The sequence below is a fragment of the Heptranchias perlo genome, unplaced genomic scaffold, assembly GCF_035084215.1.
Source record: "Heptranchias perlo isolate sHepPer1 unplaced genomic scaffold, sHepPer1.hap1 HAP1_SCAFFOLD_98, whole genome shotgun sequence".
NCBI classification, from domain to species: Eukaryota; Metazoa; Chordata; class Chondrichthyes; order Hexanchiformes; family Hexanchidae; genus Heptranchias; species Heptranchias perlo.
Window position 1 is genome coordinate 262478 of NW_027140025.1, and position 72089 is coordinate 334566.

At 49.9% G+C, this 72089-nt stretch overlaps 3 pseudogenes; all 3 read right to left on the reverse strand.

Annotated features, from left to right (window-relative positions):
- Positions 1-39530: 39530 nt before the first annotated feature.
- Positions 39531-39703, reverse strand: LOC137320122 (U2 spliceosomal RNA; annotated as a pseudogene).
- Positions 39704-43294: 3591 nt separating this feature from the next.
- LOC137320121 (U1 spliceosomal RNA) lies at positions 43295-43433 on the reverse strand (annotated as a pseudogene).
- A 676-nt stretch (positions 43434-44109) lies between these two features.
- On the reverse strand, positions 44110-44254 carry LOC137320120 (U1 spliceosomal RNA; annotated as a pseudogene).
- Between the last annotated feature and the right edge of the window lie 27835 nt (positions 44255-72089).

Sequence of the window (72089 nt, forward strand, 5' to 3'; positions counted from 1 at the left end):
ATTTCCGGAGGCATTCTCGCTCACGCTCACTCACTGATATACAGAGGCATCGTCGCTCACACACTCACTGATATACAGGGGCATCCTCGCTCACACACTCACTCACTGATATACAGGGGCATCCTCGCTCACACACTCACTCACTGATATACAGAGACATCCTCGCTCACACTCACTCACTGATATATAGGGGCATTCTCGCTCACACACTCACTGATATGCAGAGGCATCCTCGCTCGGACACTCACTCACTGATATACGAGGGCATCCTCGCTCACACACTCACTCACTGATATTCAGAGGCATCCTCGCTCACACACTCACTCACTGATCTCCGGAGGCATTCTCGCTCACGGTCACTCACTGATAAACAGGGGCATCCTCGCTCACACACTCACTGATATGCAGAGACATCCTCGCTCACACTCACTCACTGAAATACAGCGGCATCCTCGCTCACACACTCACTCACTGATATACAGGGGCATCCTCGCTCACACACTCACTCACTGATACAAAGAGGTATCCTCTCTCACACACTCACTCGGAGTCACTCACTGATATACAGAGGCATCCTCTCTCTCACACACTCACTCAGAGTCACTCACTGATATACAGAGGCATCCTCTCTCTCACACACTCACTCAGGGTCACTCACTGATACACTGAGGCATCCTCTCTCTCACACACTCACTCAGAGTCACTCACTGATATACAGAGGCATCCTCTCTCTCACACACTCACTCAGGGTCACTCACTGATATACAGAGGCATCCTCTCTCTCACACACTCACTCAGGGTCACTCATGAAATACTGAGACATCCTCGTTCACACTCACTCACTGATCGACAGGGGCATCCTCGTTCACACACTCACTGATATACAGGGGCATCCTCGCTGACACACGCACTCACTGATATACAGAGGCATCCTCGCTGACACACTCACTCACTGATATACAGAGGCATCCTCGCTGACACACTCACTCACTGATATACAGAGGCATCCTCGCTCACACACTCACTCACTGATCTCCGGAGGCATTCTCGCTCACGCTCACTCACTGATATACAGAGGCATCCTCGCTCACACACTCACTCAATGATCTCCGGAGGCATTCTCGCTCACGCTCACTCACTGATAAACAGGGGCATCCTCGCTCACACACGCACTCACTGATATACAGGGGCATCCTCGCTCACACTCACTCACTGAAATACAGCGGCATCCTCGCTCACACACTCACTCACTGATATACAGGGGCATCCTCGCTCACACACTCACTCACTGATGTACAGGGGCATCCTCGCTCACACACTCACTCACTGATACAAAGGGGCATCCTCGCTCACACACTCACTGACTGATCGACAGGGGCACCCTCGCTCACTCACTCACTCACTGATATACAGAGACATCCTCGCTCACACTCACTCACTGATACAAAGGGGCATCCTCGCTCACACACTCACTCACTGATCTACAGGGGCACCCTCGCTCACACACTCACTCACTGATATCCAGGGGCATCCTCGCTCACACTGATGCACAGAGGCATCCTCGCTCAGACACTCACTCACTGATATCGAGAGGCATCCTCTCTCACACACTCACTCGGAGTCACTCACTGATATACAGAGGCATCCTCTCTCTCACACACTCACTCAGAGTGACTCACTGATATACAGAGGCATCCTCTCTCTCTCACACTCACTCAGAGTCACTCACTGATATGCAGAGGCATCCTCTCTCACTCACTCCGAGTCACTCATTGATATACGGACGCGTCCTCTCTACCTCTCCCACACACTCACTCACTCACTGATAGACAGAGGCACCCTCGCACACACTCTCACTCACTGATACAGAGGCATCCTCGCTCACACACTCACTCATGATATACAGAAGCATCCTCGTTCACACACTCACTCACTGATATACTGAGACATCCTCGCTCACACTCACTCACTGATTGACAGGGGCATCCTCGTTCACACACTTACTGATATACAGGGGCATCCTCGCTCACACACGCACTCACTAATATACAGGGACATCCTCGCTCACACAATCACTCCATGATACACAGGGGCATCCTCGCTGACACTCACTGATATGCTGAGGCATCTTCGCTCACCATCACTCACTGATATACAGGGGCATCCTCGCTCACTCCCTGATACACAGAGGCATCCTCGCTCACACACACTCACTGATATACAGGGACACACTCGCTCACATACTCACTGATTTTCAGAGGCATTCTCGCTCACACACTCACTCACTGATATGCAGGGGCATCCTCGCTCACAAAATCACTCACTGATATACAGGGGCATCCTCTCTCACACTCACCCACTGACATACAGAGGCATATTCGCTCACACTCACTCACTGATATACAGAGGCATCCTCGCTCACATTCACTCACTGATATACAGGGGCAACCTCGCTCACACTCACTGATGTACAGATGCATCCTTCGCTCACACTTACTGATATACAGGGGCACCCTCTCTCACACACTCACTGATATTCAGGGGCATCCTCCCTCACACACTTACTGATATACAGAGGCATCGTCGCTCACACACTCACTCACTGATATACAGGGGCATCCTCGCTCACACACTCACTCACTGATATACAGGGGCATCCTCGCTCACACACTCACTCACTGATATACAGAGGCATCTTCGCTCACACACTCACTCACTCATTTCCGGAGGCATTCTCGCTCACGCTCACTCACTGATATACAGAGGCATCGTCGCTCACACACTCACTGATATACAGGGGCATCCTCGCTCACACACTCACTCACTGATATACAGGGGCATCCTCGCTCACACACTCACTCACTGATATACAGAGACATCCTCGCTCACACTCACTCACTGATATATAGGGGCATTCTCGCTCACACACTCACTGATATGCAGAGGCATCCTCGCTCGGACACTCACTCACTGATATACGAGGGCATCCTCGCTCACACACTCACTCACTGATATTCAGAGGCATCCTCGCTCACACACTCACTCACTGATCTCCGGAGGCATTCTCGCTCACGGTCACTCACTGATAAACAGGGGCATCCTCGCTCACACACTCACTGATATGCAGAGACATCCTCGCTCACACTCACTCACTGAAATACAGCGGCATCCTCGCTCACACACTCACTCACTGATATACAGGGGCATCCTCGCTCACACACTCACTCACTGATACAAAGAGGTATCCTCTCTCACACACTCACTCGGAGTCACTCACTGATATACAGAGGCATCCTCTCTCTCACACACTCACTCAGAGTCACTCACTGATATACAGAGGCATCCTCTCTCTCACACACTCACTCAGGGTCACTCACTGATACACTGAGGCATCCTCTCTCTCACACACTCACTCAGAGTCACTCACTGATATACAGAGGCATCCTCTCTCTCACACACTCACTCAGGGTCACTCACTGATATACAGAGGCATCCTCTCTCTCACACACTCACTCAGGGTCACTCATGAAATACTGAGACATCCTCGTTCACACTCACTCACTGATCGACAGGGGCATCCTCGTTCACACACTCACTGATATACAGGGGCATCCTCGCTGACACACGCACTCACTGATATACAGAGGCATCCTCGCTGACACACTCATTCACTGATATACAGAGGCATCCTCGCTGACACACTCACTCACTGATATACAGAGGCATCCTCGCTCACACACTCACTCACTGATCTCCGGAGGCATTCTCGCTCACGCTCACTCACTGATATACAGAGGCATCCTCGCTCACACACTCACTCAATGATCTCCGGAGGCATTCTCGCTCACGCTCACTCACTGATAAACAGGGGCATCCTCGCTCACACACGCACTCACTGATATACAGGGGCATCCTCGCTCACACTCACTCACTGAAATACAGCGGCATCCTCGCTCACACACTCACTCACTGATATACAGGGGCACCCTCGCTCACTCACTCACTCACTGATATACAGAGACATCCTCGCTCACACTCACTCACTGATACAAAGGGGCATCCTCGCTCACACACTCACTCACTGATCTACAGGGGCACCCTCGCTCACACACTCACTCACTGATATCCAGGGGCATCCTCGCTCACACTGATGCACAGAGGCATCCTCGCTCAGACACTCACTCACTGATATCGAGAGGCATCCTCTCTCACACACTCACTCGGAGTCACTCACTGATATACAGAGGCATCCTCTCTCTCACACACTCACTCAGAGTGACTCACTGATATACAGAGGCATCCTCTCTCTCACACACTCACTCAGAGTCACTCACTGATATGCAGAGGCATCCTCTCTCACTCACTCCGAGTCACTCATTGATATACGGACGCGTCCTCTCTACCTCTCCCACACACTCACTCACTCACTGATAGACAGAGGCACCCTCGCACACACTCTCACTCACTGATACAGAGGCATCCTCGCTCACACACTCACTCATGATACACAGAGGCATCCTCGTTCACACACTCACTCACTGATATACTGAGACATCCTCGCTCACACTCACTCACTGATCGACAGGGGCATCCTCGTTCACACACTTACTGATATACAGGGGCATCCTCGCTCACACACGCACTCACTAATATACAGGGACATCCTCGCTCACACAATCACTCCATGATACACAGGGGCATCCTCGCTGACACTCACTGATATGCTGAGGCATCTTCGCTCACAATCACTCACTGATATACAGGGGCATCCTCGCTCACTCCCTGATACACAGAGGCATCCTCGCTCACACACACTCACTGATATACAGGGACACACTCGCTCACATACTCACTGATTTTCAGAGGCATTCTCGCTCACACACTCACTCACTGATATGCAGGGGCATCCTCGCTCACAAAATCACTCACTGATATACAGGGGCATCCTCTCTCACACTCACCCACTGACATACAGAGGCATATTCGCTCACACTCACTCACTGATATACAGAGGCATCCTCGCTCACATTCACTCACTGATATACAGGGGCAACCTCGCTCACACTCACTGATGTACAGATGCATCCTTCGCTCACACTTACTGATATACAGGGGCACCCTCTCTCACACACTCACTGATATTCAGGGTGCATCCTCCCTCACACACTTACTGATATACAGAGGCATCGTCGCTCACACACTCACTCACTGATATACAGGGGCATCCTCGCTCACACACTCACTCACTGATATACAGGGGCATCCTCGCTCACACACTCACTCACTGATATACAGGGGCATCCTCGCTCACACACTCACTCACTGATATACAGAGGCATCTTCGCTCACACACTCACTCACTCATTTCCGGAGGCATTCTCGCTCACGCTCACTCACTGATATACAGAGGCATCGTCGCTCACACACTCACTGATATACAGGGGCATCCTCGCTCACACACTCACTCACTGATATACAGGGGCATCCTCGCTCACACACTCACTCACTGATATACAGAGACATCCTCGCTCACACTCACTCACTGATATATAGGGGCATTCTCGCTCACACACTCACTGATATGCAGAGGCATCCTCGCTCGGACACTCACTCACTGATATACGAGGGCATCCTCGCTCACACACTCACTCACTGATATTCAGAGGCATCCTCGCTCACACACTCACTCACTGATCTCCGGAGGCATTCTCGCTCACGGTCACTCACTGATAAACAGGGGCATCCTCGCTCACACACTCACTGATATGCAGAGACATCCTCGCTCACACTCACTCACTGAAATACAGCGGCATCCTCGCTCACACACTCACTGATATTCAGGGGCATCCTCCCTCACACACTTACTGATATACAGAGGCATCGTCGCTCACACACTCACTCACTGATATACAGGGGCATCCTCGCTCACACACTCACTCACTGATATCCAGGGGCATCCTCGCTCACACACTCACTCACTGATATACAGAGGCATCTTCGCTCACACACTCACTCACTCATTTCCGGAGGCATTCTCGCTCACGCTCACTCACTGATATACAGAGGCATCGTCGCTCACACACTCACTGATATACAGGGGCATCCTCGCTCACACACTCACTCACTGATATACAGGGGCATCCTCGCTCACACACTCACTCACTGATATACAGAGACATCCTCGCTCACACTCACTCACTGATATATAGGGGCATTCTCGCTCACACACTCACTGATATGCAGAGGCATCCTCGCTCGGACACTCACTCACTGATATACGAGGGCATCCTCGCTCACACACTCACTCACTGATATTCAGAGGCATCCTCGCTCACACACTCACTCACTGATCTCCGGAGGCATTCTCGCTCACGGTCACTCACTGATAAACAGGGGCATCCTCGCTCACACACTCACTGATATGCAGAGACATCCTCGCTCACACTCACTCACTGAAATACAGCGGCATCCTCGCTCACACACTCACTCACTGATATACAGGGGCATCCTCGCTCACACACTCACTCACTGATACAAAGAGGTATCCTCTCTCACACACTCACTCGGAGTCACTCACTGATATACAGAGGCATCCTCTCTCTCACACACTCACTCAGAGTCACTCACTGATATACAGAGGCATCCTCTCTCTCACACACTCACTCAGGGTCACTCACTGATACACTGAGGCATCCTCTCTCTCACACACTCACTCAGAGTCACTCACTGATATACAGAGGCATCCTCTCTCTCACACACTCACTCAGGGTCACTCACTGATATACAGAGGCATCCTCTCTCTCACACACTCACTCAGGGTCACTCATGAAATACTGAGACATCCTCGTTCACACTCACTCACTGATCGACAGGGGCATCCTCGTTCACACACTCACTGATATACAGGGGCATCCTCGCTGACACACGCACTCACTGATATACAGAGGCATCCTCGCTGACACACTCACTCACTGATATACAGAGGCATCCTCGCTGACACACTCACTCACTGATATACAGAGGCATCCTCGCTCACACACTCACTCACTGATCTCCGGAGGCATTCTCGCTCACGCTCACTCACTGATATAAAGAGGCATCCTCGCTCACACACTCACTCAATGATCTCCGGAGGCATTCTCGCTCACGCTCACTCACTGATAAACAGGGGCATCCTCGCTCACACACGCACTCACTGATATACAGGGGCATCCTCGCTCACACTCACTCACTGAAATACAGCGGCATCCTCGCTCACACACTCACTCACTGATATACAGGGGCATCCTCGCTCACACACTCACTCACTGATGTACAGGGGCATCCTCGCTCACACACTCACTCACTGATACAAAGGGGCATCCTCGCTCACACACTCACTGACTGATCGACAGGGGCACCCTCGCTCACTCACTCACTCACTGATATACAGAGACATCCTCGCTCACACTCACTCACTGATACAAAGGGGCATCCTCGCTCACACACTCACTCACTGATCTACAGGGGCACCCTCGCTCACACACTCACTCACTGATATCCAGGGGCATCCTCGCTCACACTGATGCACAGAGGCATCCTCGCTCAGACACTCACTCACTGATATCGAGAGGCATCCTCTCTCACACACTCACTCGGAGTCACTCACTGATATACAGAGGCATCCTCTCTCTCACACACTCACTCAGAGTGACTCACTGATATACAGAGGCATCCTCTCTCTCACACACTCACTCAGAGTCACTCACTGATATGCAGAGGCATCCTCTCTCACTCACTCCGAGTCACTCATTGATATACGGACGCGTCCTCTCTACCTCTCCCACACACTCACTCACTCACTGATAGACAGAGGCACCCTCGCACACACTCTCACTCACTGATACAGAGGCATCCTCGCTCACACACTCACTCATGATATACAGAGGCATCCTCGTTCACACACTCACTCACTGATATACTGAGACATCCTCGCTCACACTCACTCACTGATCGACAGGGGCATCCTCGTTCACACACTTACTGATATACAGGGGCATCCTCGCTCACACACGCACTCACTAATATACAGGGACATCCTCGCTCACACAATCACTCCATGATACACAGGGGCATCCTCGCTGACACTCACTGATATGCTGAGGCATCTTCGCTCACAATCACTCACTGATATACAGGGGCATCCTCGCTCACACACTCACTCACTGAAAAAACTGGGGCAACCTCGCTCGCACTCACTGATATACAGGGGCATCCACGCTCAGACACTCACTCACTGATATACAGGGACACCCTCGCTCACACAATCACTCACTGATATACAGGGGCATCCTCGCTCACACTCACTGATGTACAGAGGCATCCTCGCTCACACACTCACTCACTGGAAAAACTGGGGCAACCTCGCTCGCACTCACTGATATGCTTAGGCATCTTCGCTCACAATCACTCACTGATATACAGGGGCCTCCTCGCTCACACTCACTGATATACAGGGGCATCCTCGCTCACACACTCACTCACTGATATAAAATGGCATCCTCGCTCACACACTCACTCACTGATATAAAGGGGCATCCTCGCTCACACACTCACTGATATACAGGGGCATCCTTGCTCACGCTCCCTCATTGATACACAGGGGCATCCTCGCTCACACTCACTGATATTCAGGGGCACCTCGCTCACACAATCACTCACTGATACACAGGGGCATCCTCGCTCACACACTCAATGATATACAGGGACACCCTCGCTCACACAATCACTCACTGATAGACAGGGGCATCCTCGCTCACACTCACTGATATACAGAGGCATCCTCGCTCACACACACACTCACTGAAAAACGGGCGTCCTCGCTCACACTCACTCACTGAGAAACAGGGGCATCCTCGCTCACACTCACTCACTGAGAAACAGGGGCATCCTCGCTCACACAATCACTCACTGATATACAGGGGCATCCTCGCTCACACTCACTCCCTGATATACAGAGGCATCCTCGCTCACACACACTCACTGATATACAGGGACACCCTCGCTCACATACTCACTGATTTTCAGAGGCATCCTCGCTCACACACTCACTCACTGATATGCAGGGGCATCCTCGCTCACACACTCGCTCACTGATATGCAGACGCACCCTTGCTCACACTCAATCACTGATATACAGGAGCATCCTCGCTCAGACACTAACTGATATACAGGGGCATCCTCGCTCACACTCACTGATATACAGAGGCATCCTCGCTCACACTCACTCACTGATATACAGGGGCATCCTCGCTCACACACACTCACTGATATACAGGGACATCCTCGCTCACACAATCACTCCCTGATACACAGGGGCATCCTCGCTGACACTCACTGATATGCTCAGGCATCTTCGCTCACACTCACCCACTGATACACAGAGGCATCCTCGCTCACACACTCACTCACTGATATAAAGGGGCATCCTCGCTCACACTCACTCATTGATACACAGGGGCATCCTCGCTCACACTCACTGATATTCAGGGGCACCTCGCTCACACACTCACTCACTGATATACAGAGGCATCCTCGCTCACACAATCACTCACTGATATACAGGGGCATCCTCGCTCACACTCTCACTGATATACAGGGGCAGCCTCGCTCATACTCACCCACTGATATCCAGAGACATCCTCACTCACACATTAACTCACTGATATACAGTGGCATTTTCGCTCACACACTCACTGATATACAGAGGCATCCTCGCTCACACTCACTCACTGACACACAGTGGCATCCTCGCTCAGACACTCACTCACTGATATACGGGGGCATCCTCGCACACACACACTCACTGATATCCAGGGACACCCTCGCTCACACATTCACTCACTGATACACAGGGGCATCCTCGCTCACTCTCACTGATATACAGGGGCATCCTCGCTCACACTCACTGATATACAGAGGCATCCTCGCTCACACACACACTCACTGAAAAACGGGCATCCTCGCTCACACTCACTCACTGATATGCAGGGGCATCCTCGCTCACGCACACTCACTGATATACAGGGGCATCCTCGCTCACACACTCACTGATATACAGAGGCATCCTCGCTCACACTCACTCACTGACACACAGTGGCATCCTCGCTCAGACACTCACTCACTGATATACGGGGGCATCCTCGCACACACACACTCACTGATATCCAGGGACACCCTCGCTCACACATTCACTCACTGATACACAGGGGCATCCTCGCTCACTCTCACTGATATACAGGGGCATCCTCGCTCACACTCACTGATATACAGAGGCATCCTCGCTCACACACACACTCACTGAAAAACGGGCATCCTCGCTCACACTCACTCACTGATATGCAGGGGCATCCTCGCTCACGCACACTCACTGATATACAGGGGCATCCTCGCTCACACACTCACTGATATACAGAGGCATCCTCGCTCACACTCACTCACTGACACACAGTGGCATCCTCGCTCAGACACTCACTCACTGATATACGGGGGCATCCTCGCACACACACACTCACTGATATCCAGGGACACCCTCGCTCACACATTCACTCACTGATACACAGGGGCATCCTCGCTCACTCTCACTGATATACAGGGGCATCCTCGCTCACACTCACTGATATACAGAGGCATCCTCGCTCACACACACACTCACTGAAAAACGGGCATCCTCGCTCACACTCACTCACTGATATGCAGGGGCATCCTCGCTCACGCACACTCACTGATATACAGGGACACCCTCGCTCACATACTCACTGATTTTCAGAGGCGTCCTCGCTCACACACTCACTGATATGCAGGGGCATCCTCGCTCACACTCAATCACTGATATGCAGGAGCATCCTCGCTCACACTCACTCACTGATACACAGAGGCATCCTCGCTCACACTCACTGATGTACAGAGGCATCCTCGCTCACACTCACTGATAAACAGGGGCATCCACGCTCACACGCTCACTGATATACAGGGGCATCCTCGCTCACACACTCATTGATATACAGGGGCATCTTCGCTCACACACTCACTGATTTTCAGGGGCATCCTCGCTCATACTCACTGATATACAGAGGCACCCTCGCTCACACACTCACTCACACTGATATACAGAGGCATCCTCATTCACTGACCTCCAGAGGCATCATCGCTCATACACTCACTCACTGAGATACAGAGGCATCCTTGCTCACACACTCACTCACTGATATACAGAGGCATCCTCGCTCACACATTCACTGATATGCAGTGGCAACCTCGCTCACACACTCACTGATATACAGAGGCATCCTCGCTCAGACACTCACTCACTGATATACAGGGGCATCTTCGCTCACACACTCACTGATATACAGGGGCATTCTTGCTCACAGAATCACTCACTGATTTTCAGAGGCATCCTCGCTCACACTCACTGATATACAGAGGCACCCTCGCTCACACACTCACTCACACTGATATACAGAGGCATCCTCATTCACTGATCTCCAGAGGCATCATCGCTCATACACTCACTCACTGAGATACAGAGGCATCCTTGCTCACACACTCACTCACTGATATACAGGGGCATCCTCGCTCACACACTCACTCACTGATATACAGGGGCATCCTTGCTCACACACTCACTCACTGATATACAGGGGCATCCTCGCTCACATGCTCACTCACTGAAAAAAAGGGGCATCCTCGCTCACAAACTCACTAATATACAGAGGCATCCTCACCCCGACACTCACTCAGTGATATACAGAGGCATCCTCGCTCACACACTCACTCACTGATATACAGAGGCATCCTAGCCCACACTCACTTACTGATATACAGAGGCATCCTCGCTCACACTCACTTACTGATATACAGGGGCATCCTCGCTCACTCACTCACTGATATACAGAGGCATCCTCGCTCACACTCACTCACTGATATACGGAGGCATCCTCGCTCACACTCACTTTCTGATATACAGGGGCATCCTCGCTCACACTCACTGATATACAGAGGCATCCTCGCTCACACACTCACTTACTGATGTAATGGGGCATCCTCGCTCACACAATCACTCACTGATATACAGGGGCATCCTCGCTCACACTCACTCACTGATATACAGGGGCATCCTCGCTCACACTCACTCACTGATACACAGAGAGATCCTCGCTCAGACACTCACTCACTGATGGACAGGGGCATCCTCGCTCAGATACTCACTCACTGACAGACAGGGGCATCCTCGCTCAGATACTCACTCACTGACAGACAGGGGCATCCTCGCTCACACACTCACTCACTGATATGCAGGGGCATCATCGCTCACACACTCACTGAAAAACGGGCATCCTCGCTCACACTCACTCACTGATATGCAGGGGCATCCTCGCTCACGCACACTCACTGATATACAGGGGCATCCTCGCTCACACACTCACTGATATACAGAAGCATCCTCACTCACTCCCTGATATACAGGGACACCCTCGCTCACATACACACTGATTTTCAGAGGCGTCCTCGCTCACACACTCACTCACTGATATGCAGGGGCATCCTCGCTCACACTCAATCACTGATATGCAGGAGCATCCTCGCTCACACTCACTCACTGATACACAGAGGCATCCTCGCTCACACTCACTGATGTGCAGAGGCATCCTCGCTCACACTCACTGATAAACAGGAGCATCCTCGCTCACACGCTCACTGATATACAGGGGCATCCTCGCTCACACACTCACTGATATACAGAGGCATCCTCGCTCACACTCACTCACTGATATACAGAGGCATCCTTGCTCACACTCACTTTCTGATATACAGGGGCATCCTCGCCCACACACTTACTCACTGATATACAGAGGCATCTCCGCTCACATACTCACTCACTGATATTCAGGGGCATCCTCGCTCACACACTCACTCACTGATATAGAGAGGCACCCTCGCTCACACACTCACTCACACTGATATACAGAGGCATCCTCATTCACTGATTTCCAGAGGCATCATCGCTCATACACTCACTCACTGAGATACAGAGGCATCCTTGCACACACTCACTCACTGATATACAGGGGCATCTCCGCTCACACACACTCACTGATACACAGAGGCATCCTCGCTCACACTCACTTACTGATATACAGAGGCATCTCCGCTCACACACACTCACTGATACACAGAGGCATCCTCGCTCACACACTCACTGATATACAGGGGCATCCACGCTCACACGCTCACTGATATACAGGGGCATCCTCGCTCACACACTCATTGATATACAGGGGCATCTTCGCTCACACACTCACTGATTTTCAGGGGCATCCTCGCTCATACTCACTGATATACAGAGGCACCCTCGCTCACACACTCACTCACACTGATATACAGAGGCATCCTCATTCACTGACCTCCAGAGGCATCATCGCTCATACACTCACTCACTGAGATACAGAGGCATCCTTGCTCACACACTCACTCACTGATATACAGAGGCATCCTCGCTCACACATTCACTGATATGCAGTGGCAACCTCGCTCACACACTCACTGATATACAGAGGCATCCTCGCTCAGACACTCACTCACTGATATACAGGGGCATCTTCGCTCACACACTCACTGATATACAGGGGCATTCTTGCTCACAGAATCACTCACTGATTTTCAGAGGCATCCTCGCTCACACTCACTGATATACAGAGGCACCCTCGCTCACACACTCACTCACACTGATATACAGAGGCATCCTCATTCACTGATCTCCAGAGGCATCATCGCTCATACACTCACTCACTGAGATACAGAGGCATCCTTGCTCACACACTCACTCACTGATATACAGGGGCATCCTCGCTCACACACTCACTCACTGATATACAGGGGCATCCTTGCTCACACACTCACTCACTGATATACAGGGGCATCCTCGCTCACATGCTCACTCACTGAAAAAAAGGGGCATCCTCGCTCACAAACTCACTAATATACAGAGGCATCCTCACCCCGACACTCACTCAGTGATATACAGAGGCATCCTCGCTCACACACTCACTCACTGATATACAGAGGCATCCTAGCCCACACTCACTTACTGATATACAGAGGCATCCTCGCTCACACTCACTTACTGATATACAGGGGCATCCTCGCTCACTCACTCACTGATATACAGAGGCATCCTCGCTCACACTCACTCACTGATATACGGAGGCATCCTCGCTCACACTCACTTTCTGATATACAGGGGCATCCTCGCTCACACTCACTGATATACAGAGGCATCCTCGCTCACACACTCACTTACTGATGTAATGGGGCATCCTCGCTCACACAATCACTCACTGATATACAGGGGCATCCTCGCTCACACTCACTCACTGATATACAGGGGCATCCTCGCTCACACTCACTCACTGATACACAGAGAGATCCTCGCTCAGACACTCACTCACTGATGGACAGGGGCATCCTCGCTCAGATACTCACTCACTGACAGACAGGGGCATCCTCGCTCAGATACTCACTCACTGACAGACAGGGGCATCCTCGCTCACACACTCACTCACTGATATGCAGGGGCATCATCGCTCACACACTCACTGAAAAACGGGCATCCTCGCTCACACTCACTCACTGATATGCAGGGGCATCCTCGCTCACGCACACTCACTGATATACAGGGGCATCCTCGCTCACACACTCACTGATATACAGAAGCATCCTCACTCACTCCCTGATATACAGGGACACCCTCGCTCACATACACACTGATTTTCAGAGGCGTCCTCGCTCACACACTCACTCACTGATATGCAGGGGCATCCTCGCTCACACTCAATCACTGATATGCAGGAGCATCCTCGCTCACACTCACTCACTGATACACAGAGGCATCCTCGCTCACACTCACTGATGTGCAGAGGCATCCTCGCTCACACTCACTGATAAACAGGAGCATCCTCGCTCACACGCTCACTGATATACAGGGGCATCCTCGCTCACACACTCACTGATATACAGAGGCATCCTCGCTCACACTCACTCACTGATATACAGAGGCATCCTCGCCCACACTCACTTACTGATATACAGAGGCATCCTCGCTCACACTCACTGATATACAGGGGCATCCTCGCTCACTCACTCACTTTCTGATATACAGGGGCATCCTCGCTCACACTCACTGATATACAGAGGCATCCTCGCTCACACACTCACTTACTGATGTAATGGGGCATCCTCGCTCACACAATCACTCACTGATATACAGGGGCATCCTCGCTCACACTCACTCACTGATATACAGGGGCATCCTCGCTCAGATACTCACTCACTGACAGACAGGGGCATCCTCGCTCACACACTCACTCACTGATATGCAGGGGCATCATCGCTCACACACTCACTGAAAAACGGGCATCCTCGCTCACACTCACTCACTAATATGCAGGGGCATCCTCGCTCACGCACACTCACTGATATACAGGGGCATCCTCGCTCACACACTCACTGATATACAGAAGCATCCTCACTCACTTCCTGATATACAGGGACACCCTCGCTCACATACTCACTGATTTTCAGAGGCGTCCTCGCTCACACACTCACTCACTGATATGCAGGGGCATCCTCGCTCACACTCAATCACTGATATGCAGGCGCAATCTTGCTCACACTCACTCACTGATGCACAGAGGCATCCTCGCTCACACTCACTGATGTACAGAGGCATCCTCGATCGCACTCACTGATAAACAGGGGCATCCTCGCTCACACGCTCACTGATATACAGGGGCATCCTCGCTCACACACTCACTGATATACAGGTGCATCTTCGCTCACACACTCACTGATTTTCAGGGGCATCCTCGCTCATACTGATATACAGAGGCACCCTCGCTCACACACTCACTCACACTGATATACAGAGGCATCCTCATTCACTGATCTCCAGAGGCATCATCGCTCATACACTCACTCACTGAGATACAGAGGCATCCTTGCTCACACACTCACTCACTGATATACAGAGGCATCCTCGCTCACACATTCACTGATATGCAGTGGCAACCTCGCTCACACACTCACTGATATACAGAGGCATCCTCGCTCACACACTCACTTACTGATGTCATGGGGCATCCTCGCTCACACAATCACTCACTGATATACAGGGGCATCCTCGCTCACACTCACTGATATACAGGGGCATCCTCGCTCACACTCACTCACTGATACACAGAGAGATCCTCGCTCAGACACTCACTCACTGATGTTCAGGGGCATCCTCGCTCAGATACTCACTCACTGACAGACAGGGGCATCCTCGCTCACACACTCACTCACTGATATGCAGGGGCATCATCGCTCACACACTCACTGAAAAACGGGCATCCTCGCTCACACTCACTCACTAATATGCAGGGGCATCCTCGCTCACGCACACTCACTGATATACAGGCGCATCCTCGCTCACACACTCACTGAAATACAGAAGCATCCTCACTCAGTCCCTGATATACAGGGACACCCTCGCTCACATACTCACTGATTTTCAGAGGCGTCCTCGCTCACACACTCACTCACTGATATGCAGGGGCATACTCGCTCACACTCAATCACTGATATGCAGGAGCATCCTCGCTGACACTCACTCACTGATACACAGAGGCATCCTCGCTCACACTCACTGATGTACAGAGGCATCCTCGCTCACACTCACTGATAAACAGGGGCATCCTCGCTCACACGCTCACTGATATACAGGGGCATCCTCGCTCACACACTCACTGATATACAGGGGCATCTTCGCTCACACACTCACTGATTTTCAGGGGCATCCTCGCTCATACTCACTGATATACAGAGGCACCCTCGCTCACACACTCACTCACACTGATATACAGAGGCATCCTCGTTCACTGATCTCCAGAGGCATCATCGCTCATACACTCACTCACTGAGATACAGAGGCATCCTTGCTCACACACTCACTCACTGATATACAGAGGCATCCTCGCTCACACATTCATTGATATGCAGTGGCAACCTCGCTCACACACTCACTGATATACAGAGGCATCCTCGCTAAGACACTCACTCACTGATATACAGGGGCATCCTCGCTCACACACTCACTGATATACAGAGGCATCTTCGCTCACACACTCACTGATATACAGGGGCATTCTTGCTCACAGAATCACTCACTGATTTTCAGGGCATCCTCGCTCACACTCACTGATATACAGAGGCACCCTCGCTCACACACTCACTCACACTGATATACAGAGGCATCCTCATTCACTGATCTCCAGAGGCATCATCGCTCATACACACACTCACTGAGATACAGAGGCATCCTTGCTCAGACACTCACTCACTGATATACAGGGGCATCTCGCTCACACACTCACTCACTGATATACAGGGGCATCCTTGCTCACACACTCACTCACTGATATACAGGGGCATCCTCGCTCACATGCTCACTCACTGAAAAAAAGGGGCATCCTCGCTCACAAACTCACTAATATACAGAGGCATCCTCACCCCGACACTCACTCAGTGATATACAGAGGCATCCTCGCTCACACACTCACTCACTGATATACAGAGGCATCCTCGCTCACACTCACTTACTGATATACAGAGGCATCCTCGCCCACACTCACTTACTGATATACAGAGGCATCCTCGCTCACACTCACTTACTGATATACAGGGGCATCCTCGCTCACTCACTCACTCACTGATATGCAGAGGCATCCTCGCTCACACTCACTCACTGATATACAGAGGCATCCTCGCTCACACTCACTTTCTGATATACAGGGGCATCCTCGCCCACACACTTACTCACTGATATACAGAGGCATCTCCGCTCATATACTCACTGATATACAGGGGCATTCTTGCTCACAGAATCACTCACTGATTTTCAGGGGCATCCTCGCTCACACTCACTGATATACAGAGGCACCCTCGCTCACACACTCACTCACACTGATATACAGAGGCATCCTCATTCACTGATCTCCAGAGGCATCATCGCTCATACACTCACTCACTGAGATACAGAGGCATCCTTGCTCACACACTCACTCACTGATATAAAGGGGCATCCTCGCTCACACTCTCACTAATATCCAGGGGCAGCCTCGCTCATACTCACCCACTGATATCCAGAGACATCCTCACTCACACATTAACTCACTGATATACAGTGGCATTTTCGCTCACACACTCACTGATATACAGAGGCATCCTCGCTCACACTCACTCACTGACACACAGTGGCATCCTCGCTCAGACACTCACTCACTGATATACGGGGGCATCCTCGCACACACACACTCACTGATATCCAGGGACACCCTCGCTCACACATTCACTCACTGATATACAGGGGCATCCTCGCTCACTCTCACTGATATACAGGGGCATCCTCGCTCACACTCACTGATATACAGGGGCATCCTCGCTCGCACTCACTCACTGATATACAGGGGCATCCTCGTTCACACTCACTCACTGATACACAGAGAGATCCTCGCTCAGACACTCACTCACTGACACACAGGGGCATCCTCGCTCAGACACTCACTCACTGATATACGGGGGCATCCTCGCACACACACACTCACTGATATCCAGGGACACCCTCGCTCACACATTCACTCACTGATATACAGGGGCATCCTCGCTCACACTCACTGATATACAGGGGCATCCTCGCTCGCACTCACTCACTGATATACAGGGGCATCCTCGCTCACACTCACTCACTGATACACAGAGAGATCCTCGCTCAGACACTCACTCACTGATGTACAGGGGCATCCTCGCTCAGATACTCACTCACTGACAGACAGGGGCATCCTCGCTCACACACTCACTCACTGATATGCAGGGGCATCATCGCTCACACACTCACTGAAAAACGGGCATCCTCGCTCACACTCACTCACTGATATGCAGGGGCATCCTCGCTCACGCACACTCACTGATATACAGGGGCATCCTCGCTCACACACTCACTGATATACAGAAGCATCCTCACTCACTCCCTGATATACAGGGACACCCTCGCTCACATACTCACTGATTTTCAGAGGCGTCCTCGCTCACACACTCACTCACTGATTTGCAGGAGCATCCTCGCTCACACTCAATCACTGATATGCAGGAGCATCCTCGCTCACACTCACTCACTGATACACAGAGGCATCCTCGCTCACACTCACTGATGTACAGAGGCATCCACGCTCACACGCTCACTGATATACAGGGGCATCTTCACTCACACACTCACCGATTTTCAGGGGCATCCTCGCTCATACTCACTGATATACAGAGGCACCCTCGCTCACACACTCACTCACACTGATATACAGAGGCATCCTCATTCACTGATCTCCAGAGGCATCATCGCTCATACACTCACTCACTGAGATACAGAGGCATCCTTGCTCACACACTCACTCACTGATATACAGGGGCATCCTCGCTCACATGCTCACTCACTGAAAAAAAGGGGCATCCTCGCTCACAAACTCACTCACTGATATACAGAGGCATCCTCACCCCGACACTCACTCAGTGATATACAGAGGCATCCTCGCTCACACACTCACTCACTGATATACAGAGGCATCCTCGCCCACACTCACTTACTGATATACAGAGGCATCCTCGCTCATGCTCACTGATATACAGGGGCATCCTCGCTCACTCACTCACTTTCTGATATACAGGGGCATCCTCGCTCACACTCACTGATATACAGAGGCATCCTCGCTCACACACTCACTTACTGATGTAATGGGGCATCCTCGCTCACACAATCACTCACTGATATACAGGGGCATCCTCGCTCACACTCACTCACTGATATACAGGGGCATCCTCGCTCACATGCTCACTCACTGAAAAAAAGGGGCATCCTCGCTCACAAACTCACTCACTGATATACAGAGGCATCCTCACCCCGACACTCACTCAGTGATATACAGAGGCATCCTCGCTCACACACTCACTCACTGATATACAGAGGCATCCTCGCCCACACTCACTTACTGATATACAGAGGCATCCTCGCTCACACTCACTTACTGATATACAGGGGCATCCTCGCTCACTCACTCACTTTCTGATATTTAGGGGCATCCTCGCTCACACTCACTGATATACAGAGGCATCTTCGCTCACACACTCACTCACTGATATACAGAGGCATCCTCATTCACTGATCTCCAGAGGCATCATCGCTCATACACTCACTCACTGAGATACAGAGGCATCCTTGCTCACACACTCACTCACTGATATTCAGGGGCATCCTCGCTCACACACTCACTCACTGATATACAGGGGCATCCTTGCTCACACACTCACTTACTGATATACAGGGGCATCCTCGCTCACATGCTCACTCACTGAAAAAAAGGGGCATCCTCGCTCACAAACTCACTAATATACAGAGGCATCCTCACCCCGACACTCACTCAGTGATATACAGAGGCATCCTCGCTCACACACTCACTCACTGATATACAGAGGCATCCTCGCTCACACTCACTTACTGATATACAGAGGCATCCTCGCCCACACTCACTTACTGATATACAGAGGCATCCTCGCTGACACTCACTTTCTGATATACAGGGGCATCCTCGCCCACACACTTACTCACTGATATACAGAGGCATCTCCGCTCACATACTCACTCACTGATATTCAGGGGCATCCTCGCTCACACACTCACTCATTGATATTCAGGGGCATCCTTGCTCACACACTCACTCACTGAGAGAGAAAGGCACCCTCGCTCACACACTCACTCACACTGATATACAGAGGCATCCTCATTCACTGATCTCCAGAGGCATCATCGCTCATACACTCACTCACTGAGATACAGAGGCATCCTTGCTCACACTCACTCACTGATATACAGAGGCATCTCCGCTCACACACACTCACTGATACACAGAGGCATCCTCGCTCACACTCACTTACTGATATACAGAGGCATCTCCGCTCACACACACTCACTGATACACAGAGGCATCCTCGCTCACACACTCACTGATATACAGGGGCATCCTCGCTCACACACTCACTCACTGATATGCAGTGGCATCCTCGCTCATACTGATATGCAGAGGCATCCTCGCTCAGACACTCACTCACTGATATTCAGGGGCATCCTCGCTCACACACTCACTCACTGATATACAGAGGCATCCTCGCTCAGACACTCACTGATATACAGAGGCATCCTCGCTCAGACACTCACTCATTGATATGCAGGGGCATCCTCGCTTGCACACTCACTGATATACAGGGGCATCCTCGCTCACACTCTCACTGATATAAAGGGGAATCCTCGCTCACACATGCTCTGATATGCAGAGGCATCCTCTCTCACACACTCACTCAGAGTCACTCACTGATATACTGAGGCATCCTCTCTCTCACACACTCATTCAGAGTCACTCACTGATATACCGAGGCATCCTCTCTCTCTCACTCACTCCGAGTCACTCACTGATATACGGACGCATCCTCTCTACCTCTCCCACACACTCACTCACTCACTGATAGACAGAGGCACCCTCGCACACACTCTCACTCACTGATATAGAGGCATCCTCGCTCACACACTCACTGACTGATATACTGAGACATCCTCGCTCACACTCACTCACTGATCGACAGGGGCATCCTCGTTCACACACTTACTGATATACAGGGGCATCCTCGCTCACACGCACTCACTGATATACAGGGGCATCCTCGCTCACACACACTCTCACTGATATACAGAGGCATCGTCGCTCACACACTCACTCACTAATATACAGGGACATCCTCGCTCACACAATCACTCCATGATACACAGGGGCATCCTCGCTGACACTCACTGATATGCTGAGGCATCTTCGCTCACAATCACTCACTGATATACAGGGGCATCCTCACTCACACACTCACTCACTGAAAAAACTGGGGCAACCTCGCTCGCACTCACTGATATGCTGAGGCATCTTCGCGCACAATCACTCACTGATATACAGGGGCCTCCTCGCTCACACTCACTGATATACAGTGGCATCCTCGCTCACACACTCACTCACTGATATAAAATGGCATCCTCGCTCACACACTCACTCACTGATATAAAGGGGCATCCTCGCTCACACACTCACTGATATACAGGGGCATCCTTGCTCACGCTCACTCATTGATACACAGGGGCATCCTCGCTCACACTCACTGATATTCGGGGGCACCTCGCTCACACAATCACTCACTGATACACAGGGGCATCCTCGCTCACACAATCACTCACTGATACACAGGGGCATCCTCGCTCACACTCACTGATATACAGGGGCATCCTCGCTCACACACTCACTCACTGATATAAGGGGGCATCCTCGCTCACACACTCACTGATATACAGGGGCACCCTTGCTCACACTCACTCATTGATGCACAGGGGCATCCTCGCTCACACTCACTCACTAATATATAGAGGCATCCTCGCTCACACACACACAGAAAAACGGGCATCCTCGCTCACACTCACTGAGAAACAGGGGCATCCTCGCTCACACTCACTCACTGATATTCAGGGACACCTCGCTCACACAATCACTCACTGATATACAGGGGCATCCTCGCTCACACACTCACTGATATACAGAGGCATCTTCGCTCACACACTCACTGATATACAGGGGCATTCTTGCTCACAGAATCACTCACTGATTTTCAGGGGCATCCTCGCTCACACTCACTGATATACAGAGGCACCCTCGCTCACACACTCACTCACACTGATATACAGAGGCATCCTCATTCACTGATCTCCAGAGGCATCATCGCTCATACACTCACTCACTGAGATACAGAGGCATCCTTGCTCACACACTCACTCACTGATATGCAGGGGCATCCTCGCTCACACACTCTCACTCACTGATATACAGGGGCATCCTTGCTCACACACTCACTCACTGATATACAGGGGCATCCTCGCTCACATGCTCACTCACTGAAAAAAAGGGGCATCCTCGCTCACAAACTCACTAATATACAGAGGCATCCTCACCCCGACACTCACTCAGTGATATACAGAGGCATCCTCGCTCACACACTCACTCACTGATATACAGAGGCATCCTCGCTCACACTCACTTACTGATATACAGAGGCATCCTCGCCCACACTCACTTACTAATATACAGAGGCATCCTCGCTGACACTCACTTACTGATATACAGGGGCATCCTCGCTCACTCACTCACTGATATACAGAGGCATCCTCGCTCACACTCACTTTCTGATATGCAGGGGCATCCTCGCCCACACACTTACTCACTGATATACAGAGGCATCTCCGCTCACATACTCACTCACTGATATTCAGGGGCATCCTCGCTCACATACTCACTCACTGATATTCAGGGGCATCCTCGCTCACACACTCACTCATTGATATTCAGGGGCATCCTTGCTCACACACTCACTCACTGAGAGAGAGAGGCAGCCTCGCTCACACACTCACTCACACTGATATACAGAGGCATCCTCATTCACTGATCTCCAGAGGCATCATCGCTCATACACTCACTCACTGAGATACAGAGGCATCCTTGCTCACACTCACTCACTGATATACAGAGGCATCTCCGCTCACACACACTCACTGATACACAGAGGCATCCTCGCTCACACTCACTTACTGATATACAGAGGCATCTCCGCTCACACACACTCACTGATACACAGAGGCATCCTCGCTCACACACTCATTGATATACAGGGGCATCCTCGCTCACACACTCACTCACTGATATGCAGTGGCATCCTCGCTCATACTGATATACAGAGGCATCCTCGCTCAGACACTCACTCACTGATATTCAGGGGCATCCTCGCTCACACACTCACTCACTGATATACAGAGGCATCCTCGCTCAGACACTCACTGATATACAGAGGCATCCTCGCTCAGACACTCACTCATTGATATGCAGGGGCATCCTCGCTCACACTCTCACTGATATAAAGGGGAATCCTCGCTCACACATGCTCTGATATGCAGAGGCATCCTCTCTCACACACTCACTCAGAGTCACTCACTGATATACTGAGGCATCCTCTCTCTCACACACTCATTCAGAGTCACTCACTGATATACCGAGGCATCCTCTCTCTCTCACTCACTCCGAGTCACTCACTGATATACGGACGCATCCTCTCTACCTCTCCTACACACTCACTCACTCACTGATATCCAGGGGCATCCTCGCTCACACTTACTGACTGATATGCAGAGGCACCCTCGCTCACACACTCACTCATTGATATTCAGGGGCATCCTCGCTCACATGCTCACTCACTGATACACAGAGGCATCCTCGCTCACACGCTCACTCACTGATATAAAGGGGCATCCTCGCTCTCACAATCACTCATGATATACAGGGGCATCCTCGCTCACACTCACTGATATGCAGAGGCATTCTTGCTCACACTCACTCACTGATTTTCATAGTCATAGAGTCATAGAGTTATACAGCACGGATAGAGGCCCTTCGGCCCACCGTGTCCGCGCCGGCCATCAAGCCCAGTCTAATCTAATCCCATATTCCAGCATTTGGTCCGTAGCCTTGTATGCTATGGCATTTCAAGTGCTCATCCAAATGCTTCTTGAATGTTGTGAGGGTTCCTGCCTCCACAACCCTCTCAGGCAGTGAGTTCCAGACTCCAACCACCCTCTGGGTGAAAAAGTTCTTTCTCAAATCCCCTCTTAACCTCCCGCCTTTTACCTTGAATCTATGCCCCCTTGTTATAGAACTCTCAACGAAGGGAAAAAGCTCCTTCGTATCCATCCTATCTATGCCCCTCATAATTTTGTACACCTCAATCATGTCCCCCCTCAGCCTCCTCTGCTCCACGGAAAACAAACCCAATCTTCCCAGTCTCTCTTCATAGCTGAAGCGCTCCAGCCCTGGTAACATCCTGGTGAATCTCCTCTGCACCCTCTCCAAAGCGATCACATCCTTCCTGTAGTGCGGCAACCAGAACTGTACACAGTACTCCAGCTGTGGCCTAACCAGTGTTTTATACAGCTCCATCATAACCTCCTTGCTCTTATATTCTATGCCTCGGCTAATAAAGGCAAGTATCCCAAAAGCCTTCTTTACCACCTTATCTACCTGTTCCGCCGCCTTCAGGGATCTGTGAACTTGCACACCAAGATCCCTCTGACCCTCTGTCTTGCCTAGGGTCCTCCCATTCATTGTGTATTCCCTTGCCTTGTTAGTCCCTCCAAAGTGCATCACCTCGCACTTTTCTGGGTTAAATTCCATTTGCCACTGTTCCGCCCATCTGACCAACCCATCTATATCGTCCTGCAGACTGAGGCTATCCTCCTCGCTATTTACCACCCTACCAATTTTTGTATCATCAGCGAACTTACTGATCATACCTTTTACATTCATATCCAAGTCGTTAATGTAGACCACAAACAGCAAGGGCCCCAGCACAGATCCCTGTGGTACCCCACTGGCCACAGGCTTCCAGTCACAAAAACAACCTTCCACCATCACCCTCTGCCTTCTGCCACTAAGCCAGTTTTGTATCCAAAGTGCCAAGGCACCCTGGACTCCATGGGCTCGTACCTTCTTGACCAGTCTCCTGTGCGGGACTTTATCGAAGGCCTTACTGAAATCCATGTATACCACATCCACTGCGTTACGCTCATCCACACGCCTAGTCACCCCCTCAAAAAATTCAATCAAATTAGTCAGACATGATCTTCCCTTGACAAAGCCATGTTGACGATCCCTGATTAATCCTTGCTTCTCCAAGTGGAGACTAATTTTGTCCTTCAGAATTTTTTCCAATAATTTTCCTACCACTGATGTTAGGCTCACTGGCCTGTAGTTCCCCGGTTTTTCCCTACTCCCCTTCTTGAATAATGGTACTTCAGTAGCATACTCGCTCACACTAACTCACTGATACACAGAGGCAACTTGCTCACACTCACTTACTGATATAAAGGGGCATTCTCGCTCACACTCACCCATTGATATACAGAGCCATCCTCGTTCAGACACTCACTCACTGATATACAGGGGCATCCTCGCTCACACACTCACTCACTGATATGAAGGGGCATCCTCGCTCACACTCACCCATTGATAGACAGGGGCATCCTCGCTCACACACTCACTCACTGATATACGGGGGCATCCTCGCTCACACACTCACTCACTGATATAAAGGGGCATCCCTGCTCACACTCACTCATTGATATACAGGGGCATCCTCGCTCACACACTCACTCACTGATATACAGGGGCATCCTCGCTCAGACACTCACTCACTGATATACAGAGGCATCCTCGCTCACACTCACTTCCTGATATACAGAGGCATCCCCGCTCACACATTCACTGATATGCAGAGGCAACCTCGCTCACACACTCACTGATATACAGGGGCATCCTCGCTCAGACACTCACTCACTGATATAAAGGGGCATCCTCGCTCACACACTCACTCTCTGATATAAAGGGGCATCCTCGCTCTCACAATCACTCATGATATACAGGGGCATCCTCGCTCACACTCACTGATATGCAGAGGCATTCTTGCTCACACACACACTCACTGAAAAACAGGGGCATTCTCGCTCACACTCACTTACTAATATAAAGGGGCATCCTCGCTCACACACTCACTGATATACAGAGCCATCCTCGCTGACACTCACTCACTGATATACAGGGGCATCCTCGCTCACACTCACCCATTGATATGCAGAGCCATCCTCGTTCAGACACTCACTCACTGATATAAAGGGGCATCCTCGCTCACACACTCACTGATATACAGAGCCATCCTCGCTGACACTCACTCACTGATATACAGGTGCATCCTCGCTCACACTCACCCATTGATATACAGAGCCATCCTCGTTCAGACACTCACTCACTGATATACAGAGGCATCCTCTCTCACACTCACTTACTGATATACAGAGGCATCCTCGCCCACACTCACTTACTGATATACAGAGGCATCCTCGCTCACACTCACTTACTGATATACAGGGGCATCCTCGCTCACTCACTCACTCACTGATATGCAGAGGCATCCTCGCTCACACTCACTCACTGATATACAGAGGCATCCTCGCTCACACTCACTTTCTGATATACAGGGGCATCCTCGCCCACACACTTACTCACTGATATACAGAGGCATCTCCGCTCATATACTCACTGATATACAGGGGCATTCTTGCTCACAGAATCACTCACTGATTTTCAGGGGCATCCTCGCTCACACTCACTGATATACAGAGGCACCCTCGCTCACACACTCACTCACACTGATATACAGAGGCATCCTCATTCACTGATCTCCAGAGGCATCATCGCTCATACACTCACTCACTGAGATACAGAGGCATCCTTGCTCACACACTCACTCACTGATATAAAGGGGCATCCTCGCTCACACTCTCACTAATATCCAGGGGCAGCCTCGCTCATACTCACCCACTGATATCCAGAGACATCCTCACTCACACATTAACTCACTGATATACAGTGGCATTTTCGCTCACACACTCACTGATATACAGAGGCATCCTCGCTCACACTCACTCACTGACACACAGTGGCATCCTCGCTCAGACACTCACTCACTGATATACGGGGGCATCCTCGCACACACACACTCACTGATATCCAGGGACACCCTCGCTCACACATTCACTCACTGATATACAGGGGCATCCTCGCTCACTCTCACTGATATACAGGGGCATCCTCGCTCACACTCACTGATATACAGGGGCATCCTCGCTCGCACTCACTCACTGATATACAGGGGCATCCTCGTTCACACTCACTCACTGATACACAGAGAGATCCTCGCTCAGACACTCACTCACTGACACACAGGGGCATCCTCGCTCAGACACTCACTCACTGATATACGGGGGCATCCTCGCACACACACACTCACTGATATCCAGGGACACCCTCGCTCACACATTCACTCACTGATATACAGGGGCATCCTCGCTCACACTCACTGATATACAGGGGCATCCTCGCTCGCACTCACTCACTGATATACAGGGGCATCCTCGCTCACACTCACTCACTGATACACAGAGAGATCCTCGCTCAGACACTCACTCACTGATGTACAGGGGCATCCTCGCTCAGATACTCACTCACTGACAGACAGGGGCATCCTCGCTCACACACTCACTCACTGATATGCAGGGGCATCATCGCTCACACACTCACTGAAAAACGGGCATCCTCGCTCACACTCACTCACTGATATGCAGGGGCATCCTCGCTCACGCACACTCACTGATATACAGGGGCATCCTCGCTCACACACTCACTGATATACAGAAGCATCCTCACTCACTCCCTGATATACAGGGACACCCTCGCTCACATACTCACTGATTTTCAGAGGCGTCCTCGCTCACACACTCACTCACTGATTTGCAGGAGCATCCTCGCTCACACTCAATCACTGATATGCAGGAGCATCCTCGCTCACACTCACTCACTGATACACAGAGGCATCCTCGCTCACACTCACTGATGTACAGAGGCATCCACGCTCACACGCTCACTGATATACAGGGGCATCTTCACTCACACACTCACCGATTTTCAGGGGCATCCTCGCTCATACTCACTGATATACAGAGGCACCCTCGCTCACACACTCACTCACACTGATATACAGAGGCATCCTCATTCACTGATCTCCAGAGGCATCATCGCTCATACACTCACTCACTGAGATACAGAGGCATCCTTGCTCACACACTCACTCACTGATATACAGGGGCATCCTCGCTCACATGCTCACTCACTGAAAAAAAGGGGCATCCTCGCTCACAAACTCACTCACTGATATACAGAGGCATCCTCACCCCGACACTCACTCAGTGATATACAGAGGCATCCTCGCTCACACACTCACTCACTGATATACAGAGGCATCCTCGCCCACACTCACTTACTGATATACAGAGGCATCCTCGCTCATGCTCACTGATATACAGGGGCATCCTCGCTCACTCACTCACTTTCTGATATACAGGGGCATCCTCGCTCACACTCACTGATATACAGAGGCATCCTCGCTCACACACTCACTTACTGATGTAATGGGGCATCCTCGCTCACACAATCACTCACTGATATACAGGGGCATCCTCGCTCACACTCACTCACTGATATACAGGGGCATCCTCGCTCACATGCTCACTCACTGAAAAAAAGGGGCATCCTCGCTCACAAACTCACTCACTGATATACAGAGGCATCCTCACCCCGACACTCACTCAGTGATATACAGAGGCATCCTCGCTCACACACTCACTCACTGATATACAGAGGCATCCTCGCCCACACTCACTTACTGATATACAGAGGCATCCTCGCTCACACTCACTTACTGATATACAGGGGCATCCTCGCTCACTCACTCACTTTCTGATATTTAGGGGCATCCTCGCTCACACTCACTGATATACAGAGGCATCTTCGCTCACACACTCACTCACTGATATACAGAGGCATCCTCATTCACTGATCTCCAGAGGCATCATCGCTCATACACTCACTCACTGAGATACAGAGGCATCCTTGCTCACACACTCACTCACTGATATTCAGGGGCATCCTCGCTCACACACTCACTCACTGATATACAGGGGCATCCTTGCTCACACACTCACTTACTGATATACAGGGGCATCCTCGCTCACATGCTCACTCACTGAAAAAAAGGGGCATCCTCGCTCACAAACTCACTAATATACAGAGGCATCCTCACCCCGACACTCACTCAGTGATATACAGAGGCATCCTCGCTCACACACTCACTCACTGATATACAGAGGCATCCTCGCTCACACTCACTTACTGATATACAGAGGCATCCTCGCCCACACTCACTTACTGATATACAGAGGCATCCTCGCTGACACTCACTTTCTGATATACAGGGGCATCCTCGCCCACACACTTACTCACTGATATACAGAGGCATCTCCGCTCACATACTCACTCACTGATATTCAGGGGCATCCTCGCTCACACACTCACTCATTGATATTCAGGGGCATCCTTGCTCACACACTCACTCACTGAGAGAGAAAGGCACCCTCGCTCACACACTCACTCACACTGATATACAGAGGCATCCTCATTCACTGATCTCCAGAGGCATCATCGCTCATACACTCACTCACTGAGATACAGAGGCATCCTTGCTCACACTCACTCACTGATATACAGAGGCATCTCCGCTCACACACACTCACTGATACACAGAGGCATCCTCGCTCACACTCACTTACTGATATACAGAGGCATCTCCGCTCACACACACTCACTGATACACAGAGGCATCCTCGCTCACACACTCACTGATATACAGGGGCATCCTCGCTCACACACTCACTCACTGATATGCAGTGGCATCCTCGCTCATACTGATATGCAGAGGCATCCTCGCTCAGACACTCACTCACTGATATTCAGGGGCATCCTCGCTCACACACTCACTCACTGATATACAGAGGCATCCTCGCTCAGACACTCACTGATATACAGAGGCATCCTCGCTCAGACACTCACTCATTGATATGCAGGGGCATCCTCGCTTGCACACTCACTGATATACAGGGGCATCCTCGCTCACACTCTCACTGATATAAAGGGGAATCCTCGCTCACACATGCTCTGATATGCAGAGGCATCCTCTCTCACACACTCACTCAGAGTCACTCACTGATATACTGAGGCATCCTCTCTCTCACACACTCATTCAGAGTCACTCACTGATATACCGAGGCATCCTCTCTCTCTCACTCACTCCGAGTCACTCACTGATATACGGACGCATCCTCTCTACCTCTCCCACACACTCACTCACTCACTGATAGACAGAGGCACCCTCGCACACACTCTCACTCACTGATATAGAGGCATCCTCGCTCACACACTCACTGACTGATATACTGAGACATCCTCGCTCACACTCACTCACTGATCGACAGGGGCATCCTCGTTCACACACTTACTGATATACAGGGGCATCCTCGCTCACACGCACTCACTGATATACAGGGGCATCCTCGCTCACACACACTCTCACTGATATACAGAGGCATCGTCGCTCACACACTCACTCACTAATATACAGGGACATCCTCGCTCACACAATCACTCCATGATACACAGGGGCATCCTCGCTGACACTCACTGATATGCTGAGGCATCTTCGCTCACAATCACTCACTGATATACAGGGGCATCCTCACTCACACACTCACTCACTGAAAAAACTGGGGCAACCTCGCTCGCACTCACTGATATGCTGAGGCATCTTCGCGCACAATCACTCACTGATATACAGGGGCCTCCTCGCTCACACTCACTGATATACAGTGGCATCCTCGCTCACACACTCACTCACTGATATAAAATGGCATCCTCGCTCACACACTCACTCACTGATATAAAGGGGCATCCTCGCTCACACACTCACTGATATACAGGGGCATCCTTGCTCACGCTCACTCATTGATACACAGGGGCATCCTCGCTCACACTCACTGATATTCGGGGGCACCTCGCTCACACAATCACTCACTGATACACAGGGGCATCCTCGCTCACACAATCACTCACTGATACACAGGGGCATCCTCGCTCACACTCACTGATATACAGGGGCATCCTCGCTCACACACTCACTCACTGATATAAGGGGGCATCCTCGCTCACACACTCACTGATATACAGGGGCACCCTTGCTCACACTCACTCATTGATGCACAGGGGCATCCTCGCTCACACTCACTCACTAATATATAGAGGCATCCTCGCTCACACACACACAGAAAAACGGGCATCCTCGCTCACACTCACTGAGAAACAGGGGCATCCTCGCTCACACTCACTCACTGATATTCAGGGACACCTCGCTCACACAATCACTCACTGATATACAGGGGCATCCTCGCTCACACACTCACTGATATACAGAGGCATCTTCGCTCACACACTCACTGATATACAGGGGCATTCTTGCTCACAGAATCACTCACTGATTTTCAGGGGCATCCTCGCTCACACTCACTGATATACAGAGGCACCCTCGCTCACACACTCACTCACACTGATATACAGAGGCATCCTCATTCACTGATCTCCAGAGGCATCATCGCTCATACACTCACTCACTGAGATACAGAGGCATCCTTGCTCACACACTCACTCACTGATATGCAGGGGCATCCTCGCTCACACACTCTCACTCACTGATATACAGGGGCATCCTTGCTCACACACTCACTCACTGATATACAGGGGCATCCTCGCTCACATGCTCACTCACTGAAAAAAAGGGGCATCCTCGCTCACAAACTCACTAATATACAGAGGCATCCTCACCCCGACACTCACTCAGTGATATACAGAGGCATCCTCGCTCACACACTCACTCACTGATATACAGAGGCATCCTCGCTCACACTCACTTACTGATATACAGAGGCATCCTCGCCCACACTCACTTACTAATATACAGAGGCATCCTCGCTGACACTCACTTACTGATATACAGGGGCATCCTCGCTCACTCACTCACTGATATACAGAGGCATCCTCGCTCACACTCACTTTCTGATATGCAGGGGCATCCTCGCCCACACACTTACTCACTGATATACAGAGGCATCTCCGCTCACATACTCACTCACTGATATTCAGGGGCATCCTCGCTCACATACTCACTCACTGATATTCAGGGGCATCCTCGCTCACACACTCACTCATTGATATTCAGGGGCATCCTTGCTCACACACTCACTCACTGAGAGAGAGAGGCAGCCTCGCTCACACACTCACTCACACTGATATACAGAGGCATCCTCATTCACTGATCTCCAGAGGCATCATCGCTCATACACTCACTCACTGAGATACAGAGGCATCCTTGCTCACACTCACTCACTGATATACAGAGGCATCTCCGCTCACACACACTCACTGATACACAGAGGCATCCTCGCTCACACTCACTTACTGATATACAGAGGCATCTCCGCTCACACACACTCACTGATACACAGAGGCATCCTCGCTCACACACTCATTGATATACAGGGGCATCCTCGCTCACACACTCACTCACTGATATGCAGTGGCATCCTCGCTCATACTGATATACAGAGGCATCCTCGCTCAGACACTCACTCACTGATATTCAGGGGCATCCTCGCTCACACACTCACTCACTGATATACAGAGGCATCCTCGCTCAGACACTCACTGATATACAGAGGCATCCTCGCTCAGACACTCACTCATTGATATGCAGGGGCATCCTCGCTCACACTCTCACTGATATAAAGGGGAATCCTCGCTCACACATGCTCTGATATGCAGAGGCATCCTCTCTCACACACTCACTCAGAGTCACTCACTGATATACTGAGGCATCCTCTCTCTCACACACTCATTCAGAGTCACTCACTGATATACCGAGGCATCCTCTCTCTCTCACTCACTCCGAGTCACTCACTGATATACGGACGCATCCTCTCTACCTCTCCTACACACTCACTCACTCACTGATATCCAGGGGCATCCTCGCTCACACTTACTGACTGATATGCAGAGGCACCCTCGCTCACACACTCACTCATTGATATTCAGGGGCATCCTCGCTCACATGCTCACTCACTGATACACAGAGGCATCCTCGCTCACACGCTCACTCACTGATATAAAGGGGCATCCTCGCTCTCACAATCACTCATGATATACAGGGGCATCCTCGCTCACACTCACTGATATGCAGAGGCATTCTTGCTCACACTCACTCACTGATTTTCATAGTCATAGAGTCATAGAGTTATACAGCACGGATAGAGGCCCTTCGGCCCACCGTGTCCGCGCCGGCCATCAAGCCCAGTCTAATCTAATCCCATATTCCAGCATTTGGTCCGTAGCCTTGTATGCTATGGCATTTCAAGTGCTCATCCAAATGCTTCTTGAATGTTGTGAGGGTTCCTGCCTCCACAACCCTCTCAGGCAGTGAGTTCCAGACTCCAACCACCCTCTGGGTGAAAAAGTTCTTTCTCAAATCCCCTCTTAACCTCCCGCCTTTTACCTTGAATCTATGCCCCCTTGTTATAGAACTCTCAACGAAGGGAAAAAGCTCCTTCGTATCCATCCTATCTATGCCCCTCATAATTTTGTACACCTCAATCATGTCCCCCCTCAGCCTCCTCTGCTCCACGGAAAACAAACCCAATCTTCCCAGTCTCTCTTCATAGCTGAAGCGCTCCAGCCCTGGTAACATCCTGGTGAATCTCCTCTGCACCCTCTCCAAAGCGATCACATCCTTCCTGTAGTGCGGCAACCAGAACTGTACACAGTACTCCAGCTGTGGCCTAACCAGTGTTTTATACAGCTCCATCATAACCTCCTTGCTCTTATATTCTATGCCTCGGCTAATAAAGGCAAGTATCCCAAAAGCCTTCTTTACCACCTTATCTACCTGTTCCGCCGCCTTCAGGGATCTGTGAACTTGCACACCAAGATCCCTCTGACCCTCTGTCTTGCCTAGGGTCCTCCCATTCATTGTGTATTCCCTTGCCTTGTTAGTCCCTCCAAAGTGCATCACCTCGCACTTTTCTGGGTTAAATTCCATTTGCCACTGTTCCGCCCATCTGACCAACCCATCTATATCGTCCTGCAGACTGAGGCTATCCTCCTCGCTATTTACCACCCTACCAATTTTTGTATCATCAGCGAACTTACTGATCATACCTTTTACATTCATATCCAAGTCGTTAATGTAGACCACAAACAGCAAGGGCCCCAGCACAGATCCCTGTGGTACCCCACTGGCCACAGGCTTCCAGTCACAAAAACAACCTTCCACCATCACCCTCTGCCTTCTGCCACTAAGCCAGTTTTGTATCCAAAGTGCCAAGGCACCCTGGACTCCATGGGCTCGTACCTTCTTGACCAGTCTCCTGTGCGGGACTTTATCGAAGGCCTTACTGAAATCCATGTATACCACATCCACTGCGTTACGCTCATCCACACGCCTAGTCACCCCCTCAAAAAATTCAATCAAATTAGTCAGACATGATCTTCCCTTGACAAAGCCATGTTGACGATCCCTGATTAATCCTTGCTTCTCCAAGTGGAGACTAATTTTGTCCTTCAGAATTTTTTCCAATAATTTTCCTACCACTGATGTTAGGCTCACTGGCCTGTAGTTCCCCGGTTTTTCCCTACTCCCCTTCTTGAATAATGGTACTTCAGTAGCATACTCGCTCACACTAACTCACTGATACACAGAGGCAACTTGCTCACACTCACTTACTGATATAAAGGGGCATTCTCGCTCACACTCACCCATTGATATACAGAGCCATCCTCGTTCAGACACTCACTCACTGATATACAGGGGCATCCTCGCTCACACACTCACTCACTGATATGAAGGGGCATCCTCGCTCACACTCACCCATTGATAGACAGGGGCATCCTCGCTCACACACTCACTCACTGATATACGGGGGCATCCTCGCTCACACACTCACTCACTGATATAAAGGGGCATCCCTGCTCACACTCACTCATTGATATACAGGGGCATCCTCGCTCACACACTCACTCACTGATATACAGGGGCATCCTCGCTCAGACACTCACTCACTGATATACAGAGGCATCCTCGCTCACACTCACTTCCTGATATACAGAGGCATCCCCGCTCACACATTCACTGATATGCAGAGGCAACCTCGCTCACACACTCACTGATATACAGGGGCATCCTCGCTCAGACACTCACTCACTGATATAAAGGGGCATCCTCGCTCACACACTCACTCTCTGATATAAAGGGGCATCCTCGCTCTCACAATCACTCATGATATACAGGGGCATCCTCGCTCACACTCACTGATATGCAGAGGCATTCTTGCTCACACACACACTCACTGAAAAACAGGGGCATTCTCGCTCACACTCACTTACTAATATAAAGGGGCATCCTCGCTCACACACTCACTGATATACAGAGCCATCCTCGCTGACACTCACTCACTGATATACAGGGGCATCCTCGCTCACACTCACCCATTGATATGCAGAGCCATCCTCGTTCAGACACTCACTCACTGATATAAAGGGGCATCCTCGCTCACACACTCACTGATATACAGAGCCATCCTCGCTGACACTCACTCACTGATATACAGGTGCATCCTCGCTCACACTCACCCATTGATATACAGAGCCATCCTCGTTCAGACACTCACTCACTGATATAAAGGGGCATCCTTGCTCACACACTCACTCACTGATATACAGGGGCATCCTCGCTCAGACACTCACTCACTGATATACAGAGGCATCCTCGCTCACACTCACTTACTGATATACAGAGGCATCTCCGCTCACACACACTCACTGATACACAGAGGCATCCTCGCTCACACTCACTTACTGATATACAGAGGCATCTCCGCTCACACACACTCACTGATACACAGAGGCATCCTCACTCACACACTCACTGATATACAGAGGCATCCTCGCTCACACACTCACTCACTGATATGCAGTGGCATCCTCGCTCATACTGATATACAGAGGCATCCTCGCTCAGACACTCACTCACTGATATACAGAGGCCCCCTCGACCACACACTTACTCACTGATATACAGGGGCATTCTTGCTCACAAAATCACTCACTGATTTTCAGGGGCATCCTCGCTCACACTCACTGATATACAGAGGCACCCTCGCTCACACACTCACTGATATACAGAGGCACCCTCGCTCACACACTCACTGATATACAGAGGCACCCTCGCTCACACACTCACTCACTGAAAAAAAGGGGCATCCTCGCTCACAAACTCACTAATATGCAGAGGCATCCTCACCCCGACACTCACTCAGTGAAATACAGAGGCATCCTCGCTCACACACTCACTCACTGATATTCAGGGGCATCCTCGCTCACACACTCACTCACTGATATACAGAGGCATCCTCGCTCACACTCACTGATATACAGAGGCACCCTCGCTCACACACTCACTCACTGATATGCAGAGGCATCCTCGCTCACACTCACTTACTGATATACAGAGGCATCTCCGCTCACACACTCACTCATTGATATTCAGGGGCATCCTCGCTCACACACTCACTCACTGATAAGCAGGGGCATCCTCGCTCACACTCACTCACTGATATAAAGTGGCATCCTCGCTCACACACACTCACTGATAGACAGGGGCATCCTCGCTCAGACACTCACTGATATACAGAGCCATCCTCGCTCACACACACTCACTGATATACAGAGGCATCCTCGCTCACACTCACTTCCTGATATACCGAGGCATCCCCGCTCACACATTCACTGATATGCAGAGGCAACCTCGCGCACACACTCACTCATTGATATACAGGGGCATCCTCGCTCACACACTCACTCACTGATTTCCAGGGGCATCCTCACACAGACACTCACTCACTGATATGAAGTGGCATCCTCGCTCACACACACTCACTGATATACAGGGGCATCCTCGCTCACACACACTCACTCTCTGATACACAGAGGCATCCTCGCTCACACACACTCACTGATGGACAGGGGCATCCTCGCTCACACTCACTTTCTGATATACAGAGGCATCCTCGCTCACACACACTCACTCACTGATATACAGAGGCATCCTCGCTCGCACTCACTCACTGATATACAGGGTCATCCCCGCTCACACACACTCACTGATATACAGGGGCATCCTCGCTCACACTCACTCACTGACATACAGGGGCATCCTCGCTCACACACTCACTGATATACAGGGGCATCCTCGCTCACACACTCACTGATATACAGGGGCATCCTCGCTCACACTCACTCACTGACATACAGGGGCATCCTCGCTCACACACTCACTGATATACAGGGGCATCCTCGCTCACACACTCACTGATATACAGGGGCATCCTCGCTCACATTCACTCACTGATATACAGGGGAATCCTCGCTCACATACTCTCTGATACACAGAGGCATCCTCGCTCACACACACTCACTGATAGACAGGGGCATCCTCGCTCAGACACTCACTCACTGATTTTCAGGGGCATCCTCTCTCACACACTCACTCACTGATATACACGGGCCTCCTCTTTCACACTCAGTCACTGATATACAGAGGCCTTCCCACTTGCACACTCACTCACTGATATATAGAGGCATTCCTGCTTGCACGCTCACTCACTGATATACAGAGGCATTGTCACTCACACACACTCACTGATATACGGAGGCATCCTCGCTCACACTCACTCACTAATTTTCCGAGGCATCCTCGCTCTATATGTATCTAACCCGTGCTGTACCTGCACTGGGAATGTTTGATGGGACAGTGTAGAGGGAGCTTTACTCTGTATCTCACCCTGTACCTGCCCTGGAAGTGTTTGATGGGATAGTGTAGAGGGAGCTTTACTCTGTATCTAACCCTGTACTTGCCCTGTTGGTATTTGATGGGACAGTGTGGAGGGTTCTTTACTCTGTCACCCGTGCTGTACCTGCGCTGGGAATTTTTGATGGGTCAGTGTTGACTGATCTTTACTCTGTATCTAATCCGTGCCTTACCTGTCCTAGGTGTGTTTGATGGGACAGTGTAGAGGGAGATTTACTCTGTATCTAACCCGTGCTGTATCTACCCTGTGAGTGTTTGGTGTGACAGTGTAGAGGGAGCTTTCGTCTCTATCTAACCCGTGCTGTACCAGTCCTGGAAGTGTTTGATGGCACAAGTGCAAAGAGAACTTTACTCTGCCATGTCCTGTACAGTATCAGTCTGTGATGGAGCAGAGCCCTGCTCTTTAGTAGAAATCATTCTTTCGATGAGCCACTGAGCCCCTAAAGCAGCCTCTGAGACCAAAAGTCTGATTTCCATCCCACAGTTCCAGCAATTTGCGAGGGCTGGGCCACGTTAACACCAGCTTTCTGTTCCTGGTCTGGAGCTGAGGTGTGTATTGTCCCAGACACAGGGACCAGGTGGTGAGCTGCTGGCTCTGGTTCTGGGATCATTCCCTGCTGCTCTGTTCTCACCTCTTCACTGGGTCTCAGATTATTCCAGCCCTCTTCCTGATCAAAGAGAATCGCCAGTCTGACCAGGGAGATTTGCAATTGTTTTTGTTATTCATTCATGGGCTGTGGGCGTCGCTGGCTCGCGTTCGTTCGGTCTGTCAGTCGGTCAGCCATACATCAGCTGTTGTCTCCGTAATAACGCATACATACGTACAGAGACGCTGGAAAAACCTGCATTGCATTTTCACTATCTCTCCACGGAGATGCACCGTTCCCAGAGACACTGCAATACTGGGTCGATGCGTGGAGTGGACGGAGCAAGCCCGACTCCATCTCCCTGTTCCAAAATCAATTTAATATATGGTCCCCAGATAGGGGACGTATCAAGGCCAGCATTTTTTGCCCATCCCTAATTGCCCTTGAGAAGGTAGTGGTGAGCCGCCTTCTTGAACCGCTGCACTCCGCATGGTGAAGATTCTCCCGCAGTGCTGTTAGGAAGGGAGTTCCAGAATTTTGACCCAGCAACGATGAAGGAATGGCGATATATTTCCAAGTCAGGGTGGTGTGTGACTTGGAGGGAAACGTGCAGGTGGTGGTTTTCCCATGCGTCTGCTGCCCTTGACCTTCGAGGTGGTAGAGGTGCTGTCGAAGAAGCCTTGGCGAGTTGCTGCAGTGCATCTTGTAGATGGTACACACTGCAGCCACAGTGCGCCGGTGGTGGATGGAGTTAATGTTTAGGGTGGTGGGTGGGCTGCTTTTTCCTGGATGGTGTCGAGCTTCTTGAGTGTTTTTTTTCGACCGTCTGATTGGGGAAGTGCCTGATCGAGTCCACTCTTTCCTTTCCCTGCAGGACTCTGAGAACGTTTCATGTCGACCACTGTCTGATGGCCTTGTGTTCGAAGGGGTTCCTCTTCCCCCTCCCCCCGATCTTCCCCCTCCCCCCCGATCTTCCCCCCTCGATCTTCCCCTCTCCCCCCCGATCTTCCACTCTCCCCCCCCTGATCTTCCACTCTCCCCCCCTGATCTTCCACTCTCCCCCCCCAGATCTTCCACTCTCCGCCCCCCCCGATCTTCCACTCTCCCCCCCGATCTTCCCGTCTCCCCGCCCTGATCTTCCCCTCTCCCCTCCGATCTTCCTCCTCCCCCCGGATCTTCCCCCTACCCCCCCCGATCTTCCACTCTTCCCCCCCCGATCTTCCACTCTCTGCCCCCCCGATCTTCCACTCTCCCCCCCCCGATCTTCCACTCTCCCCCCTGATCTTCCACTCTCCCCCCCGATCTTCCACTCTCCCCCCGATCTTCCCCTCTCCCCTCCGATCTTCCCCTGTCCCCTCCGATCTTCCACTCTCCACCCGATCTTCCCCCCTCCCCCCGATCTTCCCCCCTCCCCCCGATCTGCCCCCCTCCCCCGATCTTCCCCCTCCCCCCAATCTTCCACTCTCCTCCCCCGATCTTCCCACCCTCCCCCCCGACCTTCCCCCCTCCCCCCGATCTTCCCCCTCCCCCCCGATCTTCCCCCTCCCCCGATTTCCCCCCCGATCTTCCCCCTCCCCCCCGATCTTCCCCCCTCCCCCCCCCCGATCTTCCCCCCTCCCCCCCCCCGATCTTCCACTCTCCCCTCCGACCTTGCCCCCTCCTCCCCGATCTTCCACTCTTCCCCCCCCCCGATCTTCCCCTCTTCCCCCCCCCCCCGATCTTCCACGCTCCACGCCCGATCTTCCGTTCCAGCACCGGATAACGTCTCGCTCTATCTCTTTCTCTCCACCCCCACCCTCGGGTTGCAGCTCCTGTCAATCAGGCTGGCTGCCGGGCGCAAAACCCGGAGAGCACGTTAATCACCATCAATTACATTGCGATCGTGGTGTTCGGAAATGGCAAGGTTTGTTTGTTCGGGTTTGCCACACGCACCTTCACCCCCCCTCCCCCCCGCTGCCAACCCGCCACCATTTCAAAATTGAGCCCTTGATGTTTGTGTACTGGGGCTCTACACACATCCTGAGGCAGCCACACACAAAGGTGACCATCAGGATCAGAGCGGCGTTGGGGACGCTCTTCCCCCTTTTGTCTGTGGGCCTGTCCATGGTGGCCCTACAGACGTGTTCTACCTTGGTCCTCCAAACAAAGTGGAAGATAGCTCGGGTGACTGTGACAGCGGAACTGTGGGGAATGGGCCAGACCCTGGCCACGTAGAGCAACACCGCGAGTACCTCACACCTTATCACCAGGGGGAAGAGGGATCGCCCCACCCACATACCAAGCTTCTGTTTGGCCGCTCCTCCTAGTTCTTGGTGCAGACCAGGGGCCCCCCGAACCAGATCCCCAGCACCTTCAGGTAGTCGGACCTGACGGTGAAGGGGACAAAGGATCAGGTCTCCCACCTGCTAATGAACATAGCCTCACTCTTACTTTGGTTCACTCTGGACCCCTGAGGCCAGCACGAAACGGTCGCAAATGCCCATCAGTGTGTGGACCGAGTGCTGATCGGAGCAGAAGACGGTGAAGTCATCCATGTATGAGGAGGCCTTAAACTGAGGGCCTTAAACTGAGAGCCTCCTCCGCCTGGGATCGTCATCTCCCTGATACCTGCGTCCTTCCTGATGGACGTGGCAAACAGCTCGATACAACATACGAACAAGACCGTGGAGAGAGGATGCCTTGCCTGACTCCAGATCTGTTCGGAAAGCTCTCTGACTCCCACCCGTTGACTAGCACTGCGCCACGTCAAGCAATCCGATCCAATTGCGGATTCCCTCCCGAAAACCTGTTTTGGAGAGCACGTCCATCATGTATGTGTGGGATATTCTGTCAAAGGCCTTCTCCTGGTCCAGGCTGATGAGGCAGGTGTTCACCCCCCTGTCCTGCACATAGGCGATCGTGTGCCTGAGCATCGCAAGGCTATCAGAGATCTTCCTGCCGGGTACAGTACAGGTCTGATCCGGGTGAATCACTCGCTCCAGAGCAGACTTGAACCTGTTGGCGATGGCCGTAGACAGAATCTTGTCGTCGACATTCAGCAAGGAAATGGGTCGCCAATTTCTAATTTCTTCCCTCTCTCCTTTCCACTTGTAGATGAGGTCGATGATGCCTTTCCTCATGGACTCTGACATGCTGCCTGCCAGCATACCCCAGTAAGTCTAGGCCTCTCCAACCCTGCAGAGCCGAGTGCAACTCGACCAGTAGGCCATCGCTTCTGGGAGTTTTACTCTTCTCGAAGGACTGGTCGGCCTTTGTCAGCTCATCCAAGATCAATGGCCGATCCATGCTCTCCCGCTCGCTGTCCTCTATCGCTGTCTTGATAGAGGACAGGAAGGACTGGGAAGCCGTGCTGTCCGTGGGCTTCCAGTCGTACAGCCTGGCATAAAAGGATTTGCTGATCCTCAGTATGTTGGCCTGCGAGGACGTCACCAAGCTGTCTTCCTCCTTCAGGCTGCTGATCACAGAGGTCTGTGCAGTTTCTGGAAAAAGAAGCCCGAGCATTTCTCGCCCAGCTCCACAGAGCAGACTCTGGACTGGAAGATGATCTTTGAGGCCTTGGAGGCGAAGAGCGAGGCTTGCTGGCCCTTCACCTCTCGGAGTTCGTTCCTGACATCAACCCCCCTGACATCGACCCCTATCGACTGTAGCTGGAGCAGATCCTGTATGCTTTTCAAGAGTTGTGACACTTCCCTGCGTGTCTCTCTCTCACCTTCTAAACACCATTGAGGTTGAAGAGCCTCTTTATTTTGGCCTTGATGGCTTCCCACCAGTGGCACCATGGAGTCAAAGAGGGGGTTTCACAGTGTGTAATTGCTCTTTAGTTCCTCAGGTGGTGGAAAGGGGGATTTAGGGCTGAGCAGCTCATTTTCGGCCGACACGGATATGGAGTGGCCTCCTTCTGTGTCATAAATTTTCTACCGAACAGCGCTTTATTTTTAAGAACTGTGCAGCCGAATATGACCACGACTTAGCTGTTACTGAAATGTGAGGAATTAAGAAAAAGACACACCACACTACGAAACTCTTCTCTATTTTTAGTCATAAACCAGGGGAGAGCACGAAAGCAATCCCCCACTACCACAAATTTTGCAGTCGAGTATCCCGCATTTAGGGGCATCGCAGGCGTCAGTACACCCAGAGTGCAATGGACTAGCCTCGTCCTGGGAGAACCTCCTTTTTTTATATTTCAAAAATATACTTTATTCATAAAATTTGTAAAGGTAAACAGTACAATCCAACTATCACAATACAACTACAGGTCATACATGATAAATACAGTTCATGACACTCCAGGGTGCCTCATTGCACTTGCAATCAGTACAGATTACAGTTACATTACATCAATTACAGTCATTACACATTCATTAGGAGGAGTTTTTTTTGGTTTCCAGTCCCTTGGCGTACAATGGTGAGAGCGTCCTTTCCCCATCGAGCTTTTGCGGCGGCTGCAGTCCTGGCAGCACCCAGTCCTGGAAATGCTTTAATATCTAAGGTTCACTAGGTATTTTACAGAAAAACGACAAGCACCACTATTAATCAGCCAGCAAATCCTTCGCGCTGATCGCTCAGATAGACAGTGATTCGAGATTGGAAGTTACTCAATTAACTGAACACTCTAATGCACACATTATTTCTGATGTGGCGATGCCGGTGATGGACTGGGGTTGACAATTGTAAACAATTTTACAACACCAAGTTATAGTCCAGCAATTTTATTTTAAATTCACAAGCTTTCGGAGGCTACCTCCTTCCTCAGGTGAACATCGTTCCACATCGTTCACCTGAGGAAGGAGGTAGCCTCCGAAAGCTTGTGAATTTAAAATAAAATTGCTTCACATTATTTCTATCTTGAGTCATAAACCAGGGGAGAGCACGAACACAGTCCCCCACTACCACAAATTTTGCAGTCAAGTATCCCGCATTTGGGGACATCGCAGGTGCAATAGGCTAGCCTCGTCCTGGGAGAACCTTCTTCGTGATCAAAGTCTCTCCCTGCAGGTAAGTATGGTCCAATAGTATTGCAAATTTCCATCCAACGGCAGTCAACACTCTAACATTAGGGCAAGAAAGAATTTTAAACCTTCATTTTCCATTTTTATAAGGAATATTTACTGGAGATGTAAAAATCATTGTTTTTCCATCATTTCTTTGGTTAAATATGATCGTTTTTGAAGATTCAACTGCATTCGCTGCCTCATTTGCATTTCACCCATAAAAGGAAAGAGCACCCCCCCCCCATTCGCCGGATGGAACGGAGCATTCCTGAATGGTTCTGCCCATTTACAGCTCATCTCTTGTTTCTTTCCTTGTCCCACTCCCGCCCTCCTTGCCTTGAATCATCATCATCATCCCTTTTCTCATTTAATCACTCCTGCCCTCCCACTCAATGATGTTGTGGAGATGCCGGTGATGGACTGGGGTTGACAATTGTAAACAATTTTACAACTCCAAGTTATAGTCCAACGATTTTTATTTGAAATCTACAAGCTTTCGGAGGCTTCCTCCTTCCTCAGGTAATGATGTGGAGATGCTGGTGATGGACTGGGGTGGACAAATGTAAGGAGTCTTACAACACCAGGTTATAGTCCAACAGCTTCATTTGGAATCACAAGCTTTCGGAGCTTTCCTCCTTCGTCAGGTCTCAGACCTTTCCTTTTGTTCTTTCCTCCCCCATTTTGCCTGGCTCTGAAGTTGCTTAAAAACTGTTAAATCTTTTAACTTCTTCCAGTTCTGACGAAATGTCATTGACCTCAAACGTTAACCCTGTTTTTTTTCCAAAAATATACTTTATTCATAAAATTTGCAGCAATACATACAATACAGTTGTCATATCACATTCCAAACGTACACAATACAGATTATACATTTTGCAGGTGACATCAAGTACTAGAACACATTGTACATAATTACAGTTTACGACAGTCTAGGGTGCCTCATTGCATTACACTCAATACAGGTGATTCATTACAGGGTACATTACAGATTCATTACAGGTACATTACATCAATTTGAATTTTACATTCTGCCTGAGGGTTTTTTTTAAGGGCATAAGAAATAGGAGCAGGAGGAGGCCACACGGCCCCTCGAGCCTGCTCCACCATTCAATGGCTGAACTTCTACATCAATTCCACTTTCCTGCCCGATCCCCATATCCCTTGATTCCCTTGGTGTCCACAGATGCTGGTTAACTGAATATTTCCAGTATTTTCTGTTTTTATTCCTGAAGCTGAACTCACGGTTACTGTGCATATGCATAATTTTTTATATTTCAAAAATGTACTTTATTCATAAAATTTGTAAAGGTACATACAGTACAATCCAAATAATACAATTACAGATCATAAATGATAAACACAGTTTATGACACTCTAGGGTGCCTCATTGCACTTGTAATCATTGCAGATTACGGTTACATTACATCACCATCTTTTGCTCGGATCAGCTGTCGGTCCGCAGACTGATGAGCATCTGCGACCAGTTCGAACTGGCCTCAGGGGCCAGGGTAAATCGTACCAAGAGCGAGGCCATGTTCTTTGGGAACTGGACCGACCGATCCTTTATCCCCTTCACCGTCAGGTCGGATTACCTGAAGGTGCTGGGGATCTGGTTCGGGGGGGCCGGGGCGTGCACCAAAAACTGGGAGGAGCGTATTGCCAAGGTCAAGCTGAAACTGGGACCGTGGGATCGACAGTCTCCCGAGCCATCTTCCACTTTATCTGGAGATCAAAAATGGACCGTCTCCGTGTACAGATCTCCAGAGAAAGGGGGAAAAGGCGTGCCCAACGTGGCCCTCATCCTGATGGCCACCTTTGTGTGCGGCTGCATCAAGCTGTGCGTAGACCCTCGGTACGCAAACACAAAGTATCACTACGTGCTACCACAGAATGCTCCACCTGTCCTTCGTGGAAAAGTTTGTGCAGAAAAACAAGTAGTCCGCACGCAATGTCCTCAAGACCATGCGGGAAAAGGAGATGGTGGATCCTGTCGGTTGGTTCCCCGAGCAGACTGCCAATGTCATTTGGAAGAACGCCTCATCGCCAGAGCTGTCAAACAAGCACCAAGACCTAGCTTGGCTGGTGGTGAGAAGGGCCCTTCCCGTCAGATCCTTCATACACTCCCGGAGTCTCAGCGCCACCGCGCGCTGTCCCCGAGGAGGCTGCGGTGGAGACAAGACCGTCATCCATCTCCTTCTGGAATGTGCCTTTGCAAAGAAGGTCTGGAGAGCGATGCAGTGGTATCATTACGGTCATTACACATTCATCCTGAGGGTTTTTTTGGGCTCCAGCCCCTCGGTATACAATGCCAGGAGGGCCCTAAACTGTGGCCTTTCCCCATTTCGCCTTTGCAGCCGCTGCACCAAGCTTCAGTGCGTCCCATAGCATCGAGCCCTGGAAATGCTTTAATAACTAAGGGCCAGATTTTGGTGAAAAAATAACGCGACCTGAATGATGCAGGCAGTTATTAATGGGCTAAAAAAGGGTGTAAGGTAAACCCAGCAACTACAGTTTAATCTCGGTGATGGGGAATCTTATAGAAACGATAATCCGGGACAAAATTAACAGTCACTTGGACGAGTGTGGATTAATAAAGGAAAGCCAGCACGGATTTGTTTAAGGCAAATCATGTTTAACTAACTTCATTGAGTTTTTTGATGAGGGAACAGAGAGGTTTGATGAGGGCAATGCGGTTGATGTGTATATGGATTTTCAAAAGGCATTTGATAAAGTACCATATAATAGGCTTGTCAGCACAATTGAAGTCCATGGAAGGTGAGGTGAGAGTGACTGCCCTTGACACCAAGGCAGCATTTGACCGAGTGTGGCACCAAGGAGCCCGAGTAAAATTGAAGTCAATGGGAATCAGGGGGAAAACTCTCCAGTGGCTGGAGTCATACCTAGCACAAAGGAAGATGGTAGTGGTTGTTGGAGGCCCATCATCTCAGCCCCAGGCCATTGCTGCAGGAGTTCCTCAGGGCAGTGTCCCAGGCCCAACCATCCTCAACTGCTTCATCAATGACCTTCCCTCCATCATAAGTTCAGAAATTGGGATGTTCGCTGATGATTTAACAGTTCCATTCGCAAATCCTCAGATAATGAAGCAGTCCGTGCCCGCATGAATCAAGACCTGGACAACCAATCCAGGCTTGGGCTGATAAGTGGCAAGTCACATTCGCGTCAGACAAGTGCCAGGCAATGACCATCTCCAACAAGAGAGAGTCTAACCACCTCCCCTTGACATCGAACAACATTACCATTGCCGAATCCCCCACCATCAATATCCTGGGGGTCACCATTGACCAGAAACTTAACTGGACCAGCCACATAAATACTATGGCTACAAGAGCAGGTCAGAGGCTGGGTATTCTGCAGCAAGTGACTCACCTCCAGACTCCCCAGAGCCTTTCCACCATCTACAAGGCACAAGTCAGGAGTGTGATGGAATACTCTCCACTTGCCTGGATGAGTGCAGCTCCAACAACACTCAAGGAGTTCGACACCATCCAGGACAAAGCAGCCCGCTTGATTGGCACCCCATCCACCACCCTAAACATTCACTCCCTTCAGCACCGGCGCACCATGGCTTCAGTGTGTACCATCCACAGGAATGCACTGCAGCCAAGGCTTCTTCGACAGCACCTCCCAAACCCACGACCTCTACCACCTAGAAGGACAAGGGCAGCAGGCACATGGGAACAACACCACCTGCACGTTCCCCTCCAAGTCACACACCATCCCGACTTGGAAATATATCGCCGTTCCTTCATCGTCGCTGGGTCAAAATCCTGGAACTCCCTTCCTAACAGTACTGTGGGAGAACCTTCACCAGACGGACTGCATCGGTTCAAGAAGGCGGCTCACCACCACCTTCTCAAGGGCAATTAGGGATGGGCAATAAATGCTGGCCTCACCAGCAACGCCCACATCCCATGAATGAATAATAAAAAAGGGGCAGTAGCAGCATGGATACAAAATTGGCTAAATGACAGGAAACATAGTGGTGAGCAATTGCTTTTCGGACTGGAGGAAGGTATACAGTGGTGTTTAAAATATATATCAGTGGTGTTCATTAATATATATCAAGAAAGGCATTGCTTTTCTTGATATATATTAATGACTTGGACTTGGGTGCACAGTGCACAATTTCAAAATTTGCAGATGACACAAAACTTGGAAGCGGAGTAAAGAGTGCGGAGGATAGTGAGAGACTTCAAGAGGATATAGACAGGCTGGAGGAATGGGCGGACATGTGGCAGATGAAATTTAATGCAGAGAAGTGCAAAGTGATGTCTTTTGGAACAATGCAGACAGGCAATATCTTCTCCGAGGGAGGACGGCGATGGATGGGGACCGGTTGATCCTCTCCAGGGGGAGGATGACGGTGGATTGAGATGATGGCGGTGGATGGGGACCGGTTGATCCTCTCCAGGGGGAGGATGACGGTGGATGGAGATGATGGCGGTGGATGGGGACCGGTTGATCCTCTCCAGGGGGAGGATGGAGATGATGGCGGTGGATGGGGACCGGTTGATCCTCTCCAGGGGGAGGATGACGGTGGATTGAGATGATGGCGGTGGATGGGGATCGGTTGATCTTCTCCAGGGGGAGGATGGCGGTGGATTGAGATGATGGCGGTGGATGGGGACCGGTTGATCCTCTCCAGGGGGAGGATGACGGTGGATTGAGATGATGGCGGTGGATGGGGATCGGTTGATCTTCTCCAGGGGGAGGATGACGGTGGATTGAGATGATGGCGGTGGATGAGGACCGCCAGGCCCCTGGACTCTCCCATCAGTCAGCTCGCGGCCCCAGCCCTCAACATGCGTCACACTCGCGCCGTTGCCAGTTTACTTTAACGTCACACCCACTCCCAGCCCGCACTGTGGCGGTTCAACGGCCGCGCAGTTTTAAAATCAGCAGCCACGTGATCCCCCGCCCCTCGTTCCGTCAATCGAGCTTGGGGCGGGCGCCGAGCCCCGATTGGTGAGCGGGGATGTCAATCAGCGGGTTATGACCCAATGGCAGGGCTGGACTCTGGGAGGGGGCGTTAATTGACGCCGAATGTCAACAGTGCGCAGACCCCGACCCTCGAATGCCCGGATGGAGCAGGGTCGGCGGAGAAGAAGGCGGTTTGGAGGGAAGATGGCGGTGGAGGCGGAGCGGGTGAAATGGAGAGAGTGAGTGAGTGAGCGGTATTGGGGGCCGCTCCGATGGAGAGAGGCTGTATTCCCCGCCCCCGCCAACGGACCGGCATGGGGGGGGGGATGGAAACTCAGAGACAGAAGCGAACGGTTCCTGTTTGTGGGAACTCAGTCGCAATCTTTGGGTCGATACGAGGAAGAGGTTTCTGATCCTTTGCCCCGAGACACCACTTGCAATGTGTGATCCAACCTGTGATCTGGACACGTGTCTTCTGGCAATTTAACTTGTTCAATCCCAGTCTGTGTAGGATTTTACAAGCAGTTGATGGTTAAAGGTCGGGTTTCATCATCCTGCCGCTTGTCCCCATCACAAAATACACACATACTCAGTCACTCACTGAAATACAGAGGCATCCTCTCTCACACACTCACTGAAATACAGAGGCATCCTCTCTCACACACTCACTGAAATACAGAGGCATCCTCTCTCACACACTCACTGAAATACAGAGGCATCCTCTCTCACACACTCACTGAAATACAGAGGCATCCTCTCACACACTCACTGATATACAGAGGCATCCTCTCTCACACACTCACTGATATACAGAGGCATCCTCTCTCACACACTCACTGATATACAGAGGCATCCTCTCTCTCACACACTCACTGAAATACAGAGGCATCCTCTCACACACTCACTGAAATACAGGGGCATCCTCTCTCTCACACTCACTCAAATACAGAGGCATCCTCTCTCACACTCACTGATATACAGGGGCATCCTCTCTCTCACACTCACTGATATACAGAGGCATCCTCTCTCTCACACACTCACTGATATACAGGGGCATCCTCTCTCTCACACACTCACTGATATACAGAGGCATCCTCTCTCTCACACACTCACTGATATACAGGGGCATCCTCTCTCTCACACACTCACTGATATACAGAGGCATCCTCTCTCACACACTCACTGAAATACAGAGGCATCCTCTCTCACACACTCACTGAAATACAGAGGCATCCTCTCTCACACACTCACTGATATACATGGGCATCCTCTCACACACTCACTGATATACAGAGGCATCCTCTCTCACACACTCACTGATGTACAGGGGCATCCTCTCTCTCACACTCACGGAAATACAGAGGCATCCTCTCTCACACACTCACTGAAATACAGAGGCATCCTCTCTCAAACACTCACTGAAATACAGAGGCATCCTCTCTCTCACACTCACTGAAACACAGAGGCATCCTCTCTCACACACTCACTGATATACAGGGGCATCCTCTCTCTCACACTCACGGAAATACAGAGGCATCCTCTCTCACACACTCACTGAAATACAGAGGCATCCTCTCTCACACACTCACTGAAATACAGAGGCATCCTCTCTCACACACTCACTGAAATACAGAGGCATCCTCTCTCACACACTCACTGATATACAGAGGCATCCTCTCCCTCACACTCACTGATATACAGGGGCATCCTCTCTCTCACACTCACTGAAATACAGAGGCATCCTCTCTCACACACTCACTGAAATATAGAGGCATCCTCTCTCTCACACTCACTGATCGACAGGGGCATCCTCTCTCACACACTCACTGAAATACAGAGGCATCCTCTCTCTCACACACTCACTGATATACAGGGGCATCCTCTCTCTCACACACTCACTGATATACAGGGGCATCCTCTCTCACACACTCACTGAAATATAGAGGCATCCTCTCTCTCACACTCACTGAAATACAGAGGCATCCTCTCTCACACACTCACTGAAATATAGAGGCATCCTCTCACACTCACTGATATACAGGGGCATCCTCTCTCACACACTCACTGATATACAGGGGCATCCTCTCTCTCACACACTCACTGAAACACAGGGGCATCCTCTCTCTCACACTCACTGAAATACAGAGGCATCCTCTCTCACACACTCACTGATATATAGAGGCATCCTCTCTCTCACACTCACTGAAATACAGAGGCATCCTCTCTCTCACACTCACTGATATACAGGGGCATCCTCTCTCTCACACTCACTGAAATACAGAGGCATCCTCTCTCTCACACTCACTGATATACAGGGGCATCCTCTCTCACACACTCACTGAAATACAGAGGCATCCTCTCTCTCACACACTCACTGATATGCAGGGGCATCCTCTCTCTCACACACTCACTGATATGCAGGGGCATCCTCTCTCTCACACACTCACTGATATACAGGGGCATCCTCTCTCACACACTCACTGAAATATAGAGGCATCCTCTCTCTCACACTCACTGAAATACAGAGGCATCCTCTCTCACACACTCACTGATATACAGAGGCATCCTCTCCCTCACACTCACTGAAATACAGAGGCATCCTCTCTCTCACACTCACTCAAATACAGAGGCATCCTCTCTCACACTCACTGATATACAGGGGCATCCTCTCTCTCACACTCACTGAAATACAGAGGCATCCTCTCTCACACACTCACTGATATACAGAGGCATCCTCTCTCTCACACTCACTGATACACAGAGGCATCCTCTCTCTCACACACTCACTGATATACAGGGGCATCCTCTCTCTCACACACTCACTGATATACAGAGGCATCCTCTCTCTCACACACTCACTGATATACAGGGGCATCCTCTCTCTCACACACTCACTGATATACAGAGGCATCCTCTCTCACACACTCACTGAAATACAGAGGCATCCTCTCTCACACACTCACTGAAATACAGAGGCATCCTCTCTCACACACTCACTGATATACATGGGCATCCTCTCACACACTCACTGATATACAGAGGCATCCTCTCTCACACACTCACTGATGTACAGGGGCATCCTCTCTCTCACACTCACGGAAATACAGAGGCATCCTCTCTCACACACTCACTGAAATACAGAGGCATCCTCTCTCAAACACTCACTGAAATACAGAGGCATCCTCTCTCTCACACTCACTGAAACACAGAGGCATCCTCTCTCACACACTCACTGATATACAGGGGCATCCTCTCTCTCACACTCACGGAAATACAGAGGCATCCTCTCTCACACACTCACTGAAATACAGAGGCATCCTCTCTCACACACTCACTGAAATACAGAGGCATCCTCTCTCACACACTCACTGAAATACAGAGGCATCCTCTCTCACACACTCACTGATATACAGAGGCATCCTCTCCCTCACACTCACTGATATACAGGGGCATCCTCTCTCTCACACTCACTGAAATACAGAGGCATCCTCTCTCACACACTCACTGAAATATAGAGGCATCCTCTCTCTCACACTCACTGATCGACAGGGGCATCCTCTCTCACACACTCACTGAAATACAGAGGCATCCTCTCTCTCACACACTCACTGATATACAGGGGCATCCTCTCTCTCACACACTCACTGATATACAGGGGCATCCTCTCTCACACACTCACGGAAATACAGAGGCATCCTCTCTCGCACACTCACTGAAATACAGAGGCATCCTCTCTCACACACTCACTGAAATACAGAGGCATCCTCTCTCACACACTCACTGAAATACAGAGGCATCCTCTCTCACACACTCACTGATATACAGAGGCATCCTCTCCCTCACACTCACTGATATACAGGGGCATCCTCTCTCTCACACTCACTGAAATACAGAGGCATCCTCTCTCACACACTCACTGAAATATAGAGGCATCCTCTCTCTCACACTCACTGATCGACAGGGGCATCCTCTCTCACACACTCACTGAAATACAGAGGCATCCTCTCTCTCACACACTCACTGATATACAGGGGCATCCTCTCTCTCACACACTCACTGATATACAGGGGCATCCTCTCTCACACACTCACTGATATACAGAGGCATCCTCTCCCTCACACTCACTGAAATACAGAGGCATCCTCTCTCTCACACTCACTCAAATACAGAGGCATCCTCTCTCACACACTCACTGATATACAGGGGCATCCTCTCTCTCTCACACTCACTGAAATACAGAGGCATCCTCTCTCACACACTCACTGAAATATAGAGGCATCCTCTCTCTCACACTCACTGATAGACAGGGGCATCCTCTCTCACACACTCACTGAAATAAAGAGGCATCCTCTCTCTCACACTCACTGAAATACAGAGGCATCCTCTCTCTCACACACTCACTGATATACAGGGGCATCCTCTCTCTCACACACTCACTGATATACAGAGGCATCCTCTCTCACACACTCACTGAAATACAGAGGCATCCTCTCTCACACACTCACTGAAATACAGAGGCATCCTCTCTCACACACTCACTGATATACATGGGCATCCTCTCACACACTCACTGAAATACAGAGGCATCCTCTCTCACACACTCACTGATATACAGGGGCATCCTCTCTCTCACACTCACGGAAATACAGAGGCATCCTCTCTCACACACTCACTGAAATACAGAGGCATCCTCTCTCAAACACTCACTGAAATACAGAGGCATCCTCTCTCTCACACTCACTGAAACACAGAGGCATCCTCTCTCACACACTCACTGATATACAGGGGCATCCTCTCTCTCACACTCACGGAAATACAGAGGCATCCTCTCTCACACACTCACTGAAATACAGAGGCATCCTGTCTCACACACTCACTGAAATACAGAGGCATCCTCTCTCTCACACACTCACTGATATACAGAGGCATCCTCTCTCTCACACTCACTGATATACAGAGGCATCCTCTCTCTCACACACTCACTGATATACAGGGGCATCCTCTCTCTCACACACTCACTGATATACAGAGGCATCCTCTCTCACACACTCACTGATATACAGAGGCATCCTCTCCCTCACACTCACTGAAATACAGAGGCATCCTCTCTCTCACACTCACTCAAATACAGAGGCATCCTCTCTCACACACTCACTGATATACAGGGGCATCCTCTCTCTCTCACACTCACTGAAATACAGAGGCATCCTCTCTCACACACTCACTGAAATATAGAGGCATCCTCTCTCTCACACTCACTGATAGACAGGGGCATCCTCTCTCACACACTCACTGAAATAAAGAGGCATCCTCTCTCTCACACACTCACTGATATACAGGGGCATCCTATAAGAACATAAGAACATAAGAAATTGGAGCAGGAGTTGGCCAATCGGCCCCTCGAGCCTGCTCCGCCATTCAATAAGATCATGGCTGATCTGATCCCAACCACAAATCTAAAGAACACAAGAAGTCGGAGCAGGACCCGGCCACATAGCCCCTGGGCCCTCTCCGCCACCCACAGGGCATTGACCGATCCGAACTCAGCTTCATGTCCAATTTCCTGCCCGCTCCCCATAACCCCTAATTCCCTTTACTTCTAGGAAACTGTCTATTTCTGCTTTAAATTTATCTAATGATGTAGCTTCCACAGCTTCCTGGGGCAGCAAATTCCACAGACCTACCACCCTCTGAGTGAAGAAGTTTCTCCTCATCTCAGTTTTGAAAGAGCAGCCCCTTATTCTAAGATTATGCCCCCTAGTTCTAGTTTCACCCATCTTTGGGAACATCCTTACTGCATCCACCCGATCAAGCCCCTTCACAATCTTATATGTTTCAATAAGATCGCCTCTCATTCTTCTGAACTCCAATGAGTAGAGTCCCAATCTACTCAACCTCTCCTCATATGTCCGCCCCCTCATCCCCGGGATTAACCGAGTGAACCTTCTTTGTACTGCCTCGAGAGCAAGTATGTCTTTTCTTAAGTATGGAGACCAAAACTGTATGCAGTATTCCAGGTGCGGTCTCACCAATACCTTATATAACTGCAGCAATACCTCCTTGTTTTTATATTCTATCCCCCTAGCAATAAAAGCCAACATTCCGTTGGCTTTCTTGATCACCTGCTGCACCTGCATACCAACTTTTTGATTTTCTTGCACTAGGACCCCCAGATCCCTTTGTACTGCAGTACTTTCCAGTCTCTCGCCATTAAGAAAATAACTTGCTCTCTGATTTTTCCTGCCAAAGTGCATAACCTCACATTTTCCAATATTATATTGCATCTGCCAAATCTCCGCCCACTCACCCAGCCTGTCTATATCCCCTTGCAGGTTTTTTATGTCCTCCTCACTCTCTACTTTCCCTCCCATCTTTGTATCATCTGCAAATTTTGATATGTTGCACTCGGTCCCCTCCTCCAAATCGTTAATATAGATTGTAAAGAGTTGGGGACCCAGCACCGACCCCTGTGGAACACCACTGGTTACTGGTTGCCAGTCCGAAAATGAACCATTTATCCCAACTCTCTGCTTCCTGTTTGATAACCAATCCTCCACCCATGCCAGAATATTACCCCCAATCCCGTGATTTTTTATCTTAAGTAATAATCTTTTATGTGGCACCTTGTCGAATGCCTTCTGGAAGTCTAAATACACTACGTCCACTGGTTCCCCTTTATCCACCCTATACGTTATATCCTCGAAGAACTCAAGCAAATTTGTCAGACATGACTTCCCCTTCATAAAGCCATGCTGACTTTGTCCTATTAAATTATGCTTATCTAAATGTTCCGTTACTGTCTCCTTAATAATAGACTCCAAAATTTTACCCACCACAGATGTTAAGCTAACTGGCCTATAATTTCCAGCCTTCTGCCTACTACCCTTTTTAAATAACGGTGTTACATTAGCAGTTTTCCAATCTGCCGGGACCTCTCCTGAGTCCAGGGAATTTTGGAAAACTATCACCAAAGCATCCACAATCCCTACTGCCACTTCCCTCAAGACCCTAGGATGGAAGCCATCAGGTCCAGGGGATTTATCCGCCTTGAGTCCCATTATTTTACTGAGTACCATCTCTTGAGTGATTTTAATCGTATTTAGCTCCTCCCCCCCGAGAGTCCCCTGTTTGTCCAGTGTTGGGATATTCTTAGTGTCCTCTACTGTAAAGACTGAAACAAAATATTTGTTCAGCATTTTTGCCATCTCCATGTTTCCCACCATTAATTTCCCGGTCTCATCCTCTAAGGGACCTATGTTTGCCTTAGCCACCCTTTTTCTTTTTATATAACTATAGAAACTCTTGCTATCTGTTTTTATATTTTTTGCTAATTTCTTTTCATAATCTAACTTCCCTTTCTTAATCAATCCTTTAGTTACTTTTTGCTGTCTTTTGAAGAATTCCCAATCTTCTATCCTCCCACTAAGTTTTGCTACCTTATATGTCCTTGTTTTTAGTCGGATACTATCCTTGATTTCTTTACTTAGCCACGGGTGGCTGTCATTTCTTTTACACCCTTTTTTCCTCAGTGGAATATATTTATTTTGAAAGTTGTAAAATAACTCCCTAAATGAACACCACTGCTCATGTACCGTCTTACCCTTTAATCTATTTTCCCAGTCCACTTTAATCAATTCCGCTCTCATACCATCATAGTCTCCTTTATTCAAGCTCAGTACGCTTGTTTGAGAATCAACCTTCTCACCCTCTAATTGGATATGGAATTCAACCATGTTGTGGTCGCTCGTTCCAAGGGGATCCTTAACTAGGACATTATTAATTAATCCTGACTCATTACACAGGACCAGGTCCAAGGTTGCCTGCCCCCTTGTAGGATCAGTTACATACTGCTCAAGAAATCCATCCCTGATGCACTCAATGAACTCGTCCTCAAGGCTGCTCTGCCCAATTTGATTTGTCCAGTTAATATGATAATTAAAATCCCCCATAATTATGGCTGTTCCCTTATTACATGCCCCGACTATCTCCTGATTAATACTTCTTCCAGCAGAGTTGCAACTATTAGGAGGCCTATATACTACGCCCACTAATGTTTTTTTTCCCTTATTATTCCTTATCTCCACCCAAACTGTTTCATTATCTTGATGCTTTGTCCCAATATCATTTCTCTGTATTACAGTGATTCCTTCCTTTATTAACATAGCCACCCCACCTCCCTTTCCTTCCTGCCTGTCCTTCCTGATTGTTAAATACCCTGGCATATTTAATTCCCAGTCGTTGTCACCCTGCAGCCATGTTTCTGTAATGGCCACAAGATCATACCCATACGTAGTTATTTGTGCCGTTAACTCGTCCATTTTATTACGAATGCTACGTGCATTCAGATAAAGAACTTTCAAATCTGTTTTGTGACGCTTAGTTCCTGCTTTTTCCTTTTTTAACACTTTACCTATTACTCCATACCTTCTGTCCCTTCCTGTTACGCTTTCCTCTCTCTCCCTGCTCAGGTTCCCAACCCCCTGCCACTTTAGTTTAAACCCTCCCCAACAGCACTAGCAAACACTCCTCCTAGGACAGCGGTCCCGGCCCTGCCCAGGTGCAGACCGTCCGGTTTGTACTGGTCCCACCTCCCCCAGAACCGTTTCCAGTGTCCCAGGAATTTGAATCCCTCCCCCTTGCACCATTCCTCTAGCCACGTATTCATTTGAAATATCCTCCTATTTCTACTCTGACTAGCACGTGGCACTGGCAGCAATCCTGAGATTACTACCTTTGAGGTCCTATTTTTTAATTTACCTCCTAACTCCCTATATTCTGCTTTTAGGACCTCATCCCCTTTTTTACCTATATCGTTGGTGCCTATGTGCACCACGACAGCTGGCTGTTCGCCCTCCCCCTCCAAAATGTTCTGTAGCCGCTCCGAGACATCCTTGATCCTTGCACCAGGGAGGCAACACACCATCCTGGAGTCTCGGTTGCGGCCGCAGAAACGCCTGTCTATTCCCCTTACAATTGAGTCCCCTATCACTATAGCTCTGCCACTCTTTTTCCTCCCAGCCTGTGCAGCAGAGCTACCCGTGGTGCCAGGAAGTTGGCTGCTGCTGCCTTCCCCTGATAAGTCATCCCCCCCAACAGCATCCAAAGTGGCATATCTGTTTGAGAGGGGGATGGCCACAGGGGACCCCTGCACTACCTGCCTGCATCTCTTACTCTTCCTGGTGGTCACCCATTCACTTCCTGCCTGTATACCCTTTACCTGCGGTGTGACCAACTCGCTAAACGTGCTATCCACGAGTTTCTCTGCATCGCGGATGCTCCACAGTGAGTCCACCCGCAGCTCCAGCTCCGAGATACGATCGGTCAGTAGCTGCAGGTGGACACACTTCCCGCACACATGGTCGGCAGGGACACTGGTAGTGTCCATGACTTCCCACATCTTGCAGGAGGAGCATATCACGGGTGCGAGGTCTGCTGCCATGACTTGCCTTAGCTGAGTTACCCCTTTTAAATTACGTTGAAATTAGAAAATGTTAACTATACTAGGGACCTAGGTTCACTAAAAAAAAACACTATCTGCTATAAAACCTGCAGATCTTCCCTTTCTTATTACTTTACTTACAGTAAAATGGTAGAAATACTCACCTGAACCTACTCACCAATCAGCTGCCTCCCCTGTGCCGCGTCACTTTCTGATATACAGAGGCATCCTCTCTCTCACACTCACTGATATACAGAGGCATCCTCTCTCACACACTCACTGATATACAGGGGCATCCTCTCTCTCACACACTCACTGATATACAGAGGCATCCTCTCTCACACACTCACTGAAATACAGAGGCATCCTCTCTCACACACTCACTGAAATACAGAGGCATACTCTCTCACACACTCACTGATATACATGGGCATCCTCTCACACACTCACTGAAATACAGAGGCATCCTCTCTCACACACTCACTGATATACATGGGCATCCTCTCTCTCACACTCACGGAAATACAGAGGCATCCTCTCTCACACACTCACTGAAATACAGAGGCATCCTCTCTCAAACACTCACTGAAATACAGAGGCATCCTCTCTCTCACACTCACTGAAACACAGAGGCATCCTCTCTCACACACTCACTGATATACAGGGGCATCCTCTCTCTCACACTCACGGAAATACAGAGGCATCCTCTCTCACACACTCACTGAAATACAGAGGCATCCTCTCTCACACACTCACTGAAATACAGAGGCATCCTCTCTCTCACACACTCACTGATACACAGAGGCATCCTCTCTCTCACACTCACTGATATACAGAGGCATCCTCTCTCTCACACACTCACTGATATACAGGGGCATCCTCTCTCTCACACACTCACTGATATACAGAGGCATCCTCTCTCTCTCACACACTCACTGATATACAGGGGCATCCTCTCTCTCACACTCACTGATATACAGGGGCATCCTCTCTCTCACACTCACTGAAATACAGAGGCATCCTCTCTCACACACTCACTGATATACAGAGGCATCCTCTCCCTCACACTCACTGATATACAGAGGCATCCTCTCTCTCACACACTCACTGAAATACAGAGGCATCCTCTCTCTCTCACACTCACTGATACACAGAGGCATCCTCTCTCTCACACACTCACTGATATACAGGGGCATCCTCTCTCTCACACACTCACTGATATACAGAGGCATCCTCTCTCACACACTCACTGATATACAGAGGCATCCTCTCTCTCTCACACACTCACTGATATACAGGGGCATCCTCTCTCTCACACTCACTGAAATACAGAGGCATCCTCTCTCACACACTCACTGATATACAGGGGCATCCTCTCTCACACACTCACTGAAATACAGAGGCATCCTCTCTCACACACTCACTGATATACAGGGGCATCCTCTCTCTCACACACTCACTGATATGCAGGGGCATCCTCTCTCTCACACACTCACTGAAATACAGAGGCATCCTCTCTCACACACTCACTGAAATACAGAGGCATCCTCTCTCACACACTCACTGATATACAGAGGCATCCTCTCTCACACACTCACTGATATACAGAAGCATCCTCTCTCTCACACACTCACTGATATACAGAGGCATCCTCTCTCTCACACTCACTGATATACAGAGGCATCCTCTCTCACACACTCACTGATATCCAGAGGCATCCTCTCTCTCACACTCACTGATATCCAGAGGCATCCTCTCTCACACACTCACTGATATACAGAGGCATCCTCTCTCACACACTCACTGATATACAGAGGCATCCTCTCTCTCACACACTCACTGATATACAGAGGCATCCTCTCTCTCACACTCACTGATATACAGAGGCATCCTCTCTCTCACACACTCACTGATATACAGAGGCATCCTCTCTCACACACACTCACTGATGGACAGAGGCACCCTCTCTCTCACACACTCACTGAGATCAGAGGCATCCTCTCTCACTCACACACTCACTGAGATCAGAGGCATCCTCTCACACACTCACTGATATACAGAGGCATCCTCTCTCACACACTCACTGAAATACAGAGGCATCCTCTCTCACACACTCACTGAAATACAGAGGCATCCTCTCTCTCACACACTCACTGATATACAGAGGCATCCTCTCTCTCACACTCACTGAAATACAGAGGCATCCTCTCTCACACACTCACTGAAATACAGAGGCATCCTCTCTCTCACACACTCACTGATATACAGAGGCATCCTCTCTCTCACACTCACTGATATACAGAGGCATCCTCTCTCTCACACACTCACTGATATACAGGGGCATCCTCTCTCTCACACACTCACTGATATACAGGGGCATCCTCTCTCACACACTCACTGAAATATAGAGGCATCCTCTCTCTCACACTCACTGAAATACAGAGGCATCCTCTCTCACACACTCACTGATATACAGAGGCATCCTCTCCCTCACACTCACTGAAATACAGAGGCATCCTCTCTCTCACACTCACTCAAATACAGAGGCATCCTCTCTCACACACTCACTGATATACAGGGGCATCCTCTCTCTCACACTCACTGAAATACAGAGGCATCCTCTCTCACACACTCACTGATATGCAGAGGCATCCTCTCCCTCACACTCACTGATATACAGAGGCATCCTCTCTCTCACACACTCACTGATATACAGAGGCATCCTCTCTCTCACACACTCACTGATATACAGAGGCATCCTCTCTCTCACACTCACTGATATACAGAGGCATCCTCTCTCTCACACACTCACTGATATACAGGGGCATCCTCTCTCTCACACACTCACTGATATACAGAGGCATCCTCTCTCACACACTCACTGAAATACAGAGGCATCCTCTCTCACACACTCACTGAAATACAGAGGCATCCTCTCTCACACACTCACTGATATACATGGGCATCCTCTCACACACTCACTGAAATACAGAGGCATCCTCTCTCACACACTCACTGATATACAGGGGCATCCTCTCTCTCACACTCACGGAAATACAGAGGCATCCTCTCTCACACACTCACTGAAATACAGAGGCATCCTCTCTCAAACACTCACTGAAATACAGAGGCATCCTCTCTCTCACACTCACTGAAACACAGAGGCATCCTCTCTCACACACTCACTGATATACAGGGGCTTCCTCTCTCTCACACTCACGGAAATACAGAGGCATCCTCTCTCACACACTCACTGAAATACAGAGGCATCCTCTCTCACACACTCACTGAAATACAGAGGCATCCTCTCTCACACACTCACTGAAATACAGAGGCATCCCCTCTCTCACACACTCACTGATATACAGAGGCATCCTCTCCCTCACACTCACTGATATACAGGGGCATCCTCTCTCTCACACTCACTGAAATACAGAGGCATCCTCTCTCACACACTCACTGAAATATAGAGGCATCCTCTCTCTCACACTCACTGATATACAGGGGCATCCTCTCTCACACACTCACTGAAATACAGAGGCATCCTCTCTCTCACACACTCACTGATATACAGGGGCATCCTCTCTCTCACACTCACGGAAATACAGAGGCATCCTCTCTCACACACTCACTGATATACAGGGGCATCCTCTCTCACACACTCACTGAAATATAGAGGCATCCTCTCTCTCACACTCACTGAAATACAGAGGCATCCTCTCTCACACACTCACTGATATACAGAGGCATCCTCTCCCTCACACTCACTGAAATACAGAGGCATCCTCTCTCTCACACTCACTCAAATACAGAGGCATCCTCTCTCACACACTCAATGATATACAGGGGCATCCTCTCTCTCACACTCACTGAAATACAGAGGCATCCTCTCTCACACACTCACTGATATACAGAGGCATCCTCTCTCTCACACTCACTGATATGCAGAGGCATCCTCTCTCTCACACACTCACTGATATACAGGGGCATCCTCTCTCTCACACACTCACTGATATACAGAGGCATCCTCTCTCACACACTCACTGAAATACAGAGGCATCCTCTCTCACACAATCACTGAAATACAGAGGCATCCTCTCTCACACACTCACTGACATACATGGGCATCCTCTCACACACCCACTGAAATACAGAGGCATCCTCTCTCACACACTCACTGATATACAGGGGCATCCTCTCTCTCACACTCACGGAAATACAGAGGCATCCTCTCTCACACACTCACTGAAATACAGAGGCATCCTCTCTCAAACACTCACTGAAATACAGAGGCATCCTCTCTCTCACACTCACTGAAACACAGAGGCATCCTCTCTCACACACTCACTGACATACAGGGGCATCCTCTCTCTCACACTCACGGAAATACAGAGGCATCCTCTCTCACACACTCACTGAAATACAGAGGCATCCTCTCTCACACACTCACTGAAATACAGAGGCATCCTCTCTCTCACACTCACTGAAATACAGAGGCATCCTCTCTCACACACTCACTGATATACAGAGGCATCCTCTCCCTCACACTCACTGATTTCCAGAGGCATCCTCACTCTCACACACTCACTGATATACAGAGGCATCCTCTCTCTCACACACTCACTGATATACAGAGGCATCCTCTCTCTCACACTCACTGATATACAGAGGCATCCTCTCTCTCACACACGAACTGATACACAGGGGCATCCTCTCTCACACACTCACTGAAGTACAGAGGAATCCTCTCTCACACACTCACTGAAATACAGAGGCATCCTCTCTCACACACTCACTGATATACAGGGGCATCCTCTCTCTCACACTCACTGAAAGACAGAGGCATCCTCTCTCACACACTCACTGAAATACAGAGGCATCCTCTCCCTCACACTCACTGAAATACAGAGGCATCCTCTCTCACACACTCACTGAAATACAGAGGCATCCTCTCTCACACACTCACTGATATACAGGGGCATCCTCTCTCTCACACTCACTGAAATACAGAGGCATCCTCTCTCACACACTCACTGATATACAGAGGCATCCTCTCCCTCACACTCACTGATATACAGGGGCATCCTCTCTCTCACACACTCACTGATATACAGAGGCATCCTCTCTCACACACTCACTGATATACAGAGGCATCCTCTCCCTCACACTCACTGAAATACAGAGGCATCCTCTCTCTCACACTCACTCAAATACAGAGGCATCCTCTCTCACACACTCACTGATATACAGGGGCATCCTCTCTCTCACACTCACTGAAATACAGAGGCATCCTCTCTCACACACTCACTGATATACAGAGGCATCCTCTCCCTCACACTCACTGATATACAGAGGCATCCTCTCTCTCACACACTCACTGATATACAGAGGCATCCTCTCTCTCACACACTCACAGATATACAGAGGCATCCTCTCTCTCACACTCACTGATATACAGAGGCATCCTCTCTCTCACACACTCACTGATATACAGGGGCATCCTCTCTCTCACACACTCACTGATACACAGAGGCATCCTCTCTCACACACTCACTGAAATACAGAGGCATCCTCTCTCACACACTCACTGAAATACAGAGGCATCCTCTCTCACACACTCACTGATATACATGGGCATCCTCTCACACACTCACTGAAATACAGAGGCATCCTCTCTCACACACTCACTGATAGACAGGGGCATCCTCTCTCTCACACTCACGGAAATACAGAGGCATCCTCTCTCTCACACTCACTGAAATACAGAGGCATCCTCTCTCACACACTCACTGATATACAGAGGCATCCTCTCCCTCACACTCACTGAAATACAGAGGCATCCTCTCTCTCACACTCACTCAAATACAGAGGCATCCTCTCTCACACACTCACTGATATACGGGGGCATCCTCTCTCTCACACTCACTGAAATACAGAGGCATCCTCTCTCACACACTCACTGATATACAGAGGCATCCTCTCCCTCACACTCACTGATATACAGAGGCATCCTCTCTCTCACACACTCACTGATATACAGAGGCATCCTCTCTCTCACACACTCACTGATATACAGAGGCATCCTCTCTCTCACACTCACTGATATACAGAGGCATCCTCTCTCTCACACACTCACTGATATACAGGGGCATCCTCTCTCTCACACACTCACTGATATACAGGGGCATCCTCTCTCTCACACACTCACTGATATACAGGGGCATCCTCTCTCACACACTCACTGAAATACAGAGGCATCCTCTCTCACACACTCACTGAAATACAGAGGCATCCTCTCTCACACACTCACTGATATACATGGGCATCCTCTCACACACTCACTGAAATACAGAGGCATCCTCTCTCACACACTCACTGATATACAGGGGCATCCTCTCTCTCACACTCACGGAAATACAGAGGCATCCTCTCTCACACACTCACTGAAATACAGAGGCATCCTCTCTCAAACACTCACTGAAATACAGAGGCATCCTCTCTCTCACACTCACTGAAACACAGAGGCATCCTCTCTCACACACTCACTGATATACAGGGGCTTCCTCTCTCTCACACTCACGGAAATACAGAGGCATCCTCTCTCACACACTCACTGAAATACAGAGGCATCCTCTCTCACACACTCACTGAAATACAGAGGCATCCTCTCTCACACACTCACTGAAATACAGAGGCATCCCCTCTCTCACACACTCACTGATATACAGAGGCATCCTCTCCCTCACACTCACTGATATACAGGGGCATCCTCTCTCTCACACTCACTGAAATACAGAGGCATCCTCTCTCACACACTCACTGAAATATAGAGGCATCCTCTCTCTCACACTCACTGATATACAGGGGCATCCTCTCTCACACACTCACTGAAGTACAGAGGAATCCTCTCTCACACACTCACTGAAATACAGAGGCATCCTCTCTCACACACTCACTGATATACAGGGGCATCCTCTCTCTCACACTCACTGAAAGACAGAGGCATCCTCTCTCACACACTCACTGAAATACAGAGGCATCCTCTCCCTCACACTCACTGAAATACAGAGGCATCCTCTCTCACACACTCACTGAAATACAGAGGCATCCTCTCTCACACACTCACTGATATACAGGGGCATCCTCTCTCTCACACTCACTGAAATACAGAGGCATCCTCTCTCACACACTCACTGATATACAGAGGCATCCTCTCCCTCACACTCACTGATATACAGGGGCATCCTCTCTCTCACACACTCACTGATATACAGAGGCATCCTCTCTCACACACTCACTGATATACAGAGGCATCCTCTCCCTCACACTCACTGAAATACAGAGGCATCCTCTCTCTCACACTCACTCAAATACAGAGGCATCCTCTCCCTCACACTCACTGATATACAGAGGCATCCTCTCTCTCACACACTCACTGATATACAGAGGCATCCTCTCTCTCACACACTCACAGATATACAGAGGCATCCTCTCTCTCACACTCACTGATATACAGGGGCATCCTCTCTCTCACACACTCACTGATACACAGAGGCATCCTCTCTCACACACTCACTGAAATACAGAGGCATCCTCTCTCACACACTCACTGATATACATGGGCATCCTCTCACACACTCACTGAAATACAGAGGCATCCTCTCTCACACACTCACTGATAGACAGGGGCATCCTCTCTCTCACACTCACGGAAATACAGAGGCATCCTCTCTCTCACACTCACTGAAATACAGAGGCATCCTCTCTCACACACTCACTGATATACAGAGGCATCCTCTCCCTCACACTCACTGAAATACAGAGGCATCCTCTCTCTCACACTCACTGAAATACAGAGGCATCCTCTCTCACACACTCACTGATATACAGGGGCATCCTCTCTCTCACACTCACTGAAATACAGAGGCATCCTCTCTCACACACTCACTGATATACAGAGGCATCCTCTCCCTCACACTCACTGATATACAGAGGCATCCTCTCTCTCACACACTCACTGATATACAGAGGCATCCTCTCTCTCACACACTCACTGATATACAGAGGCATCCTCTCTCTCACACTCACTGATATACAGAGGCATCCTCTCTCTCACACACTCACTGATATACAGGGGCATCCTCTCTCTCACACACTCACTGATATACAGAGGCATCCTCTCTCACACACTCACTGAAATACAGAGGCATCCTCTCTCACACACTCACTGAAATACAGAGGTATCCTCTCTCACACACTCACTGATATACATGGGCATCCTCTCACACACTCACTGAAATACAGAGGCATCCTCTCTCACACACTCACTGATATACAGGGGCATCCTCTCTCTCACACTCACGGAAATACAGAGGCATCCTCTCTCACACACTCACTGAAATACAGAGGCATCCTCTCTCAAACACTCACTGAAATACAGAGGCATCCTCTCTCTCACACTCACTGAAACACAGAGGCATCCTCTCTCACACACTCACTGAAATACAGAGGCATCCTCTCTCACACACTCACTGAAATACAGAGGCATCCTCTCTCAAACACTCACTGAAATACAGAGGCATCCTCTCTCTCACACTCACGGAAATACAGAGGCATCCTCTCTCACACACTCACTGAAATACAGAGGCATCCTCTCTCACACACTCACTGAAATACAGAGGCATCCTCTCTCACACACTCACTGAAATACAGAGGCATCCCCTCTCTCACACACTCACTGATATACAGAGGCATCCTCTCCCTCACACTCACTGATATACAGGGGCATCCTCTCTCTCACACTCACTGAAATACAGAGGCATCCTCTCTCACACACTCACTGAAATATAGAGGCATCCTCTCTCTCACACTCACTGATATACAGGGGCATCCTCTCTCACACACTCACTGAAATACAGAGGCATCCTCTCTCTCACACACTCACTGATATACAGGGGCATCCTCTCTCTCACACACTCACTGATATACAGGGGCATCCTCTCTCACACACTCACTGAAATATAGAGGCATCCTCTCTCTCACACTCACTGAAATACAGAGGCATCCTCTCTCACACACTCACTGATATACAGAGGCATCCTCTCCCTCACACTCACTGAAATACAGAGGCATCCTCTCTCTCACACTCACTCAAATACAGAGGCATCCTCTCTCACACACTCAATGATATACAGGGGCATCCTCTCTCTCACACTCACTGAAAGACAGAGGCATCCTCTCTCACACACTCACTGAAATACAGAGGCATCCTCTCCCTCACACTCACTGAAATACAGAGGCATCCTCTCTCACACACTCACTGAAATACAGAGGCATCCTCTCTCACACACTCACTGATATACAGGGGCATCCTCTCTCTCACACTCACTGAAATACAGAGGCATCCTCTCTCACACACTCACTGATATACAGAGGCATCCTCTCCCTCACACTCACTGATATACAGGGGCATCCTCTCTCTCACACACTCACTGATATACAGAGGCATCCTCTCTCACACACTCACTGATATACAGAGGCATCCTCTCCCTCACACTCACTGAAATACAGAGGCATCCTCTCTCTCACACTCACTCAAATACAGAGGCATCCTCTCCCTCACACTCACTGATATACAGAGGCATCCTCTCTCTCACACACTCACTGATATACAGAGGCATCCTCTCTCTCACACACTCACAGATATACAGAGGCATCCTCTCTCTCACACTCACTGATATACAGAGGCATCCTCTCTCTCACACACTCACTGATATACAGGGGCATCCTCTCTCTCACACACTCACTGATACACAGAGGCATCCTCTCTCACACACTCACTGAAATACAGAGGCATCCTCTCTCACACACTCACTGATATACATGGGCATCCTCTCACACACTCACTGAAATACAGAGGCATCCTCTCTCACACACTCACTGATAGACAGGGGCATCCTCTCTCTCACACTCACGGAAATACAGAGGCATCCTCTCTCTCACACTCACTGAAATACAGAGGCATCCTCTCTCACACACTCACTGATATACAGAGGCATCCTCTCCCTCACACTCACTGAAATACAGAGGCATCCTCTCTCTCACACTCACTGAAATACAGAGGCATCCTCTCTCACACACTCACTGATATACAGGGGCATCCTCTCTCTCACACTCACTGAAATACAGAGGCATCCTCTCTCACACACTCACTGATATACAGAGGCATCCTCTCCCTCACACTCACTGATATACAGAGGCATCCTCTCTCTCACACACTCACTGATATACAGAGGCATCCTCTCTCTCACACACTCACTGATATACAGAGGCATCCTCTCTCTCACACTCACTGATATACAGAGGCATCCTCTCTCTCACACACTCACTGATATACAGGGGCATCCTCTCTCTCACACACTCACTGATATACAGAGGCATCCTCTCTCACACACTCACTGAAATACAGAGGCATCCTCTCTCACACACTCACTGAAATACAGAGGTATCCTCTCTCACACACTCACTGATATACATGGGCATCCTCTCACACACTCACTGAAATACAGAGGCATCCTCTCTCACACACTCACTGATATACAGGGGCATCCTCTCTCTCACACTCACGGAAATACAGAGGCATCCTCTCTCACACACTCACTGAAATACAGAGGCATCCTCTCTCAAACACTCACTGAAATACAGAGGCATCCTCTCTCTCACACTCACTGAAACACAGAGGCATCCTCTCTCACACACTCACTGAAATACAGAGGCATCCTCTCTCACACACTCACTGAAATACAGAGGCATCCTCTCTCAAACACTCACTGAAATACAGAGGCATCCTCTCTCTCACACTCACGGAAATACAGAGGCATCCTCTCTCACACACTCACTGAAATACAGAGGCATCCTCTCTCACACACTCACTGAAATACAGAGGCATCCTCTCTCACACACTCACTGAAATACAGAGGCATCCTCTCTCTCACACACTCACTGATATACAGGGGCATCCTCTCTCTCACACACTCACTGATATACAGGGGCATCCTCTCTCACACACTCACTGAAATATAGAGGCATCCTCTCTCTCACACTCACTGAAATACAGAGGCATCCTCTCTCACACACTCACTGATATACAGAGGCATCCTCTCCCTCACACTCACTGAAATACAGAGGCATCCTCTCTCTCACACTCACTCAAATACAGAGGCATCCTCTCTCACACACTCAATGATATACAGGGGCATCCTCTCTCTCACACTCACTGAAATACAGAGGCATCCTCTCTCACACACTCACTGATATACAGAGGCATCCTCTCTCTCACACTCACTGATATACAGAGGCATCCTCTCTCTCACACACTCACTGATATACAGGGGCATCCTCTCTCTCACACACTCACTGATATACAGAGGCATCCTCTCTCACACACTCACTGAAATACAGAGGCATCCTCTCTCACACAATCACTGAAATACAGAGGCATCCTCTCTCACACACTCACTGACATACATGGGCATCCTCTCACACACCCACTGAAATACAGAGGCATCCTCTCTCACACACTCACTGATATACAGGGGCATCCTCTCTCTCACACTCACGGAAATACAGAGGCATCCTCTCTCACACACTCACTGAAATACAGAGGCATCCTCTCTCAAACACTCACTGAAATACAGAGGCATCCTCTCTCTCACACTCACTGAAACACAGAGGCATCCTCTCTCACACACTCACTGACATACAGGGGCATCCTCTCTCTCACACTCACTGAAATACAGAGGCATCCTCTCTCACACACTCACTGATATACAGAGGCATCCTCTCCCTCACACTCACTGATATACAGAGGCATCCTCACTCTCACACACTCACTGATATACAGAGGCATCCTCTCTCTCACACACTCACTGATATACAGAGGCATCCTCTCTCTCACACTCACTGATATACAGAGGCATCCTCTCTCTCACACACGAACTGATACACAGGGGCATCCTCTCTCACACACTCACTGAAGTACAGAGGAATCCTCTCTCACACACTCACTGAAATACAGAGGCATCCTCTCTCACACACTCACTGATATACAGGGGCATCCTCTCTCTCACACTCACTGAAAGACAGAGGCATCCTCTCTCACACACTCACTGAAATACAGAGGCATCCTCTCCCTCACACTCACTGAAATACAGAGGCATCCTCTCTCACACACTCACTGAAATACAGAGGCATCCTCTCTCACACACTCACTGATATACAGGGGCATCCTCTCTCTCACACTCACTGAAATACAGAGGCATCCTCTCTCACACACTCACTGATATACAGAGGCATCCTCTCCCTCACACTCACTGATATACAGGGGCATCCTCTCTCTCACACACTCACTGATATACAGAGGCATCCTCTCTCACACACTCACTGATATACAGAGGCATCCTCTCCCTCACACTCACTGAAATACAGAGGCATCCTCTCTCTCACACTCACTCAAATACAGAGGCATCCTCTCTCACACACTCACTGATATACAGGGGCATCCTCTCTCTCACACTCACTGAAATACAGAGGCATCCTCTCTCACACACTCACTGATATACAGAGGCATCCTCTCCCTCACACTCACTGATATACAGAGGCATCCTCTCTCTCACACACTCACTGATATACAGAGGCATCCTCTCTCTCACACACTCACAGATATACAGAGGCATCCTCTCTCTCACACTCACTGATATACAGAGGCATCCTCTCTCTCACACACTCACTGATATACAGGGGCATCCTCTCTCTCACACACTCACTGATACACAGAGGCATCCTCTCTCACACACTCACTGAAATACAGAGGCATCCTCTCTCACACACTCACTGAAATACAGAGGCATCCTCTCTCACACACTCACTGATATACATGGGCATCCTCTCACACACTCACTGAAATACAGAGGCATCCTCTCTCACACACTCACTGATATACAGGGGCATCCTCTCTCTCACACTCACGGAAATACAGAGGCATCCTCTCTCTCACACTCACTGAAATACAGAGGCATCCTCTCTCACACACTCACTGATATACAGAGGCATCCTCTCCCTCACACTCACTGAAATACAGAGGCATCCTCTCTCTCACACTCACTCAAATACAGAGGCATCCTCTCTCACACACTCACTGATATACAGGGGCATCCTCTCTCTCACACTCACTGAAATACAGAGGCATCCTCTCTCACACACTCACTGATATACAGAGGCATCCTCTCCCTCACACTCACTGGTATACAGAGGCATCCTCTCTCTCACACACTCACTGATATACAGAGGCATCCTCTCTCTCACACACTCACTGATATACAGAGGCATCCTCTCTCTCACACTCACTGATATACAGAGGCATCCTCTCTCTCACACACTCACTGATATACAGGGGCATCCTCTCTCTCA